Genomic DNA, 66,793 nt, shown 5'->3' with positions numbered 1-66,793 from the left:
TACTTCAGTATAGGGTAGGCCTATGACATAAATAATTGAGTAAATTTTATAAACTTAAGAAAATATAGGACAGGATAGACTAATATAGTATACTATAGTAGTACTATAGTGCTACTCCTATATTACTATAAAATGATCTACTACAATATAATACAGCTGACTAGAAGAGAACAGAGCAGAACAGGATAGCACACAATAAAATAGAACAGAATAGAATAGAGAAGGGTAAAGCAAAATGCAAGAGATTTGATAAGGAGAGAATACTAATGATACGCTAAATTGGGATTTAGATTATAAGATATTTAAGATATATATTGTGAGAATATTTTCTACATGGAACCAAGTTAGAGCAAACCTTCAGCTCATGCAGGGAGGCTGTCACGTGAGAAGGTTTGGAGCTAAACACCTTGTTCCTCTAAGCACTCACAGTAGAGGTTAGGTTGGAGTCAAGAACACACACACACACACACACACGCAGGTGCACGTGCATGCGCACACACACACACACACACACACCCACACACACCCACACACACACACACACACACACACACACACACACATCATAACCATTAAAAAACTCAAAATAAAAAAATAAAAAAACCCAAAGCCCACTCATTCATAAACACACACACACACACACACACACACACACACACACACACACACACACAAACACATCAATACACAAAGCCCTCCATCACACAGGTCATTTCACTAAAGGAAGCTCGGGTCCCTGAGTGGAAAGAAGAATAAGATTTAGTGTGGAACAAAGGATAAACTGCCAAACTTCAACAATCTGAGCTAAACCAGATTCCAGCTTTCCACGGTGTGTGCATCCTCATAGACATCCAGCACCACCAAAAAAAACAAATGATTGAGGCCTTCTGAGCAATCATGCAAAAAGGTAAAGTGCAGACAAATGCACATACCTGCCACCCTTTGCTGCTTGCCAAAACTCACTCTGCGGGATTGTTTTGTTCTTGTTTGCATATGCAAATAATGGATAATGAGGCTTCCCACAGGTTACGTGGTCCAACTGTTGCCCTCCTGCTTGGTTAGCAGCAGCGGTGGAACTGCGTCATAGGGTTTTATTTCCTTTTTTTTATCACTCCATCTGACTACAGTTTATTTCCAACCCTTCTTAATGTGTTTTGGTGAGACACCCTACCAGCGCCCAGCAACAGATAACAAGCATGTCGACCACAAGAAAATATATATTTGGAAGAAGATCAGTGTTCAACAAGTGCTGCACCTCAAGGCAACCACTGATCTGCATGGATCGCTCTATATCTCAGCTGTTTTCCACGCTCCCCCATGTCCAACCTCTGTTCTATTTAATACCTTTAATTCAGTAACAGCGACATTGCCTATATAATCAAACAGCTCCATCTTTAAGATCTATTTTGAAGGATTTAACATTGTTGGCTTTTATCTGCCGCCATCTAAGCGATGTTTATATGACTGGACATGAGGGACCATACGGTCACGAGCCACAGCACAGTGGGAGGAGGAAACAAAAAAAAGAGGATTCTTATCAAGATAGAACTCATTTGTTTTAGAAATGGCCTGTGCTGTTGATACGATGGTATAAATAATCAAACATACAGTATACTGCGAGGTGAGGAAAACCAATCGATTGACGGCGTTATCACCAAGTGTAAGAGCAGCAAAGCTGACTGGGGAAGATCACATGACATGATATGAGCAGTTGGGCGGCAAAATACAACCTTACCACAGCAATAAGAGCTACAGCAGCTTCAACGACTGTGAAGAAAATAATGTGATAGTATCATAATCTGTACTGGGATAATGAAAATGCAATGCTCACAAATGACAGCAATTTAAGGATTATCAACTATTATGCTGAGTCAAGCTACAGCACACAACTTTGAATTGTAGAGTATAGCTCTAACGATATAAACTGTATACGCACGCACGCGCGCGCACACACACACACACACACACACACACACACAGTTTGACAAAATAAGGGAAACGCCTAGAAATATGTTAACGTCAAGGACCTAATAAGGAGTAGAGTCACTGTTTGCCTTCAGAACAGCTGCTGTCCTTCTTGGATTGCCGTCATCCACGTCCTGGGATATTGCAGCATTCTTCAGGAAGAGAAGCCTCCAGTACTTTGAGGGATGGACAATATGGAAAGCTACTTCATGTTCTTCCCCCAGAACATCCCATAAAGGTTTGATGAGGTTCAGATCAGGTGACGCCATGGAAGGCGGTCGGCTGAACCCTGGCGTTCGTGAAACCGATGGGGAAGTGCTTGCACTTCAAGGTACACCCGGTCTTGTAAAATGGCCTCGTACTCTGTTCGTACAAACAATGCAGAGCAACTACTGGACACAATGACTGACACGAGGTGTCAGCCCACACCATGTGGTAACCTCGTGCGTTGGCCGCGTCCTTTGGCTTTTGAAAGGCGTAAACATTTTAGGCTCTTGAGACGTGAAATAATTCAGAAGTTTGTGACCAGTGACCAGTTCGTCTCCGATGCATTGGCTGATTATGGAACTCTTTCACCTGGAAGACGTTGATTTGAAAAGTCACTTACCAATGTGCTTATCGTCTCTTTTGTAGCTGAGGCCTACTGCTTACTGGCAATCAACCCAATACGCTCACCAACGCAGCTCCATTTGTGATTATCTAATCCAATATTGGATTATGGAGATTTAGACGATGATGATGAACAACACACGTGGTCATGCTTTTAACAAGTGAATCCCCCAAACAGATTTAACAATCAGTAACACATTTCTGGCCCCTCTCTCTCTCTCTCTCTCTCTAACCCCCTCCTCCATCTCTCCTTTCTCTGTATGAGATGCTATTTATGGAGGATGTTTATTTTCTGTCTGTTATGGCTGCAGATAATGGAGAATTCGCTACACTTGCTTCCAACGTGCGTCACCAGGTGCTGGATTATCTTGAAGCAGGACTAGACTCAGGTTACGGGTGAGCTGATCATCAGATGTGTTTGTAAAAAAATAACGTTCCTTTCGGCCAAGATGAGATAATTATCAAGAAATCATTGGAAGACGGGCGGAAAGTTAAAGGACTCATTTTAATTTTACTCAAGTTAAAGTACAAGGTCGTGACAACGGTAAAAAACTTAAGTAAAAGTACATTTTTAGGTGTGCACTATACTTGAGCAATAGCATTTCAGTAGGTGGCACTTATCTCCACTAAATTTCAAAGCAGATATCTTGTTATAAATATCTAGTTATTTTAAGTATACTTTCTATTTCACCATTTGTAAAACTGGTTCATTTTTAAGTTCGAGCATTCCAGCAAAACGGGACCATAGACACTTTAATCTAAAGTAAAAGAGATTCATGCATTAAGGATGTGACGGGTCTTCAAACCTGAATATAAGATCATGATGTTGCACTTTGTACTTTTGGTATTTTTAGAAACACATGTACTGGTGCAGAATGTCGACAGGAGAACCTCCACTTTCGTCAGTGTAGTTTTCGCAGGTATTTCCGCTCCTGCGTACGATGTGAGAAGCTTTTCCACCGCCGTCATATTGGGTGGGATGTGAAGATGGAGCCCTGTCAAGCAGCATTCTTGTGGAAATCCCCAGTTTGCGTCGCTCTCCGTCCAACACTCGCTCCATTGCCAGGCCTCTGTCTCAACCGGGTCGAGGTAAGTGGAGTCATTCTGCTGACAGTGGTGGACTGTTTGGGAGACACTGGCCTGGTTGCCGGTGTAAATGCAGAGAAAAGCTGAATGACGGGACGGGGAAAGTTTGTGGGCGTCGGATACTTAAAGGCCGTATAGGACATCAAATTTCCATGTTTGTCTGAGCTTCTTGAGGGCCAGAGGGGTTCCCTGTCAAATCTGCAAAATTCCTTTACACTGCTTTATCCAGGACAAAGTACATCTTATTATGTGCTTAACTTTTGGTAAAAGCTATTTTATTTTCCCTGACTTTAGGACTTCAAACTCAAAAAATAATTATTGAATTCTTATTTTTAGTCAACCTATCATATTTTAACCTGTGTACTGTATTGTGATTTGCCCTTAAAATTCAAAAAATGGAATTTTGACAAGCTTTCTTTTAAATGGATGAGGACAGCATGGAACATTTAATGTTATTTAAATTGACACCAATATGTTTCCATTCAGTGTGACAACGGATAGCCACAGATTGTCCAATACAGCACATGGCGGACACACGAAACAGGTCACTGATCGTAAGATCTATAGACATATGAGCGTCTCCATGAAATGGTCTGGACTGATTCTATTTCTCTGGCACTGATCACAACATAAATTATTTTCAGAGTCGTGTCTACAGCCAATAGGCCATCCACAACACGGGACCACCTGCACACTACTGGCCTGCACACTTCGCTGTAGACACTGACTTGTGATCTTATCTTTTGCCGTGATTAGCTCGCATGGCCCCGTCCCCACGGCACCGCCTGGTAAGTACGGAGGGAAAACACTTCTCACACGCTAGAGGAGAAATATGGGCCGCTATCACGCACACTAAGCAGCGACTCCGAAACACCCCCCCCCCCCCAAAAAAAACGGAGTAACACCCTCCCCCCATCTCTTTCTCACACATACTCACACATGAACTCCACCACCCCCGGCCCTACTCCATCTTGCTCTGTCCGTCACCCTTCCTTAACTTCTGTCGCCCTCAGGGTCATAAGACATAACGTTGGAGAGAAAGATTATTTTTCCATTTTAAGATATATATGTATATATATATGTATATATATACACTGTATATACTGTATGTATAAAGAAAAAAGTATGAATTCCCCCAGCTGCCCCGTCTTCTCTTCCTCTGTCACTCCCTCCCAGTTTCTCTGTACTCTACAGCGCCCTATTTCCCCATTTTCCCCCCTCCCATTTTCCCGCCTCTTTCCCATTCCCTCCACAGCTTCCTGTTCTCCCCTTCTCTCGTACTGCTCTGTAGACTGGAATGCTGCCGCGGCAGAATTACTAGGTGAAGTTGGAAACGGATTAGGGAATCCACGGAGTGTTACTAATGGGAGGACCGGCCACGATGTCTGCAACCTCTGGCCATCAGCTGAGGCCAATTATCGAAAAGGGGACACATCTGTCCTGGCTCGGCGCGGCCGTGTAGGAAATGCTGCCTGGTCAGTTATAAAGCCCCCCCATAGCCCCCGAAAGAGACAGGACAGCAGGGAGGCTTAGCTCCAGGAGAAGAGAGGGTGAGAAGGGTCGACCGGTGGTCAGAAAGGCGGCCCACAAATTAACATCACAACACATTGGTGGCTGGCTTTCCTGTTAGTTCCTGGCGCCGAAAACCCTCGGTACTGCAGCGAGACTGAACCTGATTTTTGTCTATCGACAAAATAATGAAATGGGAGCGAAATATTCAATAGAAATGTCAAACAGAAATATGGTTCAACTATTCGCCTTGACAATGGCGATTTAATTCCTTATTGTAGTTTTAACATGAAATTCTATCTAACCACTGGGCAGCAACAACGTACCACATAGATGGCGTTGAATCGAGGCCATTTAACAATAATGAATCATCTCTAAGAGGAGTTTTAAATTGGTTTTAAAACTGCAGCTTTAAAAGCACTACTGAAACGTTTTAATACAACTCTGCAACGTGATTTACAACCGCTGCAACAGCTACAATTGAATAGTGTACAGGAGAAAAAAATAGAGTTTAAAAAAAATTCAAGAAATTCAGGAAATGTTGTATTTTAATCACCTGTACTGTATACCTGCACTTAAAAAAATAATAATAAGAAGAAAACAAATCATACATGTCTTTTAGGTCTTTAACACAGGCAAAACCATTCGCGCTAGGTCAAACACAAAATTTAAAACGAGGTTGAAAGCCATAGCTGCTGTCAAAACAAATTTAACACAAGTCCAGTGATAATCTGGTCCCTTTCAAAATATCACATTTACTTGTAAATACCAGATCACGTTAGAAGAAGGATCAAGTATTTGACGACTATAAGGTTCCAACTTGTAAATACTCTGTGTGCTTTTCTCTCCCAACATCTAGCGGTATCAGGAAACCACTGCGGCCATTTCTGGCTCACCCTTGACTTAGTCTTAAATCTAATAAATCCACTCCTACTGTCTTTGACCTCGGCTTCATTTGGTTTCCGTCCTCCGCTGCCAAAAGGACATGCTCGCTACTGGAAATGAGAAGGGAGTGTCGCTGGAATCCTTTGGCAGCGAGCGTCAGACGGGAGTTTATTAGTGTTGAACAGGCCATCGCAAGAACTCCATTTTAATTATGCGTTTAAAAAATAACCATTACTACAAATAACCTGCGCTGACATCACAAGGAGCCGGGATCCACCGAGCTTCCGACTTCCTTCATTCCACGCTAGCGCAGCGTTTGGAATTCCATTTCAGTAGAGAGGCAAAGATGGCACAGTCAAAAAAAACAGAGTACACAAAGGGAGATCCAAACGTCCAAAACATAATTAAGAGTTGATTTTATTCAAGGAACAGTACACCACCGAAAGACCGCAACAAGTAAAGCTCAGGTCAGCCCGCAGAGAAGCCTTTTTTGAGGAAAAATGTTCAGACCCAAATGAAATTTTCACTCAACAGAGAGGAGACGTGGAAAGCGACTGAAAAATAAACTCTAATTATACGATGTTGTGGTTCTACAAAAAAAACAAAACAAACAACAAAAAAAAAAAAAAAAAGTCATTACATGGCGAGTGCGGTTTTATCAATAAATCTGGCCATTTTAACGTCCCGCGCCGACAGCCCCTGACAGGCGTGCGTCGTCAACGTGATCTGGACCTGGATCGGATCAGGAAGGAAGTGACAAAACAATGGGAATCATTCACGGGTCGATTAGCACACAAACACAGTATTACTCTGCATTGTCGAACATTGCTCCGTTTGCATCCACGGTGGGGAACTGCAATTCCAAGTCGCTTTCCAAAGTGTCTTCTGAAGTTTCTTTACAAAATGAGGTTTTCATGGAAGTTGATCGTGGTCTGCATTTCTTCTTACTGGGATTGTTGCGCAATGTATTTTGATACATCCGGGCTTGAGACGCCATTTTGACGACAAGACTAAACCTAACTCGACAACATAACAGTAATAGCGAGTTTATTGCAATCTGCGTCAAAAGAATAGAAAATGGAGCTGTAAATGAGTAACATAAAAATAAAAAGATACTGTGGGTGACAGTAGATTACATTTAATGAAACAGAGCAGAACACAAGATCTTAACCTTTGTTCTTTATGTTTACGCTGTTATTTTCCAAATTAAAAATCAAATACAACAGAGGAGAATTCCCCCTCGATGGGGTGGATCGGACCTCGGTGGATGTGGGATTTCTTTTCCCGAGTGTCTTGTGGAAAGCGCTGTGGGCGCCCAGGGAGCTGCAGCCGTGCGGCCCCTTCCTTCAGCCACTTTAATAAAGACTGGATTAGGAGGCGCATTCCTCCCAGAGCGGCCCAGCTAGCCACACAGTAACTCAGCGGCTACGAGCTAATGCTCAGAGATTGTCAGGGACTGGCTTTGTCATATCAACCACTGTTTTATTTCTGAAGTGGGAAGTGTGTGTGTGTGTGTGTGTGTGTGTGTGTGTGTGTGTGTGTGTGTGTGTGTGTGTGTGTGTGTGTGTGTGTGTGTGTGTGTGTGTGTTAGGGGTGGACGGAGGCCGTATTTGCAGAGCTTTTCGCAAGAAAAACGATGGGATTACAATTTAAAGCTACTGCTCCTTTGCACCGACTGCCTCAAAATACGGGTTTGTTCCAAGGTGCTGAGTGGAGAGACTCTTTAACACGGAGGAAAAGCAACGACGAAGGGCTGATTGATTACCGTGCGTGTATGTGTGTGTATACAAATGCAACAAACCGTAAATACTGCATGCATAAAAACAATTTCCAAAGTTTTTTGGAATATGAATTTGGAAAATAAAAACACAATCCCACATTTACATTTTGAACATAGTTATGTATATCTTTGGCCAGAATGAAACTTTCCATTGAATTTTTGATTCAAAATCAATTTGCATTTTTTTAAATACCACACCGATGCTACAAACAAACTGTCAATTCCTTTTTTGTTTTTTCAAGCTGTCACCAAGTCTGTATATGAGGACAAACAACTGCAACTGGGATCGCAATTTCATTTCCAAAATATGTAATAATATTTAAATAGCCCTGACAAAGTGCTTCCAAGTTTAAGCGCGTTCAAGTGTATTGCTTTGGCATTCATCAAATGGAGTGTGATGAAAGCTTAAAGCTGAAGTATGCTCTTACTTTGTTATAAACGTTGAACCACTCGGGGTGATGGTTCATCTTCTCGGCTTGCAGCGCCACGCGAGTCATGAAACCAAACGCCTGGAGAAACGTAGGGAGAGAAAATACACAATCCAACAAACCGCCAAGAAGCCAAGCACCTACTTTCCATCTAGGTCAATTCGGGAAATGGAAGAGTGAGATGATAAAACATGTGTCATCCAGGAGAGTTATATTCATTAGAGAATCCCTTCTACTGTATGACGCAAACAACATTACAGAGACAGCGTCAGCACTTTGGCAGTGCTTTTTGACGCGTGGCACTTTGCACTCAAATGATGAAAGTGTTGAATTGATAGATGTGGTTGTGGATAGAATGGCCCTCAAACTCATTTAGAAAAACATCAGCAATTTAAAAATAGATTGCGTCGTAGTCATCTCGCTGAAATGACTCTATTTATTAAACATCAGTAATTTAAAATGCCATGCATCAGGGTTCTTGACTTTGCATTTATTAAGCTCATGTTCACTTTCAATTTAAATGAACTTAATTAAATCAGTTGCTGTTTATTTTTTAATCCAATTATTTAATATGTTTCAGATTATATTTTTAGATATTTTAATTTTTATTATTATTTTTTTTTTAATCAATTAAATATTTGATTTCATACCATATAACTCAATTAGGATGCATTATTACATTTAAAAAAAAATTTTTTACCTCCCGCTAAACAGCAAATAATTCAGTAAATTCATCCTGCACCATGTGGAGCACGGCTGCAGTCTGAGGTACAGACCAACCAGACTGCACTTCTATACACACACAAAGAAACCCTTGCAGGTACACACACACACACACACACACACACACACACACACACACACACACACACACACACACACACACACACACACACACACACACACACACACACACACACACACACACACACACACACACACAAAAAGTCTGTCTTTGTATTTGTATGTATATATTTTTTTCACTAGGTTAGGCATGTGGCCTGCTCCAATCACATCCCATCGACAGAGTGATTAGGGCTATTGTAATTATCTACAAAGAGGGTAAAATCCCTCGTCATACCCAACGTGAAAAAAAAAAAAAAAAAAAAAAGAAAAAAACAGGTCGAGCCATTTCAGAGCAATTTCCCACTGCAATCTCAATTAAGCCTCTGAATACTTCCTCTCTGCCTAATTAAATCAACTGAACCGCCATTGTTTACGCACCGCAGCGGCGGCCAGGTCTGCTGCTCCGTCCACCTTTTGACATGACGAAACAGAATTACTTGGGGAGAGGAAATTGCGTTTAGTCCCTTTTAGCGTGTTGTTTCCAATTTTCGGGAGACCTCCTTTTTTCGACGGAGAAACACGATCGGCAGCTCGATCAAATTGGTTATCAAGGAAACAGCCTTCTGATCAATTTAAGTAATTGGCATATTCCTGCAACTTGACCCCTACTGGCACCAATTTGAGGACTGAGGCGACCTGTTTTCTCTCAGCTCTCATTGGCTCTAATGGAGATGGCTAAGCGGCCTGTCATGTCAGGTGTAGCCCAAACATGTCCGCTCTTCCTGCCTCTCGGGGGCTGATCCGCCTGCCTGGCAAGCACAGACTGACAGCTAGCAGGATTCAATGTGAAATGCACAAAAGAGCAACTCTGAAAAGGTCTCGGTGGGTGTGCCGGATGACGCCTGCTGATAATAGCTCCTCTGAACCGCTGTGAACTGAGTCACATTACATTTATAATTTATTTATTCGTACCAATCAGAAATATCGATCGCAATTACAACCTAGTTTTTGTGGATTCACTAGAGCACTGACACCGACTTTGGAATTTGAAATTAGCTGCTTATTTTCGGACGACCCTGGTGTTGGACCAGCTACAATATAAATGCTATTTAATTTTGTGTTTCACGCCAGGAAAAGTAACTTTGAGCCTCTTGTTTTACTAAAACTAGATTTCCTTTGAATCTTTTGTCACTGTTAAGTTTTTGTAATTACTTCCATTCCAAAATAATTCCGAACAATCAACATTTAGGTCTTACATGCAAGAATAAATAAATAAATAGATAAATGAATACTTAAATAAAAAAATACATAAATAAATAGATAAATGAATACATAAATAAATAAATAAATACATAAATAAAAAGAGTGACTGAATTAACTCCTGCCCCAGGCTCCACAGATGGTAAAATCTGAAATGTCAGACACAATGCCCCCACCCCCAACCCAACCAAAATGTGTCACAATGACACATTCTACTCCCTTATTTATAAAACCTCTCAGCTAGACTTCCCCATTTAGGCCTTGGAAATGTTTAAATCAGCTACAGGCAGAGTGTAAACTGGAAGAGAAAGGAATGTGAAATGTAAGACAACGGTTTAACTGGAATATGAAGCCTGAGAACCACACTATGCTTCTCACTGATGTGCTTAGTGGCACAGAAAAAACAGGGAAACACCCAATAAAGTATTCAAAGATGACCAGTAAAGAAGCATTTCTGTCTGGCCAAATCTCCTAAAATCCTGCAAAAAATAATGGGCTCTGCTTGCACTTTTCTCTGGCCCCAGAGATAGTGCCCTCTAGGGGCTATAGAGAGAGTAGCATGTTAAAATGCTGCAGGTCCGTCTGTCACCCACAGGTCAACTAAATGTCCCCACCCCACTTGGGCCAGACGGGAAAATAAAACCAAGCATGTATCAGCTGAGGCCTTAAGTCAACAGAGGTCAAGGACTCTCCCTCTGAGAGCTCTTTGTTTGAACTTTTGTATTGCGTGAGTCACGCTTCACAGGCCAACAGGTCAGCCAGCTAAATAACCAGTGATATGCCCAGCCAGCCAGCCAGCCAGCCAGCCAGTTAGCTATTCATCCAGCTATCAAACTACCTAGTCAGCTAGCTACTTCTCCAGCTGGAAAATCAACCAGTCAGGCAACCAGTCAGCTATAAACTTAGACCACAAACCATGCATGTAAGGTATACATCTAGCCAACAAAAGGGCAAGTCTGTCTGCTATACAGCGAGTAAACCATCCAGTCATCCAAAGCCAGCAAGCCAGCCATTAAGCTCTGCGCCCAGCCATTCAGACAGCCGAACAGCCGACCTCCTTGAATGGCCCAACTAGCTGTAGCTGTCAAAGTTGGCTAATTTGACTTGACATTTCACAGAGCCCCATCTCAAATAATCAGAAACACCCGAAGCTGGATCACTGATACGCCCCCTTTCCCCATGCATTGCTTTCGAGGGGCCGTTTTGCCGCTATTATGGGGTGATTGTCATATAACGTTTGGATGAGACTATTTGGACGTTGGGGCCAGACCTTGTTCGCTCTCTCTTTCTCTAGTTGTGGCTATGGGCTGGAATACAGGCCTTGGTTTCAAATACATGTGTCTGTTATTTACAGATCAGTTTTCCACCACCGCGCGGGTCTGGGGGCTTATAGACGCCTGCTCTGCGTTGCCAAAACTAAGTGCATGCAGATTGTGTCTACTCAGACTAGCCTCTGACACACACACACACACACACACACACACACACACACACACACACACACACACACACACACACACACACACACACACACACACACACACACACACACACACACACACACACAAAATTGTTTCGACCAAATGTGCACATGTGCAATCACACCGAACAAACTCTCAAATATGCACCTGCATCTAAGGCTCCCACACACACATATCCATCTGTGCACTCACAGTTTCTCTCGCCCCTTTACTATATTACATGGCGCTGCCACAGCTACCCAGCGATTATCAAGTGAGACCCATCATCACAAGCACCAGCGTCAGCCCACTGGAAAACCTTTCCTTGTTCACAGTGAAAATCAAGAACGCTGTGAATTACTTGGTGGTGGCAATCATGATGATGATGACGACAACCACACCTCTTACATTTCACATCTCTTCTTTCCCAAGACAGCTCCTCAGAGGTTTTCGGCTGCTTGATGAAGGTTAGCCCCCGACTACCACCCATCATCAAGTCAACATGACACTGGAAGCAAAATATCAAATTATTCTAACAGCTGCCAAGCGGTTCTTTCACTTAGCAGAAGAGAACTTCACAGGGTCTGTGCTCTATTGCTGATTTAAATGTCAGATTTAGCTTCAACTTCATACTTGGCAGCTCCCAGCTACCAGCAAGCAGGTTGTGTGCTGACAACAGTCATAAGAAGCAAAGTCTAATTACCCTCAACTCCCATTTATGTAAAAGCATGTCATGTAAATCTCCAGCCTGGTGTTCACAGCTTCTTATGCAAACCCCACTTACTCAGCTAGGGCTTAGCGAGACACAGGGCTCTTCAAAAGGTAAGGCAGACGTCACGGCCATCTTGGCTTACAACAGAGGAAGATGGCCAGATTATCTAACCGCCTTCTGCTTGGGCGCAACACCTCACACCTCCCTCCGGCCATTTTCATGAGAGGATACTACTGCAGGATGACTGTTTCCTAGGGAAAGTTCCAGTGAAGAGACGACGCTGGGAACAAAATACCACTGAGCCGATTAAGCAGGTGCTCATGCTGAGGATAGTATGGTGTGTGTGTGTGTGTGTGTGTGTGTGTGTGTCTGTCTGTGTAGACATGTAGAAGTGTTTGTCACCCTCTGCAGTGTTCTGCATATGTACATTTCTTTGTGATTACATGGGGAAGGAAGATGGCCTTGAGAGTTAAGTTTATCCAGGGGGCTTCGTCCCAGTTGTAAGGCGACGTCTTTAACAAAAGCAGGGCAAGGCCTATAACGAGAGAGAGAGGCTTGAGAAGAGATTTGCTGGCGAGGGGGCCCTGACTGAATATATAATAAGGGGGATCAGCCTGCTAGATTGGACCTGAGGGACGGAGGTAAGTGTATGTGAATAAAGCAGTTACATGGCCTGATCGCTTAAGAAATGTCTGACTCCTTCCATTTTTTTTTTTTTAAGTGTTTTTGATGTGAATCCACTGAACTTTTACCATTACCTGATGGCACCGCAAAAAAAAACAAAAAACCCTCTGAAAGTCAGTTTTAACTGCTCCTCGCTTCTTTTCCAAAAATCTAACGACATCAACATGTTATATCAATATTATCTATCTCTGCTTAATGTGGCTTTACTTGATGCTGAACCACATTTACAAAGTTAGGTTTGTGTCTAGTTTGTGTTTGTGTGTCTGCAAGTGAATGACATTTAATGAGGCTTTGTTTCCATTTTCTAAAACACCAAGTAACTGTTTATGGCGTATGAGCCTGTTTTTCATGTAATGGATTCTGGAATTCTAGCTTTACTCGTCCTGAGTGGCATTGAGAACAAACACATTAAAATGTATTTTTCTTCTTTCAAAGAGAATTTCCACCGCAAAGCAACATAATACTAAAGAACTACAATTGGCCGGCTTGTTCACAAGCTATCCAATGAAGTGGACCACGTAACAGACCCTCCCTCAACGGTAGGTCTGTGGTAGAGCAGCAAGCTGCAGTGGTTTAAGCACAGTAGTTTAACACTATTGCAGTATGTACAGAGCTGAGTGAAAGCTCACTCTTATTCTGCTGGTAAACAACTTTTCTACTAATAACGGAGTCTCAGATCGGAATTACACTTTTTTATTTATTTATTTATTTATTTATTTATTTATTTATTTATTTTTCGCACTCAATGAAAGGTTTTGGCGAATGGATAACTTTGAAAGGGTCAAATGCCACAATAGTCAATTGCAAAATGACCCCCAAAAACAAATATACACAATATAAAGCGCTCATGAGCATGCATTGAAGAAAATAAAGCATGGAAGCTGCTCTTCAATATTTTATAGTGTCATGGAAATTGACCACACGGAACATGGGCACAATTATAGGCCAATGGATTCATCTTTTAGTCTAAATATTGGGTTTACCAAGAAAGGTCTTAATTATTGATTTAAATTCTACTGCTTTTTCGGAACTCGGAATTGAGGAGCAACTAGACAAGTCATTATTTTACCCTACTGTGTCCATCTGACCAGGGAAACAACAATGCTTTTCGGAGTCTGACGTTTACTGAGCATAAAGTACCTTTCTTAGTGCTACCCGGGTGTAGGAATTATTACTTTGAGAGCGAATGAATGTCAAAAACTCAGTTCACTTTGACATCAGTGTACATTTTCATGAAAAACAAAGCCACTGTAAAATGGACGGATTTCTCCCCCATCCCCTCTGTCGGGTGGCTGTTGGGATGTTTTAGCGTTTTCTTGCACTGCGATTGAAATCTGATTGAGTTTTTTGGGGTGTGGCGGAATTCCATTGTCAGCCTCGGCTAACGTAACAAAGCGGTTGAGTATGTGCAGCTGACCTCCTCCATGCGCATACTTCGTCTTTCGTCTCTCGGTTTCATTCGTGTCACATGAATCTCTCTGCTTGATCTACCGAAATGTAAAGCAGATGGCCGCCTTTTAACAAGCAAGACATAAAGATTTGCACGTAAACAACATCAGTGATTTTTGACTCCGATGTATCAGTGACTGAAACATTAAAACATGCTACGTCCGACCAAAATTAACAGTGTGAAAGGAGGAAATGCCCAAATTTTCAACAACCAAAGCCACTCCGGAGATTGACTTCAACCACCCCTACTTGGATCTTTGGAATTGATGAGTCAAAAAAGCACAAGAAAATAATAATCACATTGGAATTCCGGACTGCTCCCAGTGCACACAGCGTATGATCACAAGCCACAGATAAATTACTGTGTTGTGTGTGATGACATCACAACACTTTCCACGTACGTTGATCAAAGAAAAACAAACTAAAAGTGAAAAAAAAACAAAACATAAAAAAAGATAGCGTCCCCCTGGGCTCCATTTCAAGTCAGGGTTTGCCGTTGTAGTTTAGGAGGCCATCACTGCGGCTCTACCGCCCCCTAGAGGTCAGAAGAAGCAATGCTTCCCTTGACAGAGGGGAGATATGTTTACTCTTATTAGGTCATCAAGATCACATTTCTCCAAGTTAATCACTGTTAAGTGGTGAATGGAAATCAGCCAGGGCGCTGCTGCTTTTGTTATACACATGTAGTAAAGGGTCTTGAATAACAGTTAAAAGAATAACACCTGAATAACAGTAATAAGAGTTGTAACTAAAATAAGCGGGGAAAATCAAAAGGGAAGAAATCACGGGGAAAGAAAAAGACAGAGACCGAAAAAAAACCAAAAAAACGGAAAAACAGAAAGGACAGACATAAACCTCAAGAGCTGCCAAGATGTCCAAGTGGAACATGAGCTCATTCCCTAATAACATGGGGCGCAAACTGGGAATGAAAGAGGGAGAGATTGACAGAGAGAGAGAGAAAAAGGGAGAAAGATTGACATAGACATAGATAGAGCGAGAAAGACTGACAAAGAGACAGCTGGGGGAAAGAAAGCAGCAAGAACGCATACACACAAAAAAAAAAAAACTAATGATAGGGTTGTTAGTGGTTTGCAAGCCAGATGAAACATTTTAACCAATTTGATTGTTTGTGAATGAAATCATTTTGATCGAAACCCCAATTGCTGCCAACTGGCTGCCTGGCGTGTCTCATGGTAATGGGGCCTGACATGCAGGGGTAAGAGGAGAGGTTTAGAGCCAGGAGGACCACATGGAGGAGATCAGAGTGCGTCCTGCGACTTCAAACGCGGGGAAAGTGTAAAAACAGACTACGTCGGGGTCTAAAACAACTAACGACTGGATTAGAGGAAGTCCGCTAAGTGGCCTTGAGATGAGTTTACTACTCCAAATACACGGCTGGGGGAACGCTGGGGGCTCGCTACCATGCCAGGGGCGACGTTTTAGGTCAATAAAGCTTTTGTTTTCTTTTTTAATCCTGCTCTGGATACAAGTTAGGTCGAGTTTGCCAGATAACTGGAAGCTGCTGGACAAACTTTTAGATCTACTTTCCTCCTACATGAAAATATTTGGGTTATCCAGGGGTGGAAAACTCCACCCCTGTTGGTTGTCCAAACCTAACCCGAAATAAAAAACACAGAGAGGTCTTTACACACACACACACACACACACACACACACACACACACACACACACACACACACACACACACACACACACACACACACACACACACACACACACACACACACCTGATTAAAGGTTTTGAAGTGGAGCTCTTTGTAAATGGCGTCCCGCTCCTCCACCTCCATCCAGCCTGTGGCGCTCAGCTCCACCAGCTGTTGCTCTCTGTCGCCCGGGGACAACAACTGGAAGTCCGAGGTCTAGAGACAAAAGCACAACACACAGAAATCTAGATATAGGGTTGAAAGATAAATCAATATTGGTGTATAAATATGATACCGTTGTTTTGCGCTACATGCCTTTGTAGTATGAATGTAATATGATACAAAGATATTACTGGTAATTTGTCATAACAGGAGATGTGAAATATTTGCGTGTTTTATTTGAAAATTTGATCATGCTTTTAAATGACCATGTAGGCAATGTATCAGAGTTGTATTCTTTAACATGGGATTTTGAATATACAAGCAGATTTTGTGATGTGTATTATATGCTCAAAACTTATAAGAACAGCCGAATGTTATATATAATAACATAGTGTAAAATTCTATATTTGACACTATCCTACTATTGTGATACAAAAGACTTTGATATCAACGGCACAATGTTCAGCATTATCTAAAGAGCAGCTTTGTCATAGTTTTATTTACCAAAGGCTGGTTCAATTGATGCTGGAAATAAAACATTTTGGTGGAGGAAAAAAAAACAATTGCTTTGATCAGTATGTATTTTATATACACAGCTTATAAAGTTACTAGCCATTAAGGGTCTACTTTTGCTGAACATTTGATAAGGACATTAGAACAGCCAACATATTATATCATATTTGTGATTTTTTTCATGTCCTATCATAACCAAATTAACCATTTTTTCATATTACATATGATAACATAAGAAATAACATTTCCCACACATCATTCAGCCCAAATGCATGGCGCACAACTTCATGTTAGAGGGCTCATTCTCAAGGTTAGCGCTTATTGATTTATTTGTGTGTGCATGTAACACTCAGGGGTTTCTTCCAGTATGATTTTTATTGTTATCTGCATTAAATTATGCACAATGTGCACTTATACATTTAAAGTTTCACTCTAAAGTAATTGTGATAAAATCAATACCAGCTAAGGAAAAACATAGCATGTTCAATGTCCAATTTGCCACGATGAAATCATGAAATCATGGCATGTCAGCTGAATGCGATGCCATCGATGGTGATAGCCGATAGATATTCAGAGCTCTGTAGGTATTGATATTTTTTAAAGGCCTTTTTAAAAACACATTATCTAACTATAAAAGAAAAGAATCTTTGTCCGTCTGGCTGTCTGTCTGTCTGTCCTTGGATTATCTCGACAACTGTTCATCCAATCTGCTTCACACTTGGTGTGTGTGTGTGTGTTGCTGGGGACCCAAGGACTCTATGAATGAGTTACAGGTGTCTTGAATAGCCATGCAATCATTGACATTGTGTTAAACTGTGCCATTCACATGTCTTACATTTTCAACGGCTAAGCACTAGTTTTGTCTAAAATTAAGACTGATTTTTGACAAATCCTCTCTTGTTCAATAAAGTATTGTAGGTGAGTACTGCACATCTGGTGCAGGGCAGAGTCAGTGTTAGGTAGAAACAGGGTGGGTTGTTCACATTACATGACATTATTCTATGGATCGTTGAACAGTTTCTTTCAAGGCAGATAGCCAGCTAAGTGGAACGGTAAATATAACAATTACTTTTTCCAGGATAAGTAAGTACAAGGGTTTCATGGACTTCTCGGTCTCTCAGGCAGGTGTGACTGGAAGTATAAAGTGAGTTAGTTCGTCGACAGGTCGGCGTAGCAGGCAAGCAATACATTCATTCGGTGGCCAGAATATTAAAATGTAAGACTTTTAAAATTATGTTTAATGTCTTGTGTTTGTTGAGCTGAAATGTAAGCATTTTAATGGTTATTATTGACCTGGTTTTATGTCGAATGTATGGTTAATAAAAACTGGGATTCCATGTAATACTGTACGTCCGCCAGGTGGCAGCAGAATGTACTGGCAAGCGGTGACGATCTACGAACGCTAATGCTACTACACTTAGCTTGCTTTACTCTCATTCCGAGGTCTCACTCACCATTTTAGAGGCATATCTGGAAACCACGGGGAGCAGTAGGCTGCCCAACCTGGACACACGGCGGGACAACACACTGTTTATTCCCGGAGTGAACATTAACCCATTGCCCTCAAATCAACGCGCTAGCTTGTCGCCTCCGGGTTTCCACCCGCCTCTAGTGGTAGGTGGACGTGGGCTGGCCCGGATAATGCCTGATCAAATATCACCTCAGAACGGCGGTTTATTGCGCCTCACTCTAAAGTTGTGAAGTAGGACTGTAATGTAACATTTTATAATAATAATAATAATAACAGTAAAATAATAACAGTAAAATAATAATAATAACAGTATAATAATAATAATAATAATAATAATAATAATAAATACTACGATTGCGTGTTGCTTGTTGCAGGGTATTCGACGGGTGTTGAAATAGTCCTTCATTCATTAATACAATTAAATTTTAAATAATATTTATGTATTATATGAACTTATGACTTATTATTTAATATATAACTATATATTTACTACTATTACTATTGTATATTTAAATTGTATTTATATTAGGTTGTTAAAACAAAGCAACTCTGGTAAACCAGCTTAAGTATTACATGTATTTGTCACATCCAGCGCCCTGATCTAACAGAGCCTTTAATACTGTACCTTTTATTTATATAAATAATATATTATTCATGCATATACATTAATTGTATTCATATAAAACGTATATAAACAAATGAAATGTAGTGTAATTAAAGTCAACAGTCTCCAAAACAAAAGTAAATATCGATAATTGAAAAACGTACTCAAGTACAAGTAATTTCACTGTCGCTGGCCAGTTAAGGACTTTAATGATCGTTATTACAAATACCAAAATATACACATCCATAATTCTCAGCCCACAGAGAAAGCTCAGTCAAACGCGATGATGTCGTCCAAATTTTGTTGAGTATTCCAGAACCTTTGAATGCACTGAGGTAATGGCCGTGTTAATAGCGGTGGAAGCTTTCAGGCAACTCTCATGGCCGTTCCATGTATGTTCAAATTGACTTTATCTCACAAATTTACAATAATTTAAAATCACAGCAGAGCACTGAAAAGTATATACAACCACAGAGACAGCCTCTCATCTATTTGTACAAATGGTTAAATCATCAAATCCTTTAAGCATCGGCAAAGGGAATGTGTTTACCATGTAACAACCAATTCGTTTAGCTAAATAATTATTTACAAAACCAATCATTTGGAGTTGGTGTGGTTTCATTCCTGGTGCTCGTGCTCCTGTCCCGGTATGAGCCAGCGAATGCTTTCTGTGCGCAGGGCGGCGTAGAGCGTGAAGCCCGTGATAAAGAGGATGGAGAAGACGAGGAGCCAGTCGATGCTCTGCACCGGCACGCTGGCCAGCGGCCCCAGGTGGTCCAAGTCCAGCACGTTGGTGTCCGGGCTTGCTTCAAACCCTGGAGACAAAAATGTATTCATAAAAATTTTGAAACATTACGTGAGTTGACATCTGGCCTTGTTTGAGGGTAACTTTAAGGATACGCTTGTTTTTGTCATGCCTCGCACAAACAAGTTGCACGAACTTTCTTTTTTCAGGAAGCTGTAATTCTTGAGAGTAGGAATCACAAATCATTTCCTTTTTGGGAGTCAGAGGGGGTAGCCGCTGTGGCCTATAATAAAGTATGCTAAATATCCTTGTTGAAGACGGGAAGCTCTCATCATGTATATTTGCGTGGTACCGGTGAGCAGTGTGTGCATGGAATCAGCCCCGTCCATACTGGATATAAGGGAAGAGTAGCCACATGTACCTGGCACAATCAAATGCCTCCATCTTTCTTCAATTTTTCTGAGGATAATCTGAACGTGCACAAGTTGGTTGGCTGAATTCCCTACTCGCAGAAAACAAAATCCAATATGGCCAAATGCCAGAAATCCAGTGTATTGCTAGATTGCTTTATTAAACGCTCACCGTTTGACTGTTCATGAGGATTGATTTTAACATTTCTACAGCTTTAAAAAATAAAAATGTATGCGAGAAATGTTTGCCTGTGTGTGTGTGTGTGTCAGACGAGGTGGTGTAGTTAAGCCACGTCTGCAGGGGACAGGGCTGGCTTGGTTCCGTGGCAGCGCACCTTTACAGGGTCTGCCCAATCAGCCTTTTGAGCGCCGATTGGTCGGACCCGGCTGCAAGAGTTTTCATATAACGTTGTTCTGTCTTTCAGTGGAGGGAGAAGGCACACGACGCAGAAACGCCTGCGATCCGGAGCACGACCACAAGAAACTAACTCCGTCAATCCCTTTTAGTTTATCATCCTGTTTTGCCAGCGATCCTTTGTGTAAACGTTGGGAATAAACGAGTCAAGTGAGCCGTGACACTCAGTCGGGAGAGGAAATAACCCGGTTGTTGGTGCCGAAAAGACGCTTGTATATGACAGAGGGGCCTGACTCAGACAATTTGCACCGGGAGACAGGGTGTTGATGTTGCTCCCTACGTCCAAATATAAATTACTCGCCAAGTGGCAAGGGCGCTTCGTGGTCACACGGCGGGTTGGGGAGGTCAATTATGAGGTTGCACAGTCTGCCAGGGGCGAGTTGACGCAGATCTATCACCTGAACCTCCTGAAGCGGTGGAAGGAGGCAATGTCCGTGTGTCCAGCCACCACGGTGATTGAGCGGGGTGGGTTTGGGCCGGAGGTTCCAAAAATGGCCGATCCCACCCCGGTCCTTTCCAGTAACCATCTCTCGGCGGGCCACAGCACGGATGTGGCTGCTTTACAACGCCGGTTTTCTGACGTCTCCTCCCCCCTGCCGGGCCGCACACCCCTCATACACCAGCATGTGGAGACGACCCCAGGGTTGAAAGTTTGTTCTCAGCCGTACCGCCTGCCCGAACATAAATGCAAAGTTGTGCAGGCAGAATTAGAGGCCATGCTGGAACTGAACCTGATAGGAGTCTTCAAGCGACTGGTCATGCTGGTCGTGCTACCATCGTGCTGGTAGGTAAGCCAGATGGGTTGGTACGCTTCTGTGTAGACTACCAAAAACTGAAAGTGGTGTCGAAGTTCGATGTGTATCCCATACCCCGGGTCGACGAAGTTCTTGACTGGTGAGGCACGGCTTGGTTTTTCACGACACTGGATTTAACCAAGGGCTACTGGCAGATTCCAAGGAGAAATCTGCCTTCTCCATTCTAATTTCTAGTGGTGTGTGTATATATATATATATATATATATATATATATAGTACACCGCGTTCCAAATTATTATGCAAATGATATTTTTCTCTGATTTTCCTAAATAGTCGATGCAAATGACAGTCAGTATAATTTTCAAGTCATCAACCGTTAGGGTATAATTTTCGAATGTTATTGAACAAACCTCCCAATGATAACAGTATTTTTTTCAAAAATAAAAAACTCAAAATGCACAACAGAGTCTCAAAACATATATGTTGTAAAGAACTGAAAATGGTCATTTGTTGAATTTGCAGCATTAGAAGGTCATAATTACTGAAATCAAAAGCGATTTCAAAAACATCTTGACAGGCCAAGTTACAGGGTAACATAGGACCCCTTCTTGATATCACCTTCACAATTCTTGCATCCATTGAACTTGTGAGTTTTTGGAGAGTTTCTGCTTGAATTTCTTTGCAGGATGTCAGAACAGCCTCCCAGAGCTGCTGTTTTGATGCCAACTGCCTCCCACCCTCATAGATCTTTTGCCTGAGGATGCTCCAAAGGTTCTCAATAGGCTTGAGGTCAGGGGAGGATGGGGGCCACACCATGAGTTTCTCTCCTTTTATGCCCATAGCAGCCAATGACACAGAGGTATTCTTTGCAGCATGAGACGATTTTGCTACAGAAGGCACAGTTCTTCTTTTGTAACATGGAAGAAAGTGGTCAGTCAGAAACTCTATATACTTTGTCATTTTCACACCTTCAGGGACCCTAAAGGGGCCTACCAGCGCTCTCCCCATGATTCCGGCTCAAAACATGACTCCGCCACCTCCTTGCTGACATTGCAGCCTTGTTGGGACATGGTGGCCATCCACCAACCACCCACTACTCCATCAATCTGGACCATCCAGGGTTGCACAGCACTCATCAGTAAACAAGACTTTGAAAATGAAGTCTTCATGTATTTCTGGGCCCACTGCAACCGTTTCTGCTTGTGAGCATTGGTTAGAGGTGGCCCAATAGTAGGTTTATGCACAACTGCAAGCCTCTGGAGGATCCTACACCTTGAGGTTGGTGGGACTCGAGGCACCAGCAGCTTCAAATACCTGTTTGCTGCTTTGTAATGGCATTTTAGCAGCTGCTCTCTTAATCCCATGAATTTGTCTGGCAGAAACCTTCCTCATTATGCCTTTATCTGCACAAACCCGTCTGTGATCTGAATCAGCCCCAAATCTCTTCACAGTACGATGATCATGCTTAAGTTTTCGTGAAATATCTAATGTTTTCATACCTTGTCCAAGGCACTATTTGATGCTTTTCGGCAGCAGTGAGATCCTTTTTCTTTGCCATGTTGCTTGAAACCTGTGGCCTGCTTAATAATGTGGAATGTCCTTCTTAAGTAGTTTTCCTTTAATTGGGCTCACCTGGCAAACTAATTATCACAGGTGTCTGAGATTGATTTCAGTGATCCAAAGAGCCCTGAGACACATTACCATCCATGAGTTTAATTGAAAAACAAAAAATGTAATGTTTGAAACTTAAATCCAATTTGCATAATAATTTGGAACGCGGTGTTTTTGTCTTCCCATACCTGTGTGGTTCCCTATGAAAGAGCTGAGTGTCTGCAGGGTTCTGTCTGTGTGGTTGAAACGGGCGATGGGTTTAACCCCCTGGAACAGCAGGATGTTGGGCACCGCCACAGTCCCGAACCTGGTGGACAGACTGGCACACATAATACGAGGTGTTAGCAATAGGCTGCTGCTGTTCGCTTTACCTGGATTTTAACAGTCATCATCACCACACGGCCACTAAATAACTCCACAGACGTCCCAACAGCTGCTGGGCACCCACCCAACCGCAGAGCCCCAATGTCATTGACATGTCATCTCTGTAAGAGAGGCTATTACATGCTGCAGAAGAAGAGACAAATGATAATATTGTGTATGATATATTTCGATAATATTAGCCCCGTAGGGATGAGCACTGCCCACTACGTGGGAGCTACTCCTCGAAGTAGAAGTAGTTATTCGTTGAATAACTTCCAAGAAAATGTTGTGGTAGCAACAGTTGCAGAATTTGGTTTTCAGGGGAGAAACTTATTGTTTGAGAATATTTGTAATAACATAAAATCTTACCATTGTGTTTTTGTCCAAATCTATTTCTAAAAGCATCTTTTGGATAACTATTCCCCTTCCCTAATGTGTCGGCACACAGGGAATACAAAATGTTCTTGTAGTTATGAACAAATACCCCCACACAGTGATAGTACTTGTCATGAACGGGGCTGTTATAGGTCGACATTTCATGGAAGTGATCCATCAACTTATCGCACCTTTATAAACGCAGATAAGTTATCACGGGAGTGGATTCAAAGTTCAGCGTCCTGTGACCATATACCTGCTGTGCTGGGAGGCATCCAGTGCCAGGAAGTGCATGCTGGAAAAGACCCGCGGCAGGGCGTTGAAGTGGGGGGCCAGCTTGGCTGAAAACTGACACCAGGGGGTGAAAAATAACACCACTGAGCACTCTGTGCTGTTGGCATTAAGGAACTCCATCAGGTCCTGGAGGAAACCAAAGACATGGCGCACAGATACAGGAATTATTACTTGAAAAAAAAAAAAAATATATATATATATATATATATATATGGGAAGTTAGTTATCTGCATTTGACACATCCTAGTATCTTGCGTATCTAGGAGCTGTGGGCTGCCAGGTAGCAGCGCCTGGGGATCAACTCCGACCGATGCCTTACTCAGGAGCATCGCATGTCATAACTGACAGTCACTGGATCTAATAATGGTACTAACGACATGCAAAAATAAAGAAATTAAGGGACACAGAAATAAATGTGACTGTGGATGAATTGACCTAAGGAAGCATAATTAAGGAAAAGGCTAAAAATAATTTTACTTTAGATACAAATAAATTAAGACTAAATGAGGACAGAGTATATGCAGAGAAATAATCCATGCTATAATTTTTCATTTTGATGGCATTTATTCATTCACATACTGATTTATGCATGTAAACATTTTTCTTTTTTTTTTATACATTTACTGGCATATATTTGGCCTATTTGTTCATTAGGGATTTTTTTTCAGACTTGACCTATTTAGTGACGCATTTAATTATTTCCTTTTTTTGTTTGTTTTTGCAGAGCTCGTCCTCCAGATGAGGTCTGAGTTAACTACTCATAATCACAATTAAAGCAGCACTATGTACCTTTTGGTATTTGGCGCCCCTACACTTTGAGTGCAATTGCATTTTTTCCCCACCACTGTTGTAAAACTTGGTCCAGTGTCCGTAAATAATACATTTTACCAGAGAAATTTAAACCATATTGGTCACTATTCCATAACAGTCTGTGACAAATGTGAATACAAGCCCAGCTTACAGCGCCCTTGCACAGACCTCACCGCTTCAGAGAGCACTCAGCCCCCTGCTCCCGGTGCAGGTACCAGATGTGCTCAGGCGCGCAAACACACACCAAAAAAACAAACAAAAATTAAAAAACCCTCTTAGCTCTGATCACTCGGCTTGTGCGTTGAACACACACACACACACACACACACACACACACACACACACACACACACACACACACACACACACACACACACACACACACACACACTACCTGTGACGCATTGAGGACCTGCACAGTAAATGCGTCCATCCCTGTGATGTTCCTCTTATCACAGTTGACCTTAAAAGTTTTAGTCTCCGTTGAGTTTGGTTCCTTGGTTGCCATGGTTTCCACATGCACTATGTCCAGAGAAACCTAGGAACAGAAACCGTTATTTGTCATTTATTTTTTGATAAGTCTATTCATCTACCTGATGTAGTCCATACAATGGTAAAATTAGGCAGAAACTGCTCAATCAAATGACGTAAATTCTGATTAGGTTGTTCAAACACAAACACATTTCAAAATCACTAACTGAACTTACCCACTTATCTAAAATATAACTTTTAGAAGAAGACTCCCCGCTTCCCTGTAACAATGCTGGATCCTGCTCCGATGTTCCCACGCTCTTCTCCGTCACCAGTGTTCCGTCAGCTGCCTGAGTGGCTCCACCACACTGGGCGTCGTTCTCATCGCAAGGGGGCGTGAAAACAGTCTGGAACTCTTTGGAATTTTTGGGGAAGAGGCATTCGATGTCGGAGAGATCGATGGGAGTATCGGTCCCCATCACGGCATCTGCAATCTCGGCTGTTTTGAACTGTCTCTTCGGCTGAGACTCAATGTCCTCGGTCTCCACAAACTTGGGACTGTTCTCCAAATCAGACACAATGTTCCCACTCAAGTTGAACTCTGGTGAGTCGTCATTCTCTGCGAAAGGGCCAACATAAGGTAGATACGATTAATTTATTATTTGTAGGCATTGTATTGTTTGTTCATGTAAAAAACACATAGAATAAATGTACAGTGGCCTATCCAGCATAGATAGATAGATAGATAGATAGATAGATAGATAGATAGATAGATAGATAGATAGATAGGCAATTTATCAAAACTAATTGCAGTGTTACAGCAGCATACATCACAACAAATAGAGGCTCACAATAAAGTAATACAAATAATAATTGAAATTTAAAAATGGCAATATACAATAAATACATTAATATTTAGTAAGAAATCCATTTGAATGATGTTAATGACAACTCACAAATCTCATATTTACTCAGTGAGATTTGACTTTAGCCTCTGAAACCATATTTAGTACTTTTTTTTCCCCTAAATGTGTTTTAGACACTAGTCAGACACAGCACGTATATATTTAAGTATACTAATGACAATGACAACGTTTTTGAGTGTGTCATAAGAAATCATGTCAACAATCTAGAATGGTCTTTCAACTTAATAGGCACACATGGATATATAAGACAAAATAAATAACAAATAAACACACACACACACACACACATACACACATACATACATACAGTATGTACACAATGTCATGGGCAAGCAGAATGGATATGAATATATACAGGGGTGCAAACAGATGTAACGGTTAACTTTTAGCTTTAGTCCAAACAGCAGCGACTTCTAAATTAGCTCATATGTCATTATACTCCTATGACGCCACACCAGCAGAACAAAACATCAATGTGATACCGTGCTAGCACCGGCTAGCTACTGCTACTACTACTAGCTACTAACTAGTCAGCGTGCTGCTGTCAGCTTCTTACCCTGTGCACTCACTGGTGGAAGCCTCAAACTACTATAAACACAACAGGTAAATAATAAAGCGTGCAAAGGATGGACTTTATTAGAGGGTCCCATCATATCGTGTGTCCGATTAAATCAACTGTGTAAAAGCTAGGAACCCATTCCCTCCCCAGCCCGGGAACCAATGTCCGTCTGATTAGAACCACCGTCGGCAGAAATAGGAAGGGACACCGCACTGCTGAGCTTCCATTTCCGGGTCAGACGTTATTTCTTTGTTCAAAACAATGTACGAGCCTTTGGCAATGGTGGCTGGTGTCAATACACAAATAAATGTGAATACGTGCTTCCAAATAGGTCTCTCACCGCTAAAGATATGACACGGCTTGGTTTGGGCAAATTAAACATAGGCCCTGTGTCTACTTTGTAATTTATGGAAAGTATTAAACTCAATTTCTGTAGCATGCACACACACACACGTATATACATTTAAAAAAAAAACCTCAAACTGTTTTGTTCAGATTTTCATTTCCTTGAAAATGTGTACCCCAATTTCACAAGTCAAAATTGGGGAGTGGAGTGTGTATGAAGTAGAAGGATTAATCAGACTTCATACAGTAAATAAATAAACACATAAATAATTGAAGTGTGAAATGTTGCTGTAAATTAATGAACATGCCAACAAATAAATATTTTACTTCATAATTAATTAATTTGGTTAAATTATTTATGCATGCATTTATTTGTTTCTGAGCCCCCATGAAGGTGTTTCTGTATAAATGACAGGGAACAGTAATTTATCCTCCTGTCTTTGGCAGATCAATATGAACGGCACGTTTGTTTCAATGCACAGGCGACCCCTGCTCGTGCTGTACTGGCTCATAAGTTGCATCTAATCAACATGTTCTATGATTGTTTTAAAGCTTAACAGCGCCATACTTTCCACACTGGATTCTTTTCAAGGCCAAATCATTTGAATATGAACGCTGAAAACGAAAACTGTACAGGGCGACGGGACGAGCAGACAGACAGATCAACCCTTTACGTCACATAGTTTACAATGATAGTATTAACCAATTCCCATTCCGTGAAGGACTTTATTAAACACGTCCATTGCAAGAAAGATTCTTTGTTTAAAATGTATTACACAACAATTGAACATTCCACAACAATCATGCAAGAAGAAATAAAAATGTAAAGGTCTAGCTGATTACACAATAGTCATAACTGGGCTTTAACATGTTAATATCGTATCATAATACCTTTGAAGTCATCATTCACAACTTGTCAATCAGGTAAAAAAAAATAAGATAACACTTTGATCAATAAAATAAACCATGTGAAACATGAATTTCAGTTGATATGATTTGCAAGTAAATTGGTTCAACTTAATGCATTTGCAGATAAAAGAAATACACAGGGCTTTTTAAATATTCCACCATGTGTCTGAGTCCATCTGTTATAGTTCAAACATCCAATTTAAACTTTATTTTTTTGTTGGGTTTTTTTTTTTGGGGGGGGGGGGGGGCATATCTTATTTAATGGGTGAAAATTCTAAATACCAGCATAATAAATCCAAGAAATAGCTTATAGTTTGTAAACTGTGTTCACAAAGACATCTGAAATTATTACGTCAAGTCATTCAAAACAAACAAAATCCAAACAAATCAAGGCCAAATGGTGGAATTTCCCGTCCGACCAAGGCTTCACAAGAGGGGTGGAAAAAAGCACAACATGCTTATGATGCTACTGCGTCACCTGCTACCGTTGCGCAGTCACCCGTTCAGGTTTTACAGTCGTTTGACAGGATAATAACTGAACAGTGACGTATTTGGATCATGTTGACATGTTGTCAAAAACAGAACATTTGGGACTCACGTGGTCATTTCGGTCTGGGTTCAAATCATGTAACCCACTGCCATGTTTCTCTTTCTTTGAATTTATGGCCATACATATATATATGATGCAGCAATACTCCTATGGGATATCAGTTCATACCAGGATATCACAGGGTTCTTATATTGACCGACGTCCAGAAAACACAGTCCACAAGTCCAACAGTCATTTCAAACATGTGACAATACTAGAGAGCAATTTAGATGTACACACACACACACACACACACGTTTTTCTCACGTGGAGAAATTGATCCCATCACATGTTGACCATTAAATTCTGATGCCCCTTTCCGAAGCTTGGATTGGCAGATAAATTAAACTTCAAACTCAGAATCTGCAGTGAAAAAGTGGTATCGCTCCATCCCGAATTGATAAACTATGCCAAGCCCTCATGTAAACATTGCATAAACACTGTATAAAACAAATATGACAATGTATTACCAGCACCCTGCCAGCTACAACAATTAAATGAAGAACTGGTATCCTTTTTAAATGGAAACAAGCTACATATTCATCATATTGAAAATAAAGGTATTATTGTACTTCTACGTAAAAAGATTTCAATAAAGAATGGGGTGAGAAAAGGGAGGTATACATTGCCCCAGTAAATCAATTTATAATGCATTAATTTTAACATGTTCATTATGGGCTATATAATAAGTCTTTATTTTGGATCGCGGCCTCCCAAGTGTCATTTTAGGCAATATGATTCATAGCAGGTCATATTGCAATTTACTCCTTGTTCTGAGTAATTATCAAAACACTTCTGCACAGACCTCTTAGTTGACCATAGATAGAAAACATCTAAATCTTTGGTAAAGGAGTATGATGATGCCGTTCAGGGTGACCATTTGTAAGCTTTTTATATTAGTGTTTCTGGTGAAGCGGATGACAGAAGGCCTTGAAGACACATATCAAAATACAACAATATCAAAAAAATTAACTATTAAAGCTACCATATAGTACAATACATACAGAATATTGCCCCCACATGAAATTACTTTAAATGCGTCACTTATCCGTCTCTCTAGTCAGGTCTCATTCATGCATGGGAGAGAGAATAAGCCAAAACGTGTTATAAATAGTCTGAAACCTGACGCATCACACTCAATGTTCATTTACATTAAGTTGTAAATGGAAGATATTTTGTTTAAGTCTATAAATTTAAGCACTTAATATAATGCCAATTAATGTCATTTTCTACCTTTATTCACTGCATATGAACCATAAATCACGGTAACAAATACATGTAAACACTCAAACTCTTTTTGACCGATGACTGCTTTGGTGACAGAAGCTGGAATGTATGAATTAATCTAGTAATTAGTTGAGAACTTCATTTCAGTCAGGAGTCCAATAAATCAGACCCTAACCCCCCCACGCTACAAAGGTGACATGTCTCTGAAGACATTTTAGTATTACTTTCCATTAAAACTCGTTCACGAGAAGCGTATTTTGTCTTGTCTAAAATGCAAATAAAATAGCTAAAACATGCTTTTTGGACACGGGGAAAATAAATACATGTTGGTGTTCTCAGCTCAAACTAATGGACATTTTGATGAGTAATTACTGCAATTTTTGGAAAACAAACTAAGGTAACAAATGGGACCCTTTGAAGCATAACAACTTCCCCCTTTGTGAGAAGAGTGTAGTACAACAATGTACTTGATATACATACTGAAAATACACAAAAGGCCCCAATTATACGGATGATTTTTTTGACATCATACTACATTCCATTGTACAATCATGTCAGAGATTGATGCAAAAGAAAATAGAAATAAAAATAAATTAATTCTACCGGTATGCCGTGTCTTGAGTGGAAATGAATTATAATCAAAGATGGGGGCAATTGTAGCAAACTCATTTTGGGAACATCAAAAAGCCCTGAAACAAATCAATATCTCCCCATAAATGAGTTGAAGTCAAAACGATTTTTTACAAAGGAGTCCAAAGGTTTCCGCGCTCAGGTCAATGCGCTCGGGTTTGATGCACAATTTGAACTTGCTAATTACGAGCCGCGGTGCTAGAAACAGTGAAGCGTCCAGGGGGGCGTGTAACCACACCAGCACTGGACCGGCTGCTGATCGGAGACACTGTCCAGAGGATCCTCTGCAGCCGAGGTTTCCTTTGCATGGAATAAGCATAGAGGGTGATAATGCTTAAAATCAGCGAGCGTCCAAGATGATTTGATGACAACTAAATGCTAGTGTCACTGTGGACATTTAAACCAGACCATTCTACATTGAATAATAATTATTATAATAATTATAATAACAACAACAAAAAAAGATTGAATCAGCACCCTTTCTTAATGTAGATTAAAATCAAAACTTTGCAGACGCTGCAGATTATCATCGGTAGAAATGAAAAGCTGCACGCACACACACACACACACACACACACACACACACACACACACACACACACACACACACACACACACACACACACACACACACACACACACACACTCACACACACACACACACACACACACACCCCTTCTCTTGGGAGAGATTACCACCCCGCCCAGTATCTGACAGCACACTTTCTTAACATGCATCCCTCAAACTACGGGCGGAGGGCAAGTCTGTGGAAGCCCAGCGGGGACTTCACTCGTTCGCTACCTTCTCTTTGCAGGAGGGTTCACAGAGAATCTCTTTGTGCGGCAGAGGATACGGGAACGCCGCGCCGCTGCAGGTCCCATACGCTAGTTTGTTGAGGCGGGACAGGCTCTTGATGCTGCCGGGGGGCCGCCCGGGGCTGACCTTGTACCCCGCCGCCTTGGTGGTACCCAGGGGCCGCCCCGGGCTGGTCTTGAACCCGGCGGCCCGCGTGGTGCCCAGGGGTCGCCCCGTGCTGGTTCTGTACCCGGCCAGCTTGGTGGTGCCCGCCGGCCGCCCTCGCCTCCCCGTCTTCCCGGCGCCGCCTTTCTTCTTCTTCAGGTTCTCCGGCTGCTGGTCAGCGGGGGTTTTGATCCCCGCCAAGACTCCCGGCACGCGGGGATCGCCGCCGAGAGCTTCCTGTCTCTGGCAAGCGATGGCTTTGTGGGAGCTCGGGGAGGGCAAGGGCCCCATCGGCCCCAGCGTCATCTGCAGGGAGGGCGGAGGAGGGTAGAACTTGTTGGACTGAGAGGTGCAGAGCTCAAAGTGGCTGCCAGGGTGATGGCCGTCTTCTGCGAGGCACGACGGCCTGCCGCTCATGCAGAAATCGCTGGTTGTCACCTGCCGCATCATCTTCTGCGGGAGAATGGACGAATGTTAGTGCTGGACAGAGATGAAGGCCAAAGGTGACATTTTTCACCGGCACCGCACACGGCTCTTAATTAACAGCTGCCATTTACGCAATCATAAAAGGGACACTAAACGTGTTTGTGCGACCCCGGGTGAGTGACTGGTGAAGTATACAAACACGCCATTCGTGAATTAATAAGCGTCCAACCATACACTGACAACCAAGGTCAACACTACGTTCTGGCTCAAACTCTACAAAGGCAGCGCCATGGGGAGCAGATGGGACTAGGAATAGGACCGCAGCCTCATTTCAAAGAGCTGACCTGCTCGGGGGCCCTTGAGCAAGGCACCGTCAAGACATTAGCAATAGGTGGAGGGAGACAGGCAAGCAAATAGTAAAACAAAACAACTAGACGTTAAGTGGAACAATACATGCGCCCGGGCACACAAATAAAGTTAAGTAATAAATACATTTAGAAGCAACAACACGACTACCCTTATTGTAGAGGTATATCGAACTATCGCGATAGTTCGACGCTGTCCGTAAGGCTGCATTATAGTAGTAGTAGTGCCTGTTTCCTGAACTTCAAGGACTGTTCTAGCCAACGTCCCCTACCTGCTTGGTCATGACATCAACATTGCTCGTGTTTCTTTGCTCTCAAAATTGTACTGTGTGCAAACAAATATCGTACGAAAGCACCGAGTCACCCCCCCCCCCAAAAAAACCCCCGTCAAACGATCGACAGCGAAGGTATTCGTCAACGGATATATCGCGATATTTGGTGGCGTTGTCGCCCTCGTAGTAATGACTCTTAACGCAACTCGGAATTACTCCAGCGCGCTTCACGAGGGCGACACAAAGCGAATTTACGCCGAATCAACAATAAATCCCGAGGCCAAAGGGCACCGTGGTTAGCCTCGCGGCGTACGGCAACAATGGAACGCGTTAAAACATAAAACACGTTGTTTAGTAGAGCGGTCTCCTTTCGTCCTACGGAGAACATCCGGCACAACGCAGGGCTCCACACACGATCTGCGCGGGAGCTTCCAGCTTCATTTTACACTTAGATGTAAAAAAAAAAAATAATAATATTTTACAATTGATTACAAACCGGGTTTAAAAAAAAAAAAAAAAAAAAAAGTCAGATGGGGGGAGAGGGGGGGGGGTTCGAAAGAAAGCACAACGCCGCTCCACTTACTGTACCTCGATTGTTCGCGGATCACGGAGCGCAAAGGGTTAAAAGCAGAGACGGCAGATCGTTCATCCTCTCAAAAGGAAAAACGCACCATTTCTTTTTTTTTTGTTGTTGTTGTTGTTGTTGTTCGGGGAGAGGGGTGGGGTGGAGAAAAACAAAAAACACCCCCTCTATATATCTATGAGCAGTCCGAGTTTGATGGCGGAGGAGAGCGGCTTTGCCTAGAGCCGAAGCGAGGCGGTTGCCGTGCAGATCAAGGTTCTCGCAGCTCCAGAGGTTTGGGTCAGAATCGCAGCCATTTCCCATTAGAAATTAATAAGACGGGAGGGCGGAGTGCGCAGGCGCAGACCCCTACTCCCCCCCCACCCACCCACCCCCCCATTAAAACCACTTCCACACCAGTACTGTGTTTTAAATTCATAATAGGCCTACACACACACACACACACACACACACACACACACACACACCCACACCATTAACCCCAAGCTGCTGCAAAATGGACGCGGATTTCCCCCTCTGCTGCGAAAACGGACAATATTTGCCATGCTGCAAACGCCGCTGCCCCTTTAAAACATTAATATACACTACGTAAGGAAAGCTCATACATTATTTAAACATTTTTTTTTTTTTTTTTTAATATATATTTTATGCCCGCTGCCTCTCTTTTTGTGTGATCCATCCGCAAACCTGGCTAAATGCAGGGTGGGAAGGAGGCATCTCCAGATATCTGTTCGCCCATCCCACCGGCTCTTGCAGGTCTACTGCTGTTGCGATGTGATTCCACAGCAGACGCCTTGTCTGCCTTTATAGACCTGCGTTACCTGTCAACGTTGGTTTCCCTCAAATTGTCATTTTATTCACCCGAGTTCCCACTGGTCCTGTCCTCGGCATCAGCTCAGACACTGCAGAGGAGGTGGCAGAGGGGGCGGATGAGGACCACACTCCTGGCCGTCTTGAACCATCCACCCCCGTTAATGACACTGTGGCAGAGCAGGGAAGCTCCTTTACCAAACATCGTTCCCGCCTGCAGCAAAAGACAGCGAGTGCTTCTCCCGCCGGCTCGATCGGGTTCATCAGTCAGGCTGGGAGATGTTACTGGACTATCCTTCTTTCTGTATATAATGTTTAAGATGGCTGCTTTTGTTTTCTTCTACTGTCACTTAATTTTGTTGTTTTGTGATGTGAGCTGCTCTAACGCCTTTCATTTCCTCTCTGGGATCAGTGAAGTAGCCATTTATGGGGTTTTTTCCCCTGTTAGAACTGTCATACATTTAAATAACTGATGAGGACCTATACAAATGGACTTTACTTCAGTTGACTTGACAAAGTTTTATTGTGGGGGGGAAAAATAAGAAAAAACATCTCACATCAAATGACTGTCATGTAGAAAACACTAGACCTGTTAATTGTACTGACGACTTGGTGAAATCGACCAACACTATTTAACAATAAATGAAAACTATTTTACATTCTGAGTTGCAGATAATGCATATGATGACTGTGTGTTTTTCAATATTTAAAGAGAAATCTTAAATTAAAACACCTTTCTGGTATGGGGTAACTGGTAAATGTATTTCAAAATAAAAGCTAGGGTAATTGAAGGGAACATGATAAAACAGTAAAATATTCTGCAACAAACCCAATGACAAATTGAACAGAACTGACAGAATATTGTTGACGGGCAGCGATCCGCCAGAGCTCCTCTACAACACTTTGTATCTGCCTTTGCTCGTTGGCTGGTAGGAATTTTGCTGTAATGGGGGGGAGGGAGAGAGAGAGAGAAATGAATATTAGTATACAGCAAATACTTGTTTCTTTATATTTCCAAAACAATTAATAATTTGGCATTAGTTATACAGATTCAGGGGATGGTTTCCCTATAATACAGTTAATCCATTCAATTAATAAATTACAATTATCTTTACTTGTGCACTATTTGACAAATGCCACAAGGAGAGCTGCTGCGCCACGATCACCGTGAGTTGAATCTATTCAACATATATAACAATGTACTTCTAACATACACAGCCCATTTCTGTCTGTTATCAGCCAAACATCCAACATCAGCTCTGACGCATCTCACTATTTTAACACTTACTAATCGAATGAGCTCTTCCTTGATCAACCTGGTGATCTCCGCCTTGGCTTTCTGCACCGCCAGTTCATTTGCACCTGTGGAGCAAACACACAACATCAAGTATGTTGTTAAGTAGAAGCAAGTATAATGTTCTGTCTGAGTGGGAAAATAAGATCCCCTGTTATAGTAGGAGGTCCGACAGGCTCTGTTAATTCAATGTGAAACTGTTTGAATACCAATTAAAGCTAAATACAAAACTTGGAGCAGAAATACAACTTCAAATAACACAGAACAAAACCTGGGGCACGCTGGGGGAAACACTAACAACCTTTCTGACTGACTTCTCAACCAAAAAGCACTGAGAAGCCACAGCGTTTTGATTAAAGGGGAATTCCACACTGGTTCTAAGTGTGTCAGTGGTAAAGTTACCTACATCAGGGGCCCACAACCACCGGGCCACGGAACATATGGTAACGGGTCACAAGGTCAGTCCGCACCACGCCCAAATTAACCGTTTACCAGATTTTTATTTATTATTTTTATTTTCTTAAATCTTCCAGTTTAAAAGCCACCAGCGTGATGAAGCACATTGTCCTCATGGCAGAGTCACCTGCCAACTTAAATCTTGAGCCCCTGGAAGCTCTTCCCTGGTACATACTTTCAATGGCCAGGTAGATCTTGCGCTCTCCCTCCTTGGGCTCCTTCCCTGGTGGGAAGTAGGTTCCTCTGATGGTGATGGCGGCCTCTGAGTACTCGCCGATCCTCTGGAGGGCCTCCTTGGACGTCACCTTCCACCTGGCCGTCTGAACCGCAACGCAACAAATTCAATTAAATACAACGAGACAAACGTCATCAACAACAACGTCAACGTGGCTCGGCACCACGGTCCCGGACCTGAGGGAAGTCGTTGATCTCCAGCTCCTCCTCGTATCTCTTGACGGTCTCCGTCTGTTCGGCCGCTTGCCGCTCCTCCTCCAGCTTCTCAACCGGCGTGTAGTTCAGCTTGGCGTTGATCTTCTCCGCCAGCTGCTCGGCAATGGTCTTCGCCGACACGGACGGGGCCATGATGGTGCCGCCACGCAGGATGGCGTTTGTGGCCTGTTGCATCACGTCCTGTCCAGGAGAGAATTGGAGACGACGGAAAAGATAAATGTTTATCCTTGTTCTCAGACATGCAGAGAAGAGCGCAACAAAGTCATTAAAAGTAGGCATGTTGGAGCATACCTGGATATTTTCAGACTTTGTACAATACTTATTTTGGATCTGTTCTGCTTTTCACTGTGCACTTTCATTATAAGTCAAGGCTCATTATAATCTGGATTAAGAGTTTTAATCAGATAGCTCAGTGGGCCATGTCCTCTGTGGACCCATGTAATACAGGAAATCAGCGGTCTATTTACACAGAGGCTCAAAGTCACCACAAGACAAAACAAGTGCATAGGTATGAAGTAGAAGAATGTTGTTCGACATCAGTAGCTTCAGCGTCAGTGTAAAACGAGAGGAAGCAACGTTAATTGTTGTCTGAGTCCTTGACTAGTCGTCTCTATGACAACAAAAACAGAGGTGGAAGGATACGTGTTTCGCTTTATACGACTGTATTTGAAGAAGTATTGTAAACTGTGTAATGTAAATCAATTTCAGTTTCCTGTGTAATGTAAATGAGCTGAAAAGACAAAATACTATAGGAAAAACAGAGTAGTTAAATAATAGTAAATAGTAATTTATAGTTAGGTCCAGGCAATAAATGGTCTCTAGCCCCTTGAGTCTTGCAATTATGAGGAATACATTATATACACCCTGATACATACTCTTATAATATGTTTTAGGCCATACCTCCCAGTACTATAGCACCCAAAAAAAAAAAGATTGTAAAAAAAACTGACTAAAACCCAAAGCTACCTGAGCCTCTGCGCCCAGGTTCTTCTGAGCGTTGATCCTGAGTGCCAGCCTCTTGGCCATCTCCAGTTTCTGGATGTTTACAGCGGAGGGCACTCCGAGGCCAGCCAGGCCACCAGCAGCAGCGGCTGCTGCTACGGCTGCGGCCATGGCCCCCGCAGGACCCCCTGCTGCACCGGGAGCAGACAGATCCTTCACCCTCTTCTTGGAGTTGAACATGCTCTCGATCTTCTCGTCGATCTGGAAAAATACAGAAATAACATTTATACCAACACTTGGCATACATATATCTTACATCTATGTGATAACCAAACATAATGAGGTTATTCTCTGAGACTTTGTGACTCACATCCAGGGCTCCGTCCTCGTCGTCAGAGTCCTGCAGTCCCAGAGCGGCCTTCTGCAGCTTCTTCCTCTCGTTGGCCAGCACATGTTCTGTCTCGTCAAACTTAAAACCCTTCCCTGAGAAGCCACTGGTGCTTTTGATTGACTTGCCCTCCTAGCGGCGTGGAAGGAATCAAAGAGAAAAGCAGGGATTTAATTCTCTTTGATTGTCAATACTGTGACACACACCCGTATTTGCACCCGTTTTTAAAACGCCCATTTAGTAGATACTCAATCAGAGCAAAGGGTGTGTGGTTAACTTTACCAGTGCATGCCAGCTCAGAATTGAAGACTTTCTAAGACATTTCGGTGGCATAGTTTAACAAAATTACCTATCAATGACTGAATCTTCTGTTCCACAATGGAAGATGATAATTTCATACATACACTGTGGAAAGACATTCTTAGTGTCTCAGTCGCAGAGCTCTGAAGCCCCACCCCCCACTGGCTCACTGTTCATTTAAAGTTTATTAATATTACATGTCGCGTGTCAAAATTGCACCAAATTTGACACAGCACGTCCTTGGGTCCCCAGCAATACACCCGCAAAGTGTGAAGTAGATGGGATGAATGATTGTCAAGATAACCAAAGGACATACAAACAGACAGAGATTCCTTCCTTTTTAGTTAGATTAGATTAGATGTACTAAATACAGAGTCAAGTCGCTTGTGCCTAACATGGGATGAGCTGAACAGTCCTCACAGCTTTCTGCTGGTCTTTGAAGGAGCTCCACAGCTGCTCCAGCTCTGTGGGGACAGGGGAGCCAGACAGCTCCAGGGCCTTGACGATCTCACCGGCGTAGCGCACCTGCTCCGCGGTGATGAAGGTGTACGCAAAGCCCTGCCACGGAGAAAAACAAAACTCAGGCCAGAGTACTTTCACTCAGGTGCAATGTTGAGGTTTTTGCACTTCCCCTCGGGAATTTATATTTTTTTTATAATTAGAACATTAGAGGACATTTCCAACAAGGTTTTATGGGAAGTACTTCAGTTTCAGCGATCAGGTTATTTGGCTCCAACTCTACCCTTTACCCACAAGCCGTTAACATTAAATGAAAGTCAACCTCATCCTGTGGAATGTAAAGTCCCTGTAAAGTGAATTCAGTGATTTGTTTCTAAACACATTATACATGTTTGAAAGTACAGACAACTAATTACAACAGCAATTACAATGCAACTGTAATTGCTGAAAAGACAATTTAGTACGAATTTAGAGTTGTGGAGTAAATCTGTTAAATGGGATTATTATGAAAAACTCACTTTTTCAGTGCTTGTGCACATACATTAGGATCTCTGATGGAACTACTAACACACAAACTGTGAAATAACAGCTCAGTCAGTTTTTTGTGAGCTGAGTATTTCAGAAAACACGTCATAAAACATGCCGTTCAGCTTTGCAGCCCTCATGTACGTCATTCAGGACTTCAATAGAATTAGAACCATCCTCCATCCGAGTAACTCCACCAACAGTTGTAGCGCTACTGGACCGGCTAGCATCGAACTAAGGGCTTATCACTGAAAGTAATCTGTTGGCAGCAGAGACCAGCACAAATGCTCCAAAACAAATAAATACCAACTGTCCGTGAAGAAACGATGGAAGACGATGAAATGTAAGTATTAAAAAAATAAATCTGCTGTGTCTAAATTTTTATTTTTTATTAACAATAATAAAATATGTTAAATAAGTAGGCGGTAGATAGACTGTAGGCTGCAGCGCATGATCCACTGTGCGTTTCTCCAAACCAAACAAATAAAATAGTGTTTTTATTGTAGATGCAATATATGAGACAAAAGTCCCCGGTGCGGTGTCAGCAAGGAAAGTTGGAACAAACTTTCAAATGAGGCCATGTCGATCTAATATGAGTATTTCTCACCTCAAATTTGTTCAGAAACATTTTTTGGTGTATTGATGAGGTGAAATCGGTGAAAGGTTACAGACTAAATACAACAGAAGCCGGAACTTGTGCTCAAACCCCATTGGTTCACAGAACTAGGGGCCTGGCAGCTCATTATTAACTAAAATGTAAACGTTTAACACAATTGGGCGTGGTTTCAGGGTCTTCAGCAGACATGGCCCGTGCCTTACTACACAGAGGGAGCAAACTTTTTTTTCTTTTTTTTTTTTTTCCATGGTTTTGAAACTTAATTTTATGAACTTGATTATTGTAATCATTCAAATTTAGCTGGGTGGTTAACACATTTTTCTGTCGTGTGACAAACTCAGAACACATATTTACAGTATTATTTCTTTAAGGCCGCGTGAAATAAATGAACTGAACTCTTAAACTGAATGAGGAAAAAAAAAAAAAGTAATGTGTACATTTCCATATTGCTTGCCACAACTACTCCCAATTTCAGTTTTCCATACCAAACAATGTGTTTCGGCAGTGCTAGCTCAGAGGCTAAAACAAATGCTTTTCCACTGAACCTGGACAGACGCTAACCTTGTTTCCGGCCCTCCCGGTGCGTCCGGCACGATGCACGTAGTCCTCATAATGGTTGGGACAGCTGTAGTTCACCACCAGGATCAGCTGCTTGACGTCCAGGCCGCGTGCCGCCACCGAGGTGGCCACCATCAAGCGGCACGCTCCGTTCTTAAAGTCATTAATGATGCTGTCTCTGTCGTATTGGTCGATTCCTGTAAAATACGATGTTGCAAATAACACAGGGTCAATGAGAACTTACACACAAGTAGTATCATGTATTTTTTAATCAATATATTATCTGATTCAAAGGCTAAACCGTACCCCCGTGCAGGGACATGCAGGGGTAGGAGGCCTTCATCAGGTCTTTCAGCAGGCCGTCGGCATGCTCCTGTTTGTCTACAAAAATTATGACCGAGCCTTTCTCCTGGTAGTGGCCCAGAATCTCCAGCAACTTAAGGAACTTCTTGTCCTCTTCAATCACCAGCTGGACAGAGGTGGCGCAGGACATGGAGGAAAAAGAAGGATGGGATTTAAAACAAAACAAAAAAAAAAAAAAAAACAACTACAGAACATATATAATCAAAAGCAATTTGTTGTCTTATTTTCGTCCCAGGTATGAGAGGAAGACTGGTGGTGCATATGGGTTCCAATCACCACATCAAAAAGCAATCCTATATTGACGGATGTACAATCAACTCCCAATTAATAACTAAAATTAGAAATATTTCATGTACTTTGTACTACAGAATTAATTTAACAAATTATCCAAACAAGAACAAAATATTATGCAATTTATGGCAATAATGGAACTGCCGTCCATCTTCATTGCCTGGGGATAGGAGTTGAAACGGGGCACTCACCACATGCTGTTCCACGTCAGAGCAAACCACGCTGCGGCCCCCGACCTGCACCTCGATGGGCTTGGCTAGGATGCGGCGGGCCAGCGCCTCCATAGCTCTAGGGAAGGTGGCGGAGAACATGACCGTTTGGCGGTCCGGACGCACATTGTCCACGATACGCATCACCTGGCAGGGGAAGCGGGCCATCACAGTTTAATATGTTTTAATGATAATAAAAACCGACAGGGTTATTCGGTAATAATTTCTCGCGAATAATTGGGTCTTAAATGATTAGTTGACCTACTCCAAGTTTAATACTTAATAAAACAATAACCCGCTAAATAAGGTAAGGAAGAAAATAATAATCATAAAAAATGTGAAAAAAATAAATAAAAAAAAAACACAATCATGTTCATTTGTGGGATATACTGGGCAGATGGTCGTTAAAAGTATTTATTTTAAGCATATTCATTTCATTTAATCTGAGCCGAGCCGGATCTCACCTGCGGCTCGAAGCCCATGTCGAACATTCGGTCGGCCTCATCCACCACCACGTACGTCACTCTGCGTAGGTTGGTGACACGGCCTGCACACGGGAATACAACAGGTCAAAAGCATTGCCAACAGCTATAACAGACAGACAACGCTGACACCAATTGTCTAAAAAAAAACAAAAAAAAACACACACACACAAGGCAACCACAGATTTCTTTCAAGTGAACAGGTTTTGGAGTTTTAAATCTGCTTCGCTGCGTGGTCTTGCATACCATCTCGGGAGCCTGAAGGAACTAACAGCCTTAAGACACAATAAAAGACATGGAGCCACATCAAACACTATGTGAGCAAGCGCCCATTCACCTACAAGGGACACATTAGAGGTGACCTTGCATATGTGGAAGAAAAAAGAAAAACTCTTTGGTCTATAAAGTCTTAAGATTTTATAACACGTGGTCGAGATAGACAACCTGGCTGAGAGGTATTGGGGCTGAATGATATGGTGGAGGGCACAATGGCGACAAATTAGGCAACGTCATGTTACCCGGAAAACCTTTTCTTTTTGTTGTTTCGATGAATGAACAACATGAAGAATTTGTATTACGGATCTGACAGGAAAGCAAACTGGTCCTTTTACTAAAGGTTAGCATTTTGTTTGATTTCATGTTATACACATGACATTTACTGTCAGAAGTAACTCAAGTGTCGCCTCTGGTATATATCGAGAAAGATTCAAATGAGTGAGAAACAAGAGAAAATAACATTACAAAGGGTAGGGGTAACCCTACAAACACCAACGAAACAACAACATTGACGCTATAACGGCAGGATATTTAGCAGCCACAACAGACGTGTGGTCATACCAGACAACAAAGCCAAACATGGGCGGGCATGGGCATGAAAATAAATAAGTTGATCCACTTAAAAAAAAAAAAAACATATGGAAATTGACAAAGAAATATTTGTAAATAATTGATCAAATAAATATAAAAATTGATAAAAGTATAAACAGGGAAAAAATAAAGCAACAATTTATTTGCACTAATTTCGATATTAATTTCCAGATTTCTTAAGTATATTTCTGTATATATTTTCAAATAGTTGTTTTTTTTAATTCCTCTTATATTTCCACATTTATTTATGTATTCTTTTATTTATCACTGTGGCACTTTCAGGACTCCATAGTCAAGTGGCTGCTTGCAAATATAATTTCTGGTGGAATAATGCCTGAATTAGTCTAGTTTAGTAATTAGTATTAGTTTGTCATGTAGAGTCGTAAATATAGCTAAATGGAAAAACTCAAGTTAGAAGCTGAATTTATCTGGTGAAATTCTGTAATTGTTCTGTAAATGTTTTTTTGAAAATAATTTCATATGACTGATGCTTTCCCAACAGCCGTCAAAATATGTCAACCGTTTAGTAGTTGGCATGGGTCTGTTTCAATCTATGATGGGTCACATTCTAACCATTCCATGCAGGTCTTTTTGAAATATGCTAACAAGACAAAATATAAAGAATTTGAGGAAGAGTTGCAGAGGGAACTGCAAACTTACCACTGTTGGCCCCCAACATGTCAATCATTCTTCCGGGCGTGCACACAATAATCTCAGCTCCTCTCTTCAGCTCAGAAATCTGGATAACAGGATGAAAACAATTTTTTTATTTATTAATTTGAGTGAGCTCAGGATCTACAGGAGCTAGATCAAAATAAATGTCTGAACTTTTTTGACAGTGCATGATGCCAAATTTAAGCAGGAAAGGGCTGAGGGGGATGGTAGCTCAGGAGGTAGAGCTGGTCACCTAGTAATCTAAAGGTTGCTGGTTTCAACCCAGGCTCCTCCTGCTAGCATGCTGTAGTGTAATGTAGTGATTACCCTTAAGATGATTTTAAAAATACTTATTTAAAAGTTGACCATCACTCTGCAAAAGAAAAACCTCTCAGAAAATAAACAGAAGCAATAGATAGGCATTGTTCCATGTTTTTCTAAGTTAACTAATCAAACATTTGTTCATTTACAAGAAGCTTTGTGTTCATGTGCATTTTAACTCTATAATGAACTTTATACCCATCTCTATCTGTATGTGTACCTGTTCACTGATGCCTGTGCCTCCGTACACGCAGACCACCCTGAGGCCGAGAGGTTTTGAGAACTTCTTACACTCCTTGGTGATTTGCAACGCTAGTTCTCTGGTGGGAGTCATGATCACAGCTGCGGGTGGAGAAGCAGGAGCGAGGAGGGTGAACTTCATCACATACACTTTTACAAGACAGTTAAGACCATGAGCTTGGGGTCATTAGACCATCATCACTAAATAAAATCATGTTTTGTCCTTTAGAGATATCTGCTTAAAAGGTCAGAAAATCAAGATGAGGTTCTATAATATCTGACAGGTTTCATAAGGGTTCAACATTAAAGGGGCCTGGGCTCTTACAGATGGGTCCCTCCGCCTCCTCCAGGGGCCTCTGATCCATGATGTGTCGGAACATGGGAAGCAGGAAGGCAATGGTCTTGCCACTGCCAGTCTTGGCGATGCCAATGAGGTCTCGGCCACACATGATGGCGGGGATGGCCTGGGTCTGGATGGGGGTAGGCTTCTCATAGCTGTGCCTGAGTAGCGATGACACAATCGAGTAAAATTAATTCAATCCTTAAATAACAACTGATGTCTCCTAATGGGATCCAGTGATGTGCAGCATTATAAATGACCAAACCTTTATTTCATGTGTCCTTTATTTAGACATTAAATCGGTAAGTAAGCACATATACTGTATATTATATCTGCTGTTAAATAAACTGGAAGCTGACTTGCCTTTTCAGAGCATTGAGGATCTTCATGGATGTTCCACACTGCACCCACGTCTTGATAGGTTTGGGACAGCCCTTCCCTTTCACTGTGATGCCTTCCAGTTCCAACCTGTACGAATGCACATCTGGATGGGGACAAAAATGACCCAAAGGAATAACGTTTAGGCAAGCACCAACACTGCCAGCGTGAGGGGTTCGACTGTGCCCGCCGTTGCCTCAATGCTATATTATCTCAGGAGTTTGAAGATCATTTTTTGAATCAAACCAAGCACATTGGCATGCCTTCTGGAGGCTTTCATTAGGTGTGGTTTCACAGCCTTAACTTGGAACAAGCTGTAAATTTTGTTAATAAAAAGAAAATAAAGGAACACAATGTTTCGTAGCAGCTAGGGCTGCAACAATGAATTGATGAAAAAGATAAAATCCAATTATAAAAATAGTTGGCAGCGAATTTCATTATCGATTCGTTGGTTGTTGCAGGCTGAGTTGTGCACTCACTTCAAGAAGAAAAAAAAACAAAAACATTTGAAACATCACGCAGGAGGAGAAAACTGTTTGACCAAAATCATCTATAGTATGGGAGCACTTCACATAAGTTTTGAGTTAAAAAAAAAAAAGTGTTAGCTACAAACTATGCAAAACCGTTCTTGCATAGCACAGGAGCACCACAGTAATGAGAGAACACCTGAAATGAAAACATTTTGATGCCATGGATGACGGGGACTCAACAGCAGGGTCAGTTACCAAAAAATCGTAATAAATTAAACAAGTAGGAGACCCATGCCATGTGTTTAGAAGTGAAGACTCATTGGTCTCGCACATTTACTTGAATATTGCATCACAAGTGTAGCTGGCTAGTGTCATTGGTAGTACAGAGGCTGTATAGCCAATGTAGGCTAGCAAGTTAATTAACACTACCCAGTAGAGATAATCACTTATAACAATTATGGCAATTTAATTATCAAGCTATTTCAAAGTGTTATGCTGAAATTTGGAAAGAGTCAAACACTGTACTGAATGCAAGGACCAATTGCATTGTTTGGATTATATATATATATATATATATATATATATATATATATATATATATATATATATATATGTGTGTATGAATGAATGAATGAATGAATGAATGAATGAATGAATGAAAGAAAGAGAGAAAGAGCGCGAGAGAGAGAGAGAGAGGCCACATTTCACAGGCCACCACCCAAAAAGCGTGTGTGTATCGTGTGATGAATAAAGATTCTTCTTAAAAAGTATGTCTTGTCTGTACTCAGCCTTATGTAAAGACCCAAGCATTTATTAACAACAAGGTATGTATTGAATTTTATGTAAAATGTGCTACTGTGCATACTTAATGTCTCATTTCAGAAGAAAAAACAACTCAGCATGAGTGGCTACTTGATGGACAATAAAGCACCATGCATCTGACAGCTGTTTTGTCCTTAACATGCTTGTCACCTACACAAGTCCACTATCAATGGTTGAAGATGATGGCTTCAGAGCAATGATCAACACCCTCCACCCTGGTTATAGTCTTCCATCAAGGACCCATTTTACTAAACTGATAGAGAGGAAGCATCAAGAGACATTCCAGGAAGTGAGAATTGCAACAATGGCAAAATCACTACCACCACTGATGCATGGACAAGTTGAGTCACTGAAGGCTTCCTTGGCATTACATCAAAGATGATTGGGACATGGAGCCAATTTGCCTTACCACCATGCATCTGCAGGACAGACACACAGCATCTAACACCACAGAGTGGTTGGAGGAGGTAGCAGCCAGGTTTGCTCCCAGCAAAATTATTGCCATTGTGTGTGACAATGGTGCCAATGTCATGGCTGTGGCAAACATACTGGAGGAGAAGCATGGGTGGTTCTCTGTGCACTGCACTGGCCATACCTTGCAACTTGTGATCAATTCTGCATTGAAGCGACAAAGCATTTAAAAAGCTATTGGACCTGCAGGATTATCTTGTGGAACATAAAAAAAAAGCGAGCTGGCCTGCAACAAGCTCAGACAGAAACAGCAACAAATGGCCACACCTGAGCACAAGATTGTTCAAGACTTAAGTACAAGGTGGAACAGCACATTCTACATGATAAGCCGACTGCTTGAGCAAAGGTCGTCTGTAACAGCAACGCTGTCTGACCCCCTGTCACACAGAGGGGGGGGGGGGGGGGGAAACCTGGATTTGAAACCAGACCAGGGGAGCCTGCTGGAAGAGCTTTTCACAGCCCTCAAGGCTTTCAAATGTGCCGCTGTCTTCATGAGTGGGGAGAAATACATCTCTATCTATCTCTGCAGTACCTCCACTTGTGAAGGGGATATTGAAGTCCACCCATATTGCTGACTTTGAGTCAGGCCCGGTGGAGGTTTTCCAACTCACTGCTAAGGAGCAGCAGCAACAGTGATGGAAGAGGGTAACTTCTTTCTCAGACCCGGCACATTAAACAGTGACCCTCTCCAGTATCACAATTAGCAGAACAACTGAGTGACACATTGTGTTTTTATCTCACAACAACCATTCAACTTAACTTCTCTTCTTCTAAACATTAAAAAAATAAAATCAAGACTTCACTCCACTCAAATTCTCGGAGTTAAGTATTTCCAAACAGAGACTCTGCACTTGACACCTTTAATGAGCTAACACCATAACAAACTAGAAGGAATGAAATGAGTGACAAGAAGAAGACTGCACTATGAGTGAGAGGAGGTGGGGCTATGCTGGCTCCGGCTCCGTTAGTCTGTTTCGAAACAAAGATAATATAATGTTAATCACGTTATCATATTGCCTATTACTAATGCAATACACATTGGATTTAGCGATGTGACTCGAGGCTACATTTTAATTTGTAAGAGCGTCTCATAATGACAAATACCGGTTCAGTTGGTTTGCATAAACTCTAACCGGTTCAGGCGTCTGGACCGGAAAAAACAGAAATTGATTGATTTATTTTATTTTTTAACCTTTGAACCAGTAAGTCTCATTGACATTAGAAATCTCTTTTACAAGAGCGTCCTGGCCAAGACGGGCAGCAGCACAATTAACAGGGATGCAGACATAAAATAAAAACTATTTATAATGAAAAAAATAATAAACTACAGAATCATAAAATATCAAAAATACTAATTATATTCGTCACAAGTCATCAATACCAGGGATCAAACAGGCACAACATGAATCAGTCAAAACACCTACAGCCTGATGTGCCTGCCTCCAAGTCATTTAGAATTACTTAAAGAGAGTAAGTCAGTGTGTGAGAGAGTGCGCGTGTGAGAGGCACAAACAATCTACCTCCATGGTCCGTGGCCTTTTTTTTTTATTATTATTTTAACGCCTCAGGTCCGTTCAAGCATTGGAAAAAAAATACCTGTTATTGTGCATTTAAGTAAAAAAACATGTATGTATCTTTTGCACATGTTTTGCATAAATTTAGGTCTATTACTTGTGTCAATATTGTCAATTTGGGATAACATATTTTCTCTTAGATAAAATTATGGAAATAAAATTTGTTTGTGTTTGCACTGCTGCCTCACAAGCAAGAAGGTCCTGGGTTCAATTCCCACCTGGGGCGCTTGTTGGCACCGTGCTCCGGCGGGTTATCTCCCAAATAGGAGCCTTTCTGTGTGGAGTTTGCATGTTCTCCCCGTGCTCACATGGGGTTTCCTCCACCTAACGTCAGTAAGGACCCCCACCAAAAACATGCACACATCATCGTCTGACCAGCGATGGACACTCGTCACCCGGGTGCGTCGACAAATGCCCCCCCCGGAGGAAGGACAAACCAGGACGGGTTAAAATGCAGAGGTGTGTGTGCAACCGTTGTAGTGTGGTGTGTTGCGTGATAATTCTTAAATAATCGACAGATTAATTGATTATCAAAATAGTTGTTAGTTGCAGCGTAATAGCAGCCAATTTGCTCCAAAAATTAAGAGGGATTTTTAAAATTCCGATTTGCATGAATTGTGCATGGTCACTATCGGGTTTTGATTCACACACACCTTCAGGAGTCATCTTGGCCAGCTCAGGCACCTCCACATAGAAGTTCTTGCGGTAGGCCTCGTACTGGATCTTCTGGTGGTCCACGGGCTCCAGGACCTTCCTCTGCTTGGTCTGGTACCCCGTCAGAGCAGTCTGCAGATCCACCTCCTCTTCCTCAGATGAGTACTGCGAGACACAACGTTTTGATAGCAGGTGTTGAGCGAAATCTCTGATCCAGACAACCAAACGAGTCTCCATTTATTGTGATCTCATATCACAATATATAGAGATTGTGCCGCAATTCCGGCAACTGCACAACACAAAATACAATAATGTCGAATTGATTTGATTCCTTCTCTCACTTAAATTTAAGTCATGACTTGCTTTATTTTTTGTGCTGTTAATCTGATTCTGGGTGCGATTGTTGGTGTATGTCCACTATGTAAAAACAATTATCCTATGTATGTTTGTTTGGTGGTTTCATCACAAGCCCTCAGAGGTTTTGACTAGTAACAAAGTTTTCTACTTGAATGACAAAGGTGTTCTTGTCAGAGAAGTTTTAGAACCCACCTCCATTGCATCCTGGTCATTCTCCATCAGCTCACCCTTCTTCTTATGGGTATTAGGTCCCTTCTTGGTTTTAACAACTGTGACTACTTTCGTTACGGTCATTCCTCCTTTCTGCATAAGACAACACAAAATAATAAAGAAAAGGAAAAAAAAAAAAAAAAGCACAAAAATGAAGCCCCTCCCAATTCCAAGCTTAATTGTCCCTCATACTCCCCCATATCTGGAAAACAAAGAAATCAAGACATGCAGAGTATGTGAGCTCAGAAAAGGCTCAATGGTTTAACAATTTCAAAATTGCTGTTTTAAAAACCACAACTGTGATATGAAATGAATCAGTCAGTCAGCTCCATTGTCCTGTTGTGTTTTATAAAACAGTTATGGACCACTCACCAATGTTGCTTTGAGGCAACGGAGTTCCCTTCACACTCACCTTGTCCTGCCCTCTCATGGCTCCCATGTTGAACTTCTTCACCTCCTGCTTCACCTCCTCCATGTAGGCGTCCAGAGGATCCACGTCATCCTCCTCCTCAGCCTCCTGCTCCATGGGAAACTCCCTCTCCCCCTCGCCATCTTCCTTCTCCTCCTCCTCAATGTCGTTTTTCTCCTTCTCCTCCTTGTTATCCCTGTCTTCATCGTCTTCATCCCCTTCCATCGGGGCCGGAGCGTCCTCGTCGTCATCTGGGACAAGAAAATGTTAAGGAGTAGAAGGTAAAATGTGTGGTTATGGTTTTCGGCTTTTTATGAATAATAAGGAGGCGCCGAATGGTTGGTCTTTGAAAATATCTGGCTGAAAGCAGCAAAAAAAAAAAAAAAAAAGAGACATTCTGCCGAAGGAGCCAAAAATGCTGAATATCATAACCAAATGTGACTGTTTTTGTTGCTCTTCTGCACAGGTCATCCATGATACTGTCAAACAACGTCAGCACACTATGCTGCTTCTACTGGAACCTGTTCCTTTTTACCAACAAAGGGTGTAATGATACATATCGTTTTAAAATCGTTCCAGCATGTTAGTTCAGCGCAGCCACAAACAAAACGATCGCAGCATTGGTTTATGAAATTTTGTTCTCATGCAGAACTCTTGAGTTCCACCCAGAGTTGCAGCACAACCAAATCTGTTCATAGTAGGCTTGGGCGATCAGGATTAATTCCGATCGGCGACCGCTGGGGAGCAGCGATTGCCAAGTGACAGATCTATCGGGAAGAAGGGATGGGCGCGCATGCATAGAACGTGATGTAGGCCCCTTTTCCCCCCCACATGGAATCTATAGCATTTTTGAATAAAAAATAAAATCTGGCAAGGCAGTCATTCCCACATGGTCTCCTTTACGGAAAGGTTTCATGTGGAGTCTGTTCCCACATAGACAACTGTTAGGGATATATTACATAATTCTTGCGTGAGAGGTGTCTAATATCGCGCAAGACTAGGTAACAGAATCGTTTTTTAGACCAGCAGTTCCCTCCTCATCTCCCCGCAGACTCTTCCCTCCGCTGACTGAGGGGAAAGAGCCCCCGTCTCCAGTTGCAATAACCCTAACCTGATGTTAGGGTTATTGGGCAATTTTCAGGAAATTATACTACTGCGAGAGTGGGGAAATCTATGGAAAATCAAAACCGGGTCCTATTCCTACGACATTTGCCAGTAGATTTACAGCTTTCAGTGCAAATGTAAAAGGGGTTTAATGTGGCAAATGCCTGCCATTACAGAAGTGCAGGATTTATTATTTACAAGAATTAACACAAAAACATACATTTTTACTAAATTAAGTCCCATATCAACAGAAAGGGACAGTGGGGACGCACAGGTTTTTTGGGAACTGGATGGAACGGGACAGCCCTTTAACTCAGTTGTGTTTAAAAAAATAAAATAAAATGTTCCATACATGTAGGAAACAAATGAATACAAATAGATATATATATAAAAAAAAAAAGTAAACCAAGTCAATAACCGGATAAAAATAAAAATAACCTGGCTCAAATTCTCTAAAATTAAGCTAAATCGTTCTTTATGAGATTATATATCGCTAAATTCTAATCACAAGATTTGAGAGAGGGGAAGTGACATCTGATCTCAAGTGGTGACAGCTCTGAGTGGAAAGGGAGAAAGCCTCCGCCTTCTCGCTCCCTCTCCACTCCAGTTTTTGATCACGGTAAACTGCACTTACACCGCTTCAATACTTTTTCCTGGCGGATTAAATAAATAAATAGTCATCTGTCATCAATGTCAATCTCAATCGATGCAGTCGTTCCCCTATAGAATTTAGTCATAAATCTGCCTAAGTCAGGTTCGTAGTATAAGCCGCACTGCAAGATTGCCAAGTAGCTCCATACAGTGAACAAGTCTTTCCATGAACAATTTGCGGTACATCTACAGTAACTAATTTGTTCAAAAACTTTTGCCGAAGACCAAAAAGCTGACAAATAACGCATCCCAAATAACATGATTGTCCCTAATCAGACGGGAACTCAAAATACCAAGTGAAACACATTATACATTCTTTCCAATCCTGTCGTCACCCTTCAGACAACACTTGAATCAAGCGAAATGGGACCTTGAAATTAAAAAGGTTCTTCACCATCGTCGTCCTCCAGGCTCCACTTCTTGCCCTGCTTCATCTCCTCCAGCTCTCGCTTGATCTCTCCGATGTTCTCGATGGCCTTCTTCCTCTGCTCCTCTCTCCACTTTTCCACACGTTCCTTCCTCTTCCTCATCTCCTCCTCCAACTTATTTTGGTCAAAGTCTTGCTGCATGCACACAAACAAAGCAGGGAATAGTTTTGTCGCACCGGCCCCCCGCCATTTGTGATTCAATTGCGTAGAATTATCACAAACAGATGGGCATTTTATGAACATGAATAAATAGTTAATAATTTTGAAACAGAATGTTTCCAGACAGCAAACTGCCACCCCAGTCAGTTGGGATGGCAGTTTTGGGTAAGGTAATTATTAAAATGTTCTAATTAAATATTCAAACAAGGACCATGATGCCCCATTAGATTGATCAAATCTAATTGGGAGTGGCGGCCCATTGTTGTTAGTGGGGACAATGATCAATTTGTGGATTAACATTTTTTTCCAAACAAAAACTCTTTCGACACACAAATACACTCACTGAGCACTTTAGGAACACTTAATACCGGGTAGGGCCTCGCTTTGCTCTCGAAGCCCCCACCAATTCTTCTTGGCATGGATTCCACAAGATTTGGACACATCCCTTTTAAGATTCTGCTCCATGTTGAACAACACTGAACACATCCTCATGTTCATTAAACCAGTTTGAGACGACTTTTGCTTTGTGACATGGTGCATTATCATGCTGGAAGTAGCCTTTAGAAGATGGGTCAGTTGTGGCCATGAAGGGATGCTCATGGTCAGCAAAAATACTCAAATAGGCCGTGGCACTCAAGCAATGACTGGTTGGTATTAACAGGCCAAAAGTGTGCCAAAAGAAAATTCCCAACTCGATTACACCATAGCGACCAGCCTGGACTGTTGATTCCATGGATTCATGCAGTTGACACCAAACTCTAACCCTACCATCTGTGTGCCTCAGCAGAAATTGAATTCATCGGACCAGGCAAAATTTTTTCCAACTGTCCAGTTTTGATGAGCCTGTGCCCATTGCAGCCCCAGCTTTCTGTTCTTGTCTGATAGAAGTGGAACCTGAAGTGGTCTTCTGCTGTTGTAGCCCATCCGCCTCAAGGCTCGATGTGTTGTGCATTGTGAGATGTTTTTCCTGCTCACAATTGTACAGAGTGCTTATCTGAGTTACTGTAGCCTCTCCGTCAACTCGAAATAGTCTGGCCATCCTCCGTTGATCACTGGATGTTTCTTGTATTTTTACACCATTCTGAATAAACTGTAGAGGCGGTTGTGCGTGAAAATCCCAGGAGATCAGCAGTTATAGAAATACTCAAAAAAAAAGAACTAAAAAAAACAGCCCGTTTGGCACCAACAATCATGCCACATTTTACCCCCCATTCTGATGGTTGGTGTGAACATTAACTGAAGCTGGTGACCTGCATCTGTATGATTTAATGCATTGCACTGCTGCCATACGATTGGCAGAGTAGATAATTGCATGAATAAGTAGGTGTACAGGTGTTCCTAATAAAGTGCTCATTTAGTGTATGTTGTAACAGAGGAAAGGGCTGTCAAACATTTGAAACTTACATCTTCTGGCTTCTCGTCTTCTTTCTCTTCTTTTGTCTTTTTCTTGTCTGATGTAGGATCGATGTTGTCTTTCTCTTTGCTTTTAGACCTATTGAGGCAATCAGAAGAACAGTGAACACCGCTGAGGATTCACAGCTAAATAAGCTCATTAAACTTTCAAAGCTAAAAACTTGATTTCAAAATTACAATACAGTAAATCTGGTTGTGACTTTGAAATAGCTAAAGTATCTCCAGGAATCCTTACTTTTCATCAGTTTTTCTGCTTTTGCTCGGGCTTGGGGATCGGGAACGACGACCTCGGCTTCTGCTCTTCGACCTCTTTCTGTCCCGGCTTCTGGACCTTCGTCTCTCCCTGCTTCTGGAACGCCTTGGGAGCACAAAAGATAACGCACATCGACACGAGCGATGAATACAGGTTGCTATAGATTACTCAACATGGGGTCCGGGGTAAGAATAATAAAAATCCAAACAAAATCAATACGGTTCCCGCCGTTCGGGCTGGACCCCTAATACAAATCCAGAAATGCTAAATTATATCCAGTACAATAGAACACATTTCTGGTTTGGAGTGGATGAAATGATACCTCAGCCTTATTGATAGGGCTGTGGGGGCACAGCCATAAAAAAGTTTGGGAAACACTGGTATAGACAGATATGGAAGTTTATAATATAAAATATATAAAAAATATTCTCAAGATAGGGGTCCCAGAGGCCAAATCTTATCAAACAAATCGGGTCCATGGTCTGATGCGTATGAAATTGAGGGTCCTTAGTGTGAACACCAGTGGAGACACCATATCTCCCTCACCTGGGCCGCTTTCTGTCTCTGGAGCGGGACCTTCGCCGCTCCCGGCTGCGTGAGCGCTCCCTCCGGTTCCGATCCCTGTCCCGGTTCCCTGCACGGTCATCTTTCTTGGACCGTTTGTCTGGAGAGCGACTCTTGGAGCGGCTACCAGAACGGCCCCTCGACGAGGAGCGTTTTCTGTAGTGCCTGCAGAAAGAACACCGCCACAACAACCACGTTATAAAAGAGAATAACTTTTCCGTTCATAAAGCTGTGTCCTGTGTATTCGTTTCGTTCTGTGGCCGCCTAACCGGCAATGGCGACCGGCTGGATATTATTCTACGATGAAGCCCAGCAGGCTGTACGTTATTATCCCCCACATAGCCGCTAGTTCGGCTAGCTTGTGTGTGTTAGCTTTTGTAACGTGCTACCTACGTTTCTGTCCGAGACGTTAGTTCGAAGCAAGAACGGAACAGCAGCAGAGCGACACGATTGAAACGTACCTCGATTCGCGACCCATGTTTGGAGCTGCTTGAGCCACCGCACGACATCAAAATAGACAATTTCACTGACAAACTTCCACCGTTGTTTCCATGGGCCGTCGATTGTGTGACGTGATCAAACTGCGACAAGCCAATAAGGTCCGGCGACTGCGGCCTGTGGCGTCCCACGCCGCGCCCCCTTTGGCTCGCCCCTCCCGCGGGCCAGAGCCCGGCCGCTGTCGCTGGCTTTTCCAGGCATACCTTTTCCAGGCATACCTTTTCCAGGCATACCTTTTCTTGTGTTTGAGTCTCTACTGTAACTGTGTTGAAACTTTCGCAAGGGTAGTGTCAATCGTGTTGCATCTGCAACCACACATCGAGGCGCTCCCAACTGTATTGAGGGCCGACCACGTGTCCAATCAGCCTTTAAAGAAGTGGATTCACTTGATGAATGCATATTCTAATATACTGTACGTCCTATTTATACAGAGAATAGACTAGGGTGTTATTTGTGGAATGTCAAAACGCCACAATTATTTTGCAATCCATATTGGGGAGATATATATCTATATATATATATATATATATATATATATATATATATATATATATATATATATATATATACACTCAGTGTGTGATTTATATATTTATTTATAATATATCATTTATTGTAATTTATAATATTTTATTTTTATTCATTTAAAACTACGCCCCAATCTACGCAAGGTGCAGGCCAGCGGTGTTATGAAATTGCGTGGATTCAAGGAGCACTGTACCTGACTGAACGACGTGGACGACAAGCACTCCTGGACGTCCCGTTCGACACTTAACACTGACTTTTTCGCAATTTACCGGAGTACGCGCTGCGATCCCTTTGTCCTGCCGCCGCTGTGTTTACCAATACGCCGGTGGAGGAGAAAGAGGGGAGGCAAACGTGTTTTCTATGCAGATCTCGGACGAGATACTGCAACCCGCCGCTACCGAGCATTTTACTGGCAAATGTTCAAACACTGGACAATAAAATTGACGAACTACACGCAGCGGGACATCGCAAACTGCTGTGTGCTGGCGTTCACAGGAACCTGGCTGGACGCTACAGTGCCGGACTCGGATTTTCCGTCTACCGGCACGACAGAACCACGGAGTCAGGTAAACGCTGAGGCGGTGGGGTCTGCATTATGGTTAACTCTCGCTGGGGTTCGGATATGTCAGTACTTTCAAAACACTGCTCTCTGGACCTGGAGCTCATAACTATAAAAGTCCGTCCATTCTACCTCCCGCGGGGATTCAGTTCCGCTATAATCACGGCAGTCTTACATACCCCCGCAGGCGGATAAAACGTGCGCTTTAGAGGACCCTTACGGAGTAATCAATGGACTGGAGAACAACCACCCCGAGGCAGCTTCTATTGTTTGTGGCGACTTCAATAGGGCTAATATGAGGAAAGTTTTGCCTAAATATCACCAGCATATCAACTTTCCTACCAGGGGTGATCAGACTCTCGACCATTGTTTTTAACAACTACGGGACAGCTACAAACCCCTCCCCCGCCCTGCCTTTGGTAAGGCGGATCACACCTCCATTCTTCTCCTACCAACCTACAGACAACGATTAAAGCAAGGAAAAACGGTTTGTCGAACAGTCAAACGCTGGAGTGAGGAATCCACTGCCCCTCTCCAGGATTGTTTCGAAACCACGGACTGGCAGATGTTCTGTGTTGCAGCTGATGGGGACATCGATGCATACACAGACTCTGTCTCAGCCTACATCTCCAAGTGCTTTGATGACGTCGTCCCGAGAGTCAAGGTCAGGACTTTCCCCAACCAGAAGCTCTGGGTTAATGGTGATGTCTGTGCTAAGCTCAGAACACGGTTCTCCGCCTATAGCTCTGGGGTCATGGAGGCTTTGAGGAAGTCCAGATATGACCTTCGGAAAGCCATCAGAGATGCCAAAAGAGCCTACAGGGACAAGCTGGAGTGGGACTAACCCAGTTCTGACCAAAGACGCATGTGGTGTGGACTTGTGCACCATTACAGACTATAAAGGGAGAAACAGGAGTGATGCCCCGCCTCTATAGTTGCCTCTATTCCCGTTGAGCTCAACACCTTCTAGGCACGGTTTGAGGCGAGCAACACCATCCCAGCTGCAAGGCTAGCGGAGGACCAGGATGACTGCACTCTGTTCCTGTCTATGGCTGACGTGAGGAAAGCACTTAAAAGAGCAAACCATCGGAAGTCTCCAGGGCCTGATGGCATTCCAGGACAAGTCCTCAGATCGTGCGCCGACCAGCTGGCGGAGGTACAGTATTCACCTCAATATTCAACCTCTCCCTGATCCAGGCTTCAGTCCCACCTGCTTAAAACAGACAACCATTGTCCCGGTACCAAAGAAACAACCCATCACCTGCCTGAATGACTATCGCCCGCTAGCATTAACCTCTACCATCATGAAGTGCTTCGAGCGGCTAGTCAGAACCCACTCCTGCTCCTCCCTTCCTGACACCCTGGACCCCCTTTAATTTGCATAACATTTCCCGAACAGATCTACGGATGACGCCATCGCCCTGTCAGTGCACACCACCCTCTCCCACCTGGACAAGAGCAACACATACGTGAGGATGCTGTTTGTAGGTTACAGCTCAGCATTCAACAAAATTGTGCCTGCTAAGCTTGTTCCCAAGCTCAGGATCCTGGGTCGTTACACCTCCCTCTATAACTGCATCCTGGACTTCCTGATGGCCAGATCCCAGGTGGTGAGAATGGGAATCTCTCCTCCTCTGCACTGACCCTGAGCACCGGAGCCCCGCAGGGCTGCGTACTCAGTCCCTTCCTGTATGCCCTGTTCACACATGACTGTGTGGCCTTGCGCAGCACCAACACCATCCTGGAGTTTGTGGACGACACCACCATCCTAGGTCTCATCTCCAACAATGATGAGTCCTCCTACAGAGAGGAGGTCAGTGTCTTGGCAACATGGTGCCAGGATAACAACCTCTCTCTCAATGTCTGCAAGACTAAAGAGATGATCATGGACTACAGGAAAGGACAGCGGGGGGGCACGCCCCCATCCACATTGACGGAGCTGAAGTGGAGAGAGTCTCCTGCTTCAATTTCCTCGGTGTGTCCATCAGTGAGCCTGGTCCAGGCAATCTGAAACGGCAATAAAAACTGCCCAAAAGCGCCTATTCTTCCTGAGGAGACTCAAGAAGTTTGGCATGTCTGTCAGGACTCTCACCAGCTTCTACTGATGCACCATTGAGAGCATTCTCACTGGCTGCATCACCGCCTGGTACGGCAGCTGCTCCGCTGCTGATCGCAAGGCGCTCCAGAGGGTGGTGAAGACAGCGGAGCGCATCATTGGTTGCCACCTCCCCTTTGGCAAGGCATCTACTGCACATGATGCCTTAGGATAGCACGGAAAATCATAAAAGACTACAGCCACCCAGGCTACGGACTGTTCACGCTGCTGCTGTCTGGTAAACATTACCGGAGCATCTGGGCACGGACTACCAGTCTCACCAACAGTTTTTACTCTCAGGCCATCAGGCTTCTCAACGTGCAACATCTGTAGTCACCTATGTAAATTTAATGTACACCACCACAACTACATGTACATATCCACCGGCACTCCTTCACTTTATATTTATATCCATATCTTGTGCAATAGACTGACCTATTACTGTTGGAACTGCTACAATATTCCAATTATTTTAGTTTCCGTTTTAGGATTATTCTTATTATTTTCATTTTATGTACATACACTGTGACCTCTTGTCCGTATTTGTCACATTGATTCTCACTTTTTTTTCTTTTCTTTATTATATATTTTTTTGTAAAAAAATAATTGTATTTTTATTTTTTATATTTGAATTTTATAAAAAAATAAAAATAAAATAAAAATATTTCCTCCTTATAGTTGCCTTGTTATTTTATCTTTTTATGCCCACTACGCAGTTGTTGCCGGTCATGCCCCAAGAACTTTATTGTACTGAATGACCTTGTGTTGTACTGTAGACTGGACAAATATAACACTTTGAACCTTTGAACCTTTGAACTTTGACTGTAGTCTGCAGAATGGGGCGGGGTTCAACGTTGACCGTTGAATCCCACCCATTGTGATTTGATTGGTTTAACTGTCGATTTGGGCAGGGTTACAACTTGATTTTCATTGGATGCTAGCTGTGAGCGTCGAGTGTCACATTCAGCTTTCTGACAATGCTTTTTCTATCTAATCCAAAGGTGTTTTTTTTTTTAATAGTTTATTTAGTAGTATTAATTAGAAGCTGGAGAATTTTCTCAGACCATAAAGGAACACTTATTCCTTCAATTTATCACAAACATTGAAACTCACCCAATTTGGAGATACATAGTTTTCACTGGACACAAAGGGGATGAAAAATTGTTATCTGAGAAGTAACTGTAGCTGTCAGATAAATGTAGTGGAGCAAAAAGGAATATAGAAACCTCAAATTTGGAATTAGGAATGGTTCTTGATTAAATGTACTTTAGTTACATTCCAGGTGCCATGCCATTGTTCTGACGGCCCGTTATTCCGAAACCCCAATAGTCCGAAAAATGTCCCTTTGGACATGGAGACACCCTAACCCTAACCGCCATCTCTAACCTCACACCTAAACTTAATCATCTCTAACATTATATCTAAATTAAGAATTGTTGGAGAATTCTCACTGCATGGTCGGTGAGGGTAACCTGTTCACTACAGGAAAACAAACTGAGGGTATTAAAGATATTTATTCTGCAGAAAAAAAGAGAACAGGAGATACAGATGCACTTTAAAACAGTGAGGCTGGTCAGTCTGCCCTTGCTTCTACCGAAGAGGGTTTTATATCAACAAGAGGTTGTCTGCCATTGGTTAGGGGTCATTCACAGGATTATGCCCCCCAATCACATCTCCTGGTGTTTTCCCTAATACAATGATTTAACAGTAAAACTCCGGTCACAGATACAATCTTACTGTGCTATTAAACAAACCACAATACTTTGTCACGCCCCCTGGGCTTATGATTATTTCCACACAAGGTTGAGTGAAGATAGAATGTGGTCTTATTCCCAATGAGTTCCCAATGAGTCACTTAAATCCAAGACAATGGTTTTATTTTAAAATTACGTAAGATATTAAAGGCTATTGTCTTATATAACACATATGAAACATCATTCAAAGCATTGATCTACTAAGCATTAATCTACTGGTAGTCTAATGACTACCACATTATATAACTAAGGATAAACACAATTAGACAAACATCTTCACATCCCAACATCTCAACGTCATCATCATCAGGTGGTTTCCAATCATCTAGTGGAGTCATCATTTTACTGGACTACATTAGTGACAGATTGTCCATTTGTCACTTGGGGCTCTTCTTCTGGGTCTGGTGTAAGTGAGGGTGGGTTGGGGGAGCGGCTGTTATTTAAGTCTCTCTGTGGAATCAACAGGTGATCAACAGGACGATGGCGATGAGAAAGAGGATCACACAGACGTAAACATGCTTCTTTTCCTGTTAGGATCGTGTTCTCAGTTCATGTCCAATGATTCTCTTCGTTGTCTTTTTTTTTTATACTCTGGAAGGTTGGGGACTTCCTTGCAATGAGATGCGTGTACGCATTCTACCACCTTAACTGCTGCTGTGGTGGTGAGGAGGATCTGGAGTGGTCCCAGGAGTCTAGCAAAGTTCCAGCTTTTCCTCCGGAAGTCACTGTTCACCACCCAGTCACCTGGTCCTGTAGTGGTCCTTTAAGTGGGATGGGTAAGGTTGCTTTGACCTGCGCACATAGACTTAAACACTTGGGTGATTGACACATTATGAAAACATTGTTTGGTCTCGGTCCACGATTGTAAAACTGGTATGCGTGGAATAATTCTGTTATTCCTAAACCGGACAATCTGATCACTATTGGTTTATGTGATGTAATTCATGTGAGGCTTTAGTCGACGGAAGACAGCATTGGTCTCACTTCATGCGGGGACAGTCTGCTCCCACTATGTGATCGTCCTTGCATTCTCATCATTACTAATGGCAGTCATGAAACTCAGTCAAGCTTACCTTTACTGGGATTCCATTGAGAAAAACATGTCAACTATCACCAAACAACATTTTAACCATGACAAGGCATCAGCTTGATAAGTCCATCACTAGTTGTTTGAAAGGAGCACTTGGAATAGAATGCAGAAACTGGTAGAAACATCTCTTCCTTCATTGCCATCATCAAGACTAGTAGGGGAGGAACAGCTTCCCCTGCGGATCATACAGTACCAAGTGGTTCTGCCATTACAAACTTTGGCTTGCAACAACAATAGTTCAGTGTGGAATGCCTGTGAGTAAAGGAAAAAACAAGGTTAGTGAGTAATCCTGTGTCCTCATCTGTGGAGGAGACAACCATTTTTAGACTGGCAATATCAGGTACGGCGGCTTTGTTGGCTGTGTTGGCACCAACATTTCCTATTGAGATGTGGTCAAGTTCATAATTGTAAATAACACAAGTAGGAAGATCAGAATGGGAGGGTTATGACACCAAAACATTAATCGGATGTTCTGTATATCTCATTAATCATCTACACCGCACCGTATCACATTGGCTGAGTTTACAACAGATAGAAACACAAACACAAACGGTTGTACAAAATAGACATACACTGTTTTCTACAAAATACAGATGACAGACAGACAGAAAAAACAAAAACCCTCCTAATAGTTGTACTTTTGAGTCTAAATCATCATAGCTTAACTTTTCAAAAGATTCAGTAGCTAGATCTGGGCGGGGCGAAGCAACAATGGCTATCGCTGCCATGCAGTCATGTGAATCTCCATAAGGGGGAAGAAGAGAAGTTGAAGTAGGAGCGGTGCACCACCTCAAAGTGATACAGCCAAATAACATGGAGTAGGTGCATAAACTTGTTTGAAAGCCCCTCAGGCATCCAGTCAACTCCATCTTATGATGATAAACCCTTCCCATGAGCCATTTCTAGTGATGGCTGGGCAAGCATTGCCTCATTCCCCGATCCAAAGACAACAATAATCACAACAGCCTATAAAAGACCATGGCAGGGTGCGACCCTGAGGAGAAAAGAAAAATAATAAAATAAATGTCATGACACAAATAGTGGACGTTCTTTTGTGCTGGCTGGAGTTATAATGGAAAAAAACCGATGTGGCCATCTTGTTCGATGTATTTTTGGAAGTCCTGTGTATCCATGACACAAGCAGATCAATAAGGCGTCAACATTTGGATTCATGTGCTGCCATTAATAAACTCAAAATCAGCCAAAAATAAATATCCCTAATACGGCAGAAGAAAACAGGACCAAAGGCTCCACATAACTTCAACAATAAGTTAAGCAACTAAGAGGGTAAGAAAAAAGGTGTTTCACATACCAAAATATAAAAAAATGTAGTGTTCAATACAATATTTCTAATTTGTTTATATTATTTGTACTTATAATGTACAATTTATAACTGCAAACAATAATCCTGAGATCTTAGCAGTCATCAAGCTAACAGAAGCCTGACTGCCATAGATAAATAACATGATCAATTATTCGTTATCTCAAGGTCAATTTGTGTTACCTAACTTCTAATAAATTGCATGAATTATGTGTTAAGCTTTGAACGGCTAGTCTTACCTTTTGGCCAGGGAGTATTCAACTATAAGTTATATCATTCTGCAGTCTGTTTGGAAAATTAATAGGTTATTTGGCATTTCCAGTCAAGTTAACACCTTTACTTAAAAGGAAATTCAAAAACATAGCCAGCATTCAAATTGAGACCATCAAAAACCGAGAATTGCTATTATTAACATAGTAAACACAATCAATGAAGCAATCACTTATTTTCTCAATTCTGTGCCTAATTTGGTTTCTACTTAATATAATTTACTAACTATTCAAACCATTTCCTAAAATGTTGAAACATTATTTAATTTAAATTTGCCAAAAATCTTATTACAATGTAGTTTTCTAAGAGAAAATTAAATAATCGGTGTACTATCTGGATGGGTAGATTGAGAAAACAACAACTGCAAATACACACAAAAGCATTCCCCTGGTGATCATTTCCAGCAGGACTTAAAGCGATCAATCATCCGACAGCTTCCTATTGGAGCAAAAAAAAACCATTCAGATTATAGTTATTCAGTTGGATGTTTTGTCTGATGCAGTGACATCACCCAATGCAGGTCCAGGGGAGCATAGTTGGTTAGGGTCCTCAACTGTGCACAACATCTTTCTCAATTGGCGTTTGCGGTACTTGGAGGCCAAAACACTTCATGAGCTGCAGAAGTCGATGCTTGCATTTTATTTCACACGACAGAACTTTGTTCGTTGTTCAGAAAATGTCTCAAGTTATTCAGCCTGATGTTGGCCAAAACTGGACCTCTGTATACAAGGTCTTCACAGACCTTCTCGGCCCTGCAGGAGTAAAGTGTCTCTCAGCAGGATACCGGGCAGATAGGAATGTCCTTCAGGCCTTGGTGAAGCCCTGGGGTGCTTAATGTGTTTGTTGCAGATATTGTTAGAAGAATGAAGAGAGAGAGAGGTCTGCCACAGTAACAGGCAGTGTCAAAAATATAAACACTCCAGGGTTGACAACAGTGTCTCCGGTGATAACACAGTCGTTAACTCAACTTCTGAACATTGCTTCAACAACTCTGTAAATTTAGGAGAATGTCACATATAAATAAGAACTAATTCAAATGTGTCTGGTTTTATAGGGCACTCTATAATATTTGAAAGTAATCTAATGATAGAGCTCAATATGATGTACCTAAATTTAATCAAGGTCTCCCCATTTATATGCTTGCATGCATTTAATCTCACAATAATTCCAATTTAGTCAATTAAATAAACATATTTGCAAATCAGTTAAATGCAAATAACAATAATACCAATAATTTACAAGGACCTTTGAATGCTGGACATGTTATAGCCTTACTCAATTGTAGAGCAATTCTCTCTGCTCAATTCTGTTGTCAGTCTTTCAGGTCATCCCAATCAGACGCAGTCACATCTTCACTGGTCAAAAGTCAAACTGCAGGCCAGTGGTTTCCTGCTCAAATGCTTAAAAGCTGCGGAAATAAAACACTGAATACAATACAATACACAATTACAACATCATCGATTCACGAGATATTTCCAAATTAAAACTAGAAATTTGGCCTGCCTAAATTGAAAGCCATTGAAACAGCCAACATATTTCACATTTATTTTAGTGTTTCAATATTTAGTAAGCGAACGTACACATTCAATTACCTCTCTAGTGTATAAAACAAAACAATTATCCCTCTTTGTTAACTTACTTGCTAAGTTTCATACTGTATTTCAACAGCTACCTTATTCAATGTCAAGTCAAGATCACTTCTAGATTGATAGAATAAAAATAAGCACATGCTGTTTGATTGTACTTAAACAATTACCAGCCTTACTGAAACAATAACCGGTAAGGCTTTGAACACACAAACACTACTGTATATCACACCAAAACTGACAATTTACTCATGCAATATTACTATTTAATGTATTATGTCTAATATATACTGTTCACTTATTTATCATATCCTTTAATTTAGAATTACCAATTTACTAATGCTTCATGCTATTGTGCCAATCAATTGCTGCTGTAAATGACCTCACTGTGGGATAAATAAAAGATTATCTTATCTCAACCAGCAGATCACTTTAATACAAGAACACAAAACAAAGTACTCAAAAAGAGAAAATAAATAACTCAAACTTTATAAACCAAAAATGAATGCATTTCTGCTGTTGTCATGCATCATATCTGCTCTCCACGACATCACATTGACGTATAATGATCAATTTAGGTTTATCAATTTAGAATGCTTTGCGATAAAGTCTATTAACAAAGCACAAACATCATACTCCTCAACTTTACAAAAGTTGCATTCATAAACCAACAGACACTTTTTCCAGCAACTTAAAATCTCCTACAACTCACCACACCACTATGATCACTATCACAACTATATTTCTGAACACAATCCAACAGTTCAAACTGTTCAATATCTATTCATACTACCTTAGCATAGACTACTGTTGTAAACTGGCACTTAAATTCAATTAGATTTTCATTTAGTTTGCTAAACACCCCTAGTTAACCAAATCACACCGAGCACCATTTGACTATTAGTTAAATCACTTGGTCCTGCAGCTTCCTCAGCTGAACCAATATTTTACCACCCCTTTGGTGCTTTACAGAGCACCACAAAAACATTTGCCAAGCATGCGAGAAAACATCACCTAGGACAAATTCCCAAGGGTCACTTATCCACCAACAGCGTTTCACTACAGGGGTGCATACGTATCACAAAAGGTTCATATTTGGTTATCAGAAAAAAACTGTAAATACCCAGAACACTCATATACTGTATTGTTCATGATGGAAAAATATGCAAAAACTATCTATAGTGTGGTATAAACAGAAATAGATAACCAAATACCTTAATACCTTAATATACCTTAACCTTAATAAAGCAGGTCCTCTTGAGTTCAGACAAGATTCAAGATTCAAAATTCAAGATTCAAGAGGTTTATTCGTCACATACATATACATACTTCCATACATACTGTATATGCAGTGAAATGTCAATGCAACTCACCCGGTGATAATGCACAATATGTCCTAGATTGAACACAATAGCTACTTAAATCTCTAGTTGACTAACTAACTGATTCCTAAAACGTAATTCAGTAAGTAAATCGAATAATTTAGAATAAAATAAAATAAAATAACTCCAAGGTAATGTAGAGTGTACACAATAGAAATAAAGGGAATAGAGTTATGTACATGGGATAGGCTATTATTTATACAGATATGTGCATTAAAGGAGCATGTGAATAAAGTGAGGGAGTGTGTATGGAGATATACAGTACAGTGTCCAACAGTACAGAACAGCAATACAGTAAAACCGAGCAGAACAGCAACACAGCACAGTATGCAATACAGTATGCTTCATACAGCACAGTAAGGTAGTGGAGCCTATGTGTGTGACTCAGTGAGGACCCCTGATGAGTTCAGCATTGACAGTTCTTAAGGCTTGCAGGAGGAAACTCTGTCTCAGTCTCTGTTCTCGCTGTGTGACTGCGGAGGCGCTTGCCTGACTGCAGCAGCTGGAACAGTCCGTTGTTGGGGTGATGAGGATCCTTCATGAGCCTACGGGCTCTGTTACTACACCTCCTGGTGTATAAGTCCTGAAGGGAGGGTAGGGTAGTTCCAGTGGTACATTCAGCTGAATGCACAACCCTCTGCAGGGCTCGCCTGTCTTGAGCAGTACAGTTCCCACGCTGCCTGGCCTTTCTCACCAGAGTGTCTGTGTGTATAGTCCATGTTAAGTCCTCCGTGGACTCCCAGGTACTTGAAGCTGCTCACCCTGTCGGCAAAGGAGCGACTGCGCAGGCGGCCGCAAGGTAGCAAGGTAATATAAAAATACAATCATGCATAGGTTAACATAAGGCTACATAAGGATACAGCATTTTGGTAAAGTTAACATAATGTAGAGGAGTCAATGTCGAACCAGGCCACAGGAGAATACCAAAGCCTTGGCTGTAAAATCCGTAGACACAGTCCATCCATAATGTAGTGTACTTGTGGGGCCATGCCCGTGTCACTGTCAGTGTTGGAGTGGGTGCAAGGGTCATACCTGTTCATAACACAAAGTCAGTCCTGGCTGTAGGGTGCAACCGGTGTCAGGGGTAAGGGAAACATTCCTCATTGGGCAGGGAGAGTACTCCTCATGTGGACCATCTGTGCATACGTCATACACGAAGCCTACGCATCGGGTCCATACAGCCACACGCAGTCAGGGTGCTTGTAGGGACAGTCGAGGGGACTACCATTTTTGTGATACAGGACATTAATAATGGGATGAGACAGCAGAAAATTATGTAAACTACTACAAATCCTATTCCTGCAATCACTGCTATCTTGGTCAGCCAAATTCCCCATTGGCCAAACCTATTTCCTCACCAATCCAATCGATGAGTGTCAAATCCTGCGGCTGCTGTTACCTCCAGGCATATCTTTTTCAGCTTTTCCATGGCTAAAGTAAAACTACCTTTGCAGCAATGATCACCCAACATATGACATATGACATACCCTTTTATGCCAGTAAATAGTCTAGTGCTATCCTATTCTGCCATGTCATAGAACTCATTGCAACTGCCTGCAACTGCTCCCCTAATGAGTCAAGTCAACTCACATTTAATTTCACAAGAGGCATTTCATACCAGGAGAGGGCATCATTAGTATGGTTAATGAACCTCTGCTGGTTGTGTAACAATAAATCGATGTAATGACATAAACATATACAAATGCACGCACACATAATGAAGAACACAACCCCATATAGCCCAAGTCACATATCTTTATTTCAGCACACAGTGTTAACTCTCAAACGCATGTGTAAGTGCTTGCGGTCAGCCTTGGGCTTCTGCAGGTGGCTGTCGTTACTTTAGTTTTTGCTGGCTGCAGCTGCAGAGCGGGAACAACACCCTATTGTTACCCGTGCTTTGCCGCGTTGTCTTATCTTGAGCACGCACGAAACTATGACATCAAACTGATTACACTGCATTCCAAATTATTATGCAAATTGGATTTAAGTTTCATAAACATTTATTTTTTTGTTTTTCAATTAAACTCATGGATGGTAGGTATTGTGTCTCAGGACTCTTTGGATCACTGAAATCAATCTCAGACATCGGTGATAATTAGTTTGCCAGGTGAGCCCAATTAAAGGAAATTACTTAATAAGGACTAATTTTCAAACAGT

At 42.0% G+C, this 66,793-nt stretch overlaps 4 protein-coding genes across 4 annotated transcripts; all 4 read right to left on the bottom strand.

The window, feature by feature from the left end:
* Nucleotides 1–6,453: 6,453 nt before the first annotated feature.
* On the bottom strand, nucleotides 6,454–18,565 carry LOC307239813 (pterin-4-alpha-carbinolamine dehydratase 2). The gene is made up of 4 exons (XM_080013383.1): nucleotides 18,407–18,565; nucleotides 16,362–16,493; nucleotides 8,263–8,343; nucleotides 6,454–6,786 (listed from the first exon to the last, which is right to left on the bottom strand). The coding sequence occupies exons 1-4, from the start codon at nucleotides 18,500–18,502 to the stop codon at nucleotides 6,691–6,693; spliced, it is 405 nt and encodes a 134-aa protein (XP_079869509.1). The 5' UTR covers nucleotides 18,503–18,565; the 3' UTR covers nucleotides 6,454–6,690.
* A 653-nt stretch (nucleotides 18,566–19,218) lies between these two features.
* Nucleotides 19,219–26,909, bottom strand: txndc15 (thioredoxin domain containing 15). The gene is made up of 6 exons (XM_080014440.1): nucleotides 26,759–26,909; nucleotides 25,513–25,895; nucleotides 25,200–25,343; nucleotides 23,958–24,121; nucleotides 23,152–23,282; nucleotides 19,219–19,842 (listed from the first exon to the last, which is right to left on the bottom strand). The coding sequence occupies exons 1-6, from the start codon at nucleotides 26,853–26,855 to the stop codon at nucleotides 19,646–19,648; spliced, it is 1,116 nt and encodes a 371-aa protein (XP_079870566.1). The 5' UTR covers nucleotides 26,856–26,909; the 3' UTR covers nucleotides 19,219–19,645.
* Nucleotides 26,910–27,818: 909 nt separating this feature from the next.
* cUnh5orf24 (chromosome Un C5orf24 homolog) lies at nucleotides 27,819–33,348 on the bottom strand. The gene is made up of 3 exons (XM_080014091.1): nucleotides 33,074–33,348; nucleotides 31,264–31,875; nucleotides 27,819–30,761 (listed from the first exon to the last, which is right to left on the bottom strand). The coding sequence occupies exons 2-3, from the start codon at nucleotides 31,870–31,872 to the stop codon at nucleotides 30,660–30,662; spliced, it is 711 nt and encodes a 236-aa protein (XP_079870217.1). The 5' UTR covers nucleotides 31,873–31,875; nucleotides 33,074–33,348; the 3' UTR covers nucleotides 27,819–30,659.
* Nucleotides 33,349–34,382: 1,034 nt separating this feature from the next.
* ddx46 (DEAD (Asp-Glu-Ala-Asp) box polypeptide 46) lies at nucleotides 34,383–54,123 on the bottom strand. The gene is made up of 23 exons (XM_080014330.1): nucleotides 54,012–54,123; nucleotides 53,533–53,715; nucleotides 52,969–53,091; nucleotides 52,725–52,812; nucleotides 51,128–51,296; nucleotides 48,982–49,229; nucleotides 48,552–48,662; nucleotides 48,002–48,167; nucleotides 43,997–44,117; nucleotides 43,619–43,794; nucleotides 43,274–43,395; nucleotides 42,739–42,817; nucleotides 41,194–41,276; nucleotides 40,712–40,876; nucleotides 40,173–40,335; nucleotides 39,870–40,063; nucleotides 38,129–38,266; nucleotides 37,391–37,540; nucleotides 37,045–37,281; nucleotides 36,040–36,258; nucleotides 35,804–35,948; nucleotides 35,167–35,240; nucleotides 34,383–34,819 (listed from the first exon to the last, which is right to left on the bottom strand). Exons 1-23 carry the CDS (start codon nucleotides 54,026–54,028, stop codon nucleotides 34,772–34,774), a joined length of 3,219 nt encoding a protein of 1,072 aa, XP_079870456.1. The 5' UTR covers nucleotides 54,029–54,123; the 3' UTR covers nucleotides 34,383–34,771.
* Nucleotides 54,124–66,793: the final 12,670 nt, after the last annotated feature.

The sequence above is a fragment of the Zeus faber genome (assembly GCF_960531495.2).
Source record: "Zeus faber genome assembly, chromosome: 14".
NCBI classification, from domain to species: Eukaryota; Metazoa; Chordata; class Actinopteri; order Zeiformes; family Zeidae; genus Zeus; species Zeus faber.
This window is presented reverse-complemented; position numbering and strand designations above follow the sequence as displayed.

Excerpts from the sequence above, each read along its gene's own strand:
- LOC307239813 (XM_080013383.1), bottom strand. The coding sequence starts at position 18,502 with ATGTTCACTCCGGGAATAAACAGTGTGTTGTCCCGCCGTGTGTCCAGG. Across the intron at positions 16,494-18,406 it reads CCAGATATGCCTCTAAAATG|ACCTCGGACTTCCAGTTGTT; the intron begins GTGAGTGAGACC and ends TTTTGTCTCTAG. Across the intron at positions 8,344-16,361 it reads ACTTCAAAACCTTTAATCAG|GCGTTTGGTTTCATGACTCG; the intron begins GTGTGTGTGTGT and ends ACGTTTCTCCAG.
- txndc15 (XM_080014440.1), bottom strand. The coding sequence starts at position 26,855 with ATGATGGGACCCTCTAATAAAGTCCATCCTTTGCACGCTTTATTATTT. Across the intron at positions 25,896-26,758 it reads TCCACCAGTGAGTGCACAGG|AGAATGACGACTCACCAGAG; the intron begins GTAAGAAGCTGA and ends GCCCTTTCGCAG. Across the intron at positions 23,283-23,957 it reads GATGCCTCCCAGCACAGCAG|TCTGTCCACCAGGTTCGGGA; the intron begins GTATATGGTCAC and ends TATGTGTGCCAG.
- cUnh5orf24 (XM_080014091.1), bottom strand. The coding sequence starts at position 31,872 with ATGATGCGGCAGGTGACAACCAGCGATTTCTGCATGAGCGGCAGGCCG. Across the intron at positions 30,762-31,263 it reads AACCCTCCTGCAAAGAGAAG|GAAACCTCGGCTGCAGAGGA; the intron begins GTAGCGAACGAG and ends TTCCATGCAAAG.
- ddx46 (XM_080014330.1), bottom strand. Across the intron at positions 48,663-48,981 it reads CCATGAGAGGGCAGGACAAG|AAAGGAGGAATGACCGTAAC; the intron begins GTGAGTGTGAAG and ends TGTCTTATGCAG. Across the intron at positions 41,277-42,738 it reads CATGTTGGGGGCCAACAGTG|GCCGTGTCACCAACCTACGC; the intron begins GTAAGTTTGCAG and ends TCCCGTGTGCAG.